At 45.8% G+C, this 72,089-nt stretch overlaps 2 protein-coding genes across 2 annotated transcripts; both read left to right on the plus strand.

Moving 5' to 3' along the window:
* The first annotated feature begins 34,835 nt into the window (after positions 1–34,835).
* LOC134057537 (uncharacterized) lies at positions 34,836–38,486 on the plus strand. Its single transcript, XM_062514494.1, has 5 exons — positions 34,836–34,839; positions 35,374–37,184; positions 37,290–37,408; positions 37,567–37,622; positions 38,239–38,486. Exons 1-5 carry the CDS (start codon positions 34,836–34,838, stop codon positions 38,484–38,486), a joined length of 2,238 nt encoding a protein of 745 aa, XP_062370478.1.
* A 338-nt stretch (positions 38,487–38,824) lies between these two features.
* LOC134057539 (uncharacterized) lies at positions 38,825–52,873 on the plus strand. Its single transcript, XM_062514495.1, has 7 exons — positions 38,825–38,948; positions 47,059–47,197; positions 48,489–48,562; positions 49,761–51,571; positions 51,677–51,795; positions 51,954–52,009; positions 52,626–52,873. Exons 1-7 carry the CDS (start codon positions 38,825–38,827, stop codon positions 52,871–52,873), a joined length of 2,571 nt encoding a protein of 856 aa, XP_062370479.1.
* Positions 52,874–72,089: the final 19,216 nt, after the last annotated feature.

Here is a 72,089-nt window from a genome sequence, read left to right on the forward strand (position 1 = left end):
CTATTGGTCCCCGTGCTGTAACAATCCATCCCTGGCCCTTTTTATACCCCCCGGTGCCACAAGGGATCATTAGATTGTTAGCCTGCATTGGGTCACAATGGTTCCTTGCTTCTCTTAACCTCTGTGCTGTCACAATGCATTCCAAGCCCTTTTAGGCCACTTGATGTCACAATGAACCATTTGATTCTTGGCCTTCATGGTGTCATAATGGTTCCTTGCTTCTATAGGTCCCCATGCTGTCAGAGTTCATCCGTGGTCCTTTTCCGCCCCCTGGTGTCAAAAGGGATTCTTAGATTGTTAGCCTGCATTGGGTTACAATGGTTCCTTGCTTCTCTTAACCCCTGTGGTGTCACAATGCATCCCATGCCCTTTTAGGCCACTTGATGTCACAATGAATCATTTGATTCTTGGCCTCCATGGTGGCGAAATTGTACCAGGTTTTAATTGGGCCCCATGCTTTCACAATACATCCCTGCCCTTTTAGGCCCATTGGTGTCAAAAGGGATCATTAGATTGTTAGCCTCCATAGGGTCACAATGGATCCTTGCTTCTCTTAACCTCTGTGGTGTCACAATGCATCCCATGCCCTTTTAGGCCACTTGATGTCACAATGAATTATTTGATTCTTGGCCTCCATGGTGGCATAATACATCCTTGCTTCTATTGGTCCCCGTGCTGTAACAATCCATCCCTGGCCCTTTTTATAACCCCTGGTGTCACAAGGGATCATTAGATTGTTAGCCTGCATTGGGTCACAATGGTTCCTTGCTTCTCTTAACCTCTGTGCTGTCACAATGCATTCCAAGCCCTTTTAGGCCACTTGGTCTTACAATGAACCATTTGATTCTTGGCCTTCATGGTGTCATAATGGTTCCTTGCTTCTATAGGTCCCCATGCTGTCAGAGTTCATCCGTGGTCCTTTTGCGCCACCTGGTTTCAAAAGGGATTCTTAGATTGTTAGCCTGCATTGGGTCACAATGGTTCCTTGCTTCTCTTAACCCCTGTGGTGTCACAATGCATCCCATGCCCTTTTAGGCCACTTGATGTCACAATGAATCATTTGATTCTTGGCCTCCATGGTGGCATAATTGTACCAGGTTTTACTGGGGCCCCATGCTTTCACAATTCATCCCTGGCCCTTTTAGGCCCATTGGTGTCACAAGGGATCATTAGATTGTTAGCCTGCATTGGGTCACAATGGTTCCTTGCTTCTCTTAACCTCTGTGGTGTCACAATGCATTCCAAGCCCATTTAGGCCACTTGGTCTTACAATGAACCATTTGATTCTTGGCCTTCATGGTGTCATAATGGTTCCTTGCTTCTATAGGTCCCCATGCTGTCAAGGTTCATCCGTGGTCATTTTGCGCCCCCTGGTGTCAAAAGGGATTATTAGATTGTTAGCCTCCATTGGGTCACAATGGATCCTTGATTCTCTTTACCCCTGTGGTGTCACAATGCATCCCATGCCCTTTTAGGCCACTTGATGTCACAATGAATCATTTGATTCTTGGCCTCCATGGTGTCATAATGGTTCCTTGTTTCTATTGGTCCCCATGCTGTCACAATTCATCCCTGGCCCTTTTACGCCCCCTGGTGTCAAATGGGATCCTGGGATTATTAGCCTCCATTGGGTCACAATGGATCCTTGCTTCTCTTAACCCCTGTGGTGTCACAATGCATCCCATGCCCTTTTAGGCCACTTGATGTCACAATGAATCATTTGATTCTTGGCCTCCACGGTGGCATAATTGATCCTTGCTTCTATTGGTCCCCGTGCTGTAACAATCCATGCCTGGCCCTTTTTATACCCCCTGGTGCCACAAGGGATCATTAGATTGTTAGCCTGCATTGGGTCACAATGGTTCCTTGCTTCTCTTAACCTCTGTGGTGTCACAATGCATCCCATGCCCTTTTAGGCCACTTGGTCTTACAATGAACCATTTGATTCTTGGCCTTCATGGTGTCATAATGGTTCCTTGCTTCTATAGGTCCCCATGCTGTCAGAGTTCATCCGTGGTCCTTTTGCTCCCCCTGGTGTCAAAGGGATTCTTAGATTGTTAGCCTGCATTGGGTCACAATGGTTCCTTGCTTCTCTTAACCCCTGTGGTGTCACAATGCATCCCATGCCCTTTTAGGCCACTTGATGTCACAATGAATCATTTGATTCTTGGCCTCCATGGTGGCGTAATTGTACCAGGTTTTACTTGGGCCCCATGCTTTCACAATACATCCCTGCCCCTTTTAGGCCCATTGGTGTCAAAAGGGATCATTAGATCGTTAGCCTGCATTGGGTCACAATGGTTCCTTGCTTCTCTTAACCCCTGTGCTGTCACAATGCATCCCATGCCCTTTTAGGCCACATGATGTCACAATGAATTATTTGATTCTTGGCCTCCATGGTGGCATAATAGATCCTTGCTTCTATTGGTCCCCGTGCTGTAACAATTCATCCCTGGACCTTTAGGCCCATTGGTGTCACAAGGGATCATTAGATTGTTAGCCTGCATTGGGTCACAATGGTTCCTTGCTTCTCTTAACCTCTGTGGTGTCACAATGCATTCCAAGCCCTTTTAGGCCACTTGGTCTTACAATGAACCATTTGATTCTTGGCCTTCATGGTGTCATAATAGATCCTTGCTTCTATTGGTCCCCGTGCTGTAACAATCCATCCCTGGCCCTTTTAGGCCCTTTGGTGTCACAAGGGATCATTAGATTGTTAGCCTGCATTGGGTCACAATGTTTCCTTGCTTCTCTTAACCCCTGTGGTGTCACTATGCATCCCATGCCCATTTAGGCCACTTGATGTCACAATGAATTATTTGATTCTTGGCCTCCATGGTGGCATAATAGATCCTTGCTTCTATTGGTCCCCGTGCTGTAACAATCCATCCCTGGCCCTTTTAGGCCCATTGGTGTCACTAGGGATCATTAGATTGTTAGCCTGCAATGGGGCACAATGGTTCCTTGCTTCTCTTAACCTCTGTGCTGTCACAATGCATTCCAAGCCCTTTTAGGCCACTTGGTCTTACAATGAACCATTTGATTCTTAGCCTTCATGGTGTCGTAATGGTTCCTTGCTTCCATAGGTCCCCATGCTGTCAGAGTCCATCCGTGGCCCTTTTGCGCCCCCTGGTGTCACAAGGGATTCTTAGATTGTTAGCCTGCATTGGGTAACAATGGTTCCTTGGTTCTCTTAACCCCTGTGGTGTCACAATGCATCCCATGCCCTTTTAGGCCACTTGATGTCACAATGAATCATTTGATTCTTGGCCTCCATGGTGGCTTGATTGTACCATGTTTTCACTGGGCCCCATGCTTTCACAATACATCCCTGCCCCTTTTAGGCCCATTGGTGTCAAAAGGGATTATTAGATTGTTAGCCTCCATTGGGTCACAATGGATCCTTGCTTCTCTTAACCCCTGTGCTGTCACAATGCATCCCATGCCCTTTTAGGCCACTTGATGTCACAATGAATCATTTGATTCTTGGCCTCCATGGTGGCATAATAGATCCTTGCTTCTATTGGTCCCCGTGCTGTAACAATCCATCCCTGGCCCTTTTTATACCCCCTGGTGTCACAAGGGATCATGAGATTGTTAGCCTGCATTGGGTCACAATGATTCCTTGCTTCTCTTAACCTCTGTGGTGTCACAATGCATTCCAAGCCCTTTTAGGCCACTTGGTCTTACAATGAACCATTTGATTCTTGGCCTTCATGGTGTCATAATGGTTCCTTGCTTCTATAGGTCCCCATGCTGTCAGAGTTCATCCGTGGTCCTTTTGCGCCACCTGGTTTCAAAAGGGATTCTTAGATTGTTAGCCTGCATTGGGTCACAATGGTTCCTTGGTTCTCTTAACCCCTGTGGTGTCACAATGCATCCCATGCCCTTTTAGGCCACTTGATGTCACAATGAATCATTTGATTCTTGGCCTCCATGGTGGCGTAATTGTACCAGGTTTTACTTGGGCCCCATGCTTTCACAATACATCCCTGCCCCTTTTAGGCCCATTGGTGTCAAAAGGGATCATTAGATCGTTAGCCTGCATTGGGTCACAATGGATCCTTGCTTCTCTTAACCCCTGTGCTGTCACAATGCATCCCATGCCCTTTTAGGCCACTTGATGTCACAATGAATCATTTGATTCTTGGCCTCCATGGTGGCATAATTGTACCAGGTTTTACTGGGGCCCCATGCTTTCACAATTCATCCCTGGCCCTTTTAGGCCCATTGGTGTCACAAGGGATCATTAGATTGTTAGCCTGCATTGGGTCACAATGGTTCCTTGCTTCTCTTAACCTCTGTGGTGTCACAATGCATTCCAAGCCCTTTTAGGCCACTTGGTCTTACAATGAACCATTTGATTCTTGGCCTTCATGGTGTCATAATGGTTCCTTGCTTCTATAGGTCCCCATGCTGTCAGAGTTCATCCGTGGTCCTTTTGCTCCCCCTGGTGTCAAAAGGGATTCTTAGATTGTTAGCCTACATTGGGTCAAAATGGTTCCTTGCTTCTCTTAACCCCTGTGGTGTCACAATGCATCCCATGCCCTTTTAGGCCACTTGATGTCACAATGAATCATTTGATTCTTGGCCTCCATGGTGGCGTAATTGTACCAGGTTTTCATTGGGCCCCATGCTTTCACAATACATCCCTGCCCCTTTTAGGCCCATTGGTGTCACAAGGGATCATTAGATTGTTAGCCTGCATTGGGTCACAATGGATCCTTGCTTCTCTTAACCCCTGTGCTGTCACAATGCATCCCATGCCCTTTTAGGCCACTTGATGTCACAATGAATCATTTGATTCTTGGCCTCCATGGTGGCATAATTGTACCAGGTTTTACTGGGGCCCCATGCTTTCACAATTCATCCCTGGCCCTTTTAGGCCCATTGGTGTCACAAGGGATCATTAGATTGTTAGCCTGCATTGGGTCACAATGGTTCCTTGCTTCTCTTAACCTCTGTGCTGTCACAATGCATTCCAAGCCCTTTTAGGCCACTTGGTCTTACAATGAACCATTTGATTCTTGGCCTTCATGGTGTCATAATGGTTCCTTGCTTCTATAGGTCCCCATGATGTCAAGGTTCATCCGTGGTCATTTTGCGCCCCCTGGTGTCAAAAGGGATTCTTAGATTGTTAGCCTACATTGGGTCACAATGGTTCCTTGCTTCTCTTAACCTCTGTGCTGTCACAATGCATCCCATGCCCTTTTAGGCCACTTGATGTCACAATGAATCATTTGATTCTTGGCCTCCATGGTGGCATAATAGATCCTTATTTCTATTGGTCCCCGTGTTGTAACAATTCATCCCTGGCCCTTTTAGGCCCATTGGTGTCACAAGGGATCATTAGATTGTTAGCCTGCATTGGGTCACAATGGTTCCTTGCTTCTCTTAACCCCTGTGGTGTCACAATGCATTCCAAGCCCTTTTAGGCCACTTGGTCTTACAATGAATCATTTGATTCTTGGCCTCCATGGTGTCATAATGGTTCCTTGCTTCTATAGGTCCCCATGATGTCAAGGTTCATCCGTGGTCATTTTGCGCCCCCTGGTGTCAAAAGGGATTCTTAGATTGTTAGCCTACATTGGGTCACAATGGTTCCTTGCTTCTCTTAACCTCTGTGCTGTCACAATGCATCCCATGCCCTTTTAGGCCACTTGATGTCACAATGAATCATTTGATTCTTGGCCTCCATGGTGGCATAATAGATCCTTATTTCTATTGGTCCCCGTGTTGTAACAATTCATCCCTGCCCCTTTTAGGCCCATTGGTGTCACAAGGGATCATTAGATTGTTAGCCTGCATTGGGTCAAAATGGTTCCTTGCTTCTCTTAACCTCTGTGGTGTCACAATGCATCCCATGCCCTTTTAGGCCACTTGATGTCACAATGAATCATTTGATTCTTGGCCTCCATGGTGGCATAATAGATCCTTGCTTCTATTGGTCCCCGTGCTGTAACAATCCATCCCTGGCCCTTTTTATACCCCCCGGTGCCACAAGGGATCATTAGATTGTTAGCCTGCATTGGGTCACAATGGTTCCTTGCTTCTCTTAACCTCTGTGCTGTCACAATGCATTCCAAGCCCTTTTAGGCCACTTGATGTCACAATGAACCATTTGATTCTTGGCCTTCATGGTGTCATAATGGTTCCTTGCTTCTATAGGTCCCCATGCTGTCAGAGTTCATCCGTGGTCCTTTTCCGCCCCCTGGTGTCAAAAGGGATTCTTAGATTGTTAGCCTGCATTGGGTTACAATGGTTCCTTGCTTCTCTTAACCCCTGTGGTGTCACAATGCATCCCATGCCCTTTTAGGCCACTTGATGTCACAATGAATCATTTGATTCTTGGCCTCCATGGTGGCGAAATTGTACCAGGTTTTAATTGGGCCCCATGCTTTCACAATACATCCCTGCCCTTTTAGGCCCATTGGTGTCAAAAGGGATCATTAGATTGTTAGCCTCCATAGGGTCACAATGGATCCTTGCTTCTCTTAACCTCTGTGGTGTCACAATGCATCCCATGCCCTTTTAGGCCACTTGATGTCACAATGAATTATTTGATTCTTGGCCTCCATGGTGGCATAATACATCCTTGCTTCTATTGGTCCCCGTGCTGTAACAATCCATCCCTGGCCCTTTTTATACCCCCTGGTGTCACAAGGGATCATTAGATTGTTAGCCTGCATTGGGTCACAATGGTTCCTTGCTTCTCTTAACCTCTGTGCTGTCACAATGCATTCCAAGCCCTTTTAGGCCACTTGGTCTTACAATGAACCATTTGATTCTTGGCCTTCATGGTGTCATAATGGTTCCTTGCTTCTATAGGTCCCCATGCTGTCAGAGTTCATCCGTGGTCCTTTTGCGCCACCTGGTTTCAAAAGGGATTCTTAGATTGTTAGCCTGCATTGGGTCACAATGGTTCCTTGCTTCTCTTAACCCCTGTGGTGTCACAATGCATCCCATGCCCTTTTAGGCCACTTGATGTCACAATGAATCATTTGATTCTTGGCCTCCATGGTGGCATAATTGTACCAGGTTTTACTGGGGCCCCATGCTTTCACAATTCATCCCTGGCCCTTTTAGGCCCATTGGTGTCACAAGGGATCATTAGATTGTTAGCCTGCATTGGGTCACAATGGTTCCTTGCTTCTCTTAACCTCTGTGGTGTCACAATGCATTCCAAGCCCATTTAGGCCACTTGGTCTTACAATGAACCATTTGATTCTTGGCCTTCATGGTGTCATAATGGTTCCTTGCTTCTATAGGTCCCCATGCTGTCAAGGTTCATCCGTGGTCATTTTGCGCCCCCTGGTGTCAAAAGGGATTCTTAGATTGTTAGCCTACATTGGGTCAAAATGGTTCCTTGCTTCTCTTAACCTCTGTGCTGTCACAATGCATTCCAAGCCCTTTTAGGCCACTTGGTCTTACAATGAACCATTTGATTCTTAGCCTTCATGGTGTCGTAATGGTTCCTTGCTTCCATAGGTCCCCATGCTGTCAGAGTCCATCCGTGGCCCTTTTGCGCCCCCTGGTGTCACAAGGGATTCTTAGATTGTTAGCCTGCATTGGGTAACAATGGTTCCTTGGTTCTCTTAACCCCTGTGGTGTCACAATGCATCCCATGCCCTTTTAGGCCACTTGATGTCACAATGAATCATTTGATTCTTGGCCTCCATGGTGGCTTGATTGTACCATGTTTTCACTGGGCCCCATGCTTTCACAATACATCCCTGCCCCTTTTAGGCCCATTGGTGTCAAAAGGGATTATTAGATTGTTAGCCTCCATTGGGTCACAATGGATCCTTGCTTCTCTTAACCCCTGTGCTGTCACAATGCATCCCATGCCCTTTTAGGCCACTTGATGTCACAATGAATCATTTGATTCTTGGCCTCCATGGTGGCATAATAGATCCTTGCTTCTATTGGTCCCCGTGCTGTAACAATCCATCCCTGGCCCTTTTTATACCCCCTGGTGTCACAAGGGATCATTAGATTGTTAGCCTGCATTGGGTCACAATGATTCCTTGCTTCTCTTAACCTCTGTGGTGTCACAATGCATTCCAAGCCCTTTTAGGCCACTTGGTCTTACAATGAACCATTTGATTCTTGGCCTTCATGGTGTCATAATGGTTCCTTGCTTCTATAGGTCCCCATGCTGTCAGAGTTCATCCGTGGTCCTTTTGCGCCACCTGGTTTCAAAAGGGATTCTTAGATTGTTAGCCTGCATTGGGTCACAATGGTTCCTTGCTTCTCTTAACCCCTGTGGTGTCACAATGCATCCCATGCCCTTTTAGGCCACTTGATGTCACAATGAATCATTTGATTCTTGGCCTCCATGGTGGCATAATTGTACCAGGTTTTACTGGGGCCCCATGCTTTCACAATTCATCCCTGGCCCTTTTAGGCCCATTGGTGTCACAAGGGATCATTAGATTGTTAGCCTGCATTGGGTCACAATGGTTCCTTGCTTCTCTTAACCTCTGTGGTGTCACAATGCATTCCAAGCCCTTTTAGGCCACTTGGTCTTACAATGAACCATTTGATTCTTGGCCTTCATGGTGTCATAATGGTTCCTTGCTTCTATAGGTCCCCATGCTGTCAAGGTTCATCCGTGGTCATTTTGCGCCCCCTGGTGTCAAAAGGGATTATTAGATTGTTAGCCTCCATTGGGTCACAATGGATCCTTGCTTCTCTTAACCCCTGTGGTGTCACAATGCATCCCATGCCCTTTTAGGCCACTTGATGTCACAATGAATCATTTGATTCTTGGCCTCCATGGTGGCGTAATTGTACCAGGTTTTACTTGGGCCCCATGCTTTCACAATACATCCCTGCCCCTTTTAGGCCCATTGGTGTCAAAAGGGATCATTAGATCGTTAGCCTGCATTGGGTCACAATGGATCCTTGCTTCTCTTAACCCCTGTGCTGTCACAATGCATCCCATGCCCTTTTAGGCCACTTGATGTCACAATGAATCATTTGATTCTTGGCCTCCATGGTGGCATAATTGTACCAGGTTTTACTGGGGCCCCATGTTTTCACAATTCATCCCTGGCCCTTTTAGGCCCATTGGTGTCACAAGGGATCATTAGATTGTTAGCCTGCATTGGGTCACAATGGTTCCTTGCTTCTCTTAACCCCTGTGGTGTCACAATGCATTCCAAGCCCTTTTAGGCCACTTGGTCTTACAATGAACCATTTGATTCTTGGCCTTCATGGTGTCATAATGGTTCCTTGCTTCTATAGGTCCCCATGCTGTCAGAGTTCATCCGTGGTCCTTTTGCTCCCCCTGGTGTCAAAAGGGATTCTTAGATTGTTAGCCTACATTGGGTCAAAATGGTTCCTTGCTTCTCTTAACCCCTGTGGTGTCACAATGCATCCCATGCCCTTTTAGGCCACTTGATGTCACAATGAATCATTTGATTCTTGGCCTCCATGGTGGCCTAATTGTACCAGGTTTTCATTGGGCCCCATGCTTTCACAATACATCCCTGCCCCTTTTAGGCCCATTGGTGTCACAAGGGATCATTAGATTGTTAGCCTGCATTGGGTCACAATGGATCCTTGCTTCTCTTAACCCCTGTGCTGTCACAATGCATCCCATGCCCTTTTAGGCCACTTGATGTCACAATGAATCATTTGATTCTTGGCCTCCATGGTGGCATAATTGTACCAGGTTTTACTGGGGCCCCATGCTTTCACAATTCATCCCTGGCCCTTTTAGGCCCATTGGTGTCACAAGGGATCATTAGATTGTTAGCCTGCATTGGGTCACAATGGTTCCTTGCTTCTCTTAACCTCTGTGCTGTCACAATGCATTCCAAGCCCTTTTAGGCCACTTGGTCTTACAATGAACCATTTGATTCTTGGCCTTCATGGTGTCATAATGGTTCCTTGCTTCTATAGGTCCCCATGATGTCAAGGTTCATCCGTGGTCATTTTGCGCCCCCTGGTGTCAAAAGGGATTCTTAGATTGTTAGCCTACATTGGGTCACAATGGTTCCTTGCTTCTCTTAACCTCTGTGCTGTCACAATGCATCCCATGCCCTTTTAGGCCACTTGATGTCACAATGAATCATTTGATTCTTGGCCTCCATGGTGGCATAATAGATCCTTATTTCTATTGGTCCCCGTGTTGTAACAATTCATCCCTGCCCCTTTTAGGCCCATTGGTGTCACAAGGGATCATTAGATTGTTAGCCTGCATTGGGTCAAAATGGTTCCTTGCTTCTCTTAACCTCTGTGGTGTCACAATGCATCCCATGCCCTTTTAGGCCACTTGATGTCACAATGAATCATTTGATTCTTGGCCTCCATGGTGGCATAATAGATCCTTGCTTCTATTGGTCCCCGTGCTGTAACAATCCATCCCTGGCCCTTTTTATACCCCCCGGTGCCACAAGGGATCATTAGATTGTTAGCCTGCATTGGGTCACAATGGTTCCTTGCTTCTCTTAACCTCTGTGCTGTCACAATGCATTCCAAGCCCTTTTAGGCCACTTGATGTCACAATGAACCATTTGATTCTTGGCCTTCATGGTGTCATAATGGTTCCTTGCTTCTATAGGTCCCCATGCTGTCAGAGTTCATCCGTGGTCCTTTTCCGCCCCCTGGTGTCAAAAGGGATTCTTAGATTGTTAGCCTGCATTGGGTTACAATGGTTCCTTGCTTCTCTTAACCCCTGTGGTGTCACAATGCATCCCATGCCCTTTTAGGCCACTTGATGTCACAATGAATCATTTGATTCTTGGCCTCCATGGTGGCGAAATTGTACCAGGTTTTAATTGGGCCCCATGCTTTCACAATACATCCCTGCCCTTTTAGGCCCATTGGTGTCAAAAGGGATCATTAGATTGTTAGCCTCCATAGGGTCACAATGGATCCTTGCTTCTCTTAACCTCTGTGGTGTCACAATGCATCCCATGCCCTTTTAGGCCACTTGATGTCACAATGAATTATTTGATTCTTGGCCTCCATGGTGGCATAATACATCCTTGCTTCTATTGGTCCCCGTGCTGTAACAATCCATCCCTGGCCCTTTTTATACCCCCTGGTGTCACAAGGGATCATTAGATTGTTAGCCTGCATTGGGTCACAATGGTTCCTTGCTTCTCTTAACCTCTGTGCTGTCACAATGCATTCCAAGCCCTTTTAGGCCACTTGGTCTTACAATGAACCATTTGATTCTTGGCCTTCATGGTGTCATAATGGTTCCTTGCTTCTATAGGTCCCCATGCTGTCAGAGTTCATCCGTGGTCCTTTTGCGCCACCTGGTTTCAAAAGGGATTCTTAGATTGTTAGCCTGCATTGGGTCACAATGGTTCCTTGCTTCTCTTAACCCCTGTGGTGTCACAATGCATCCCATGCCCTTTTAGGCCACTTGATGTCACAATGAATCATTTGATTCTTGGCCTCCATGGTGGCATAATTGTACCAGGTTTTACTGGGGCCCCATGCTTTCACAATTCATCCCTGGCCCTTTTAGGCCCATTGGTGTCACAAGGGATCATTAGATTGTTAGCCTGCATTGGGTCACAATGGTTCCTTGCTTCTCTTAACCTCTGTGGTGTCACAATGCATTCCAAGCCCATTTAGGCCACTTGGTCTTACAATGAACCATTTGATTCTTGGCCTTCATGGTGTCATAATGGTTCCTTGCTTCTATAGGTCCCCATGCTGTCAAGGTTCATCCGTGGTCATTTTGCGCCCCCTGGTGTCAAAAGGGATTCTTAGATTGTTAGCCTACATTGGGTCAAAATGGTTCCTTGCTTCTCTTAACCTCTGTGCTGTCACAATGCATTCCAAGCCCTTTTAGGCCACTTGGTCTTACAATGAACCATTTGATTCTTAGCCTTCATGGTGTCGTAATGGTTCCTTGCTTCCATAGGTCCCCATGCTGTCAGAGTCCATCCGTGGCCCTTTTGCGCCCCCTGGTGTCACAAGGGATTCTTAGATTGTTAGCCTGCATTGGGTAACAATGGTTCCTTGGTTCTCTTAACCCCTGTGGTGTCACAATGCATCCCATGCCCTTTTAGGCCACTTGATGTCACAATGAATCATTTGATTCTTGGCCTCCATGGTGGCTTGATTGTACCATGTTTTCACTGGGCCCCATGCTTTCACAATACATCCCTGCCCCTTTTAGGCCCATTGGTGTCAAAAGGGATTATTAGATTGTTAGCCTCCATTGGGTCACAATGGATCCTTGCTTCTCTTAACCCCTGTGCTGTCACAATGCATCCCATGCCCTTTTAGGCCACTTGATGTCACAATGAATCATTTGATTCTTGGCCTCCATGGTGGCATAATAGATCCTTGCTTCTATTGGTCCCCGTGCTGTAACAATCCATCCCTGGCCCTTTTTATACCCCCTGGTGTCACAAGGGATCATTAGATTGTTAGCCTGCATTGGGTCACAATGATTCCTTGCTTCTCTTAACCTCTGTGGTGTCACAATGCATTCCAAGCCCTTTTAGGCCACTTGGTCTTACAATGAACCATTTGATTCTTGGCCTTCATGGTGTCATAATGGTTCCTTGCTTCTATAGGTCCCCATGCTGTCAGAGTTCATCCGTGGTCCTTTTGCGCCACCTGGTTTCAAAAGGGATTCTTAGATTGTTAGCCTGCATTGGGTCACAATGGTTCCTTGCTTCTCTTAACCCCTGTGGTGTCACAATGCATCCCATGCCCTTTTAGGCCACTTGATGTCACAATGAATCATTTGATTCTTGGCCTCCATGGTGGCATAATTGTACCAGGTTTTACTGGGGCCCCATGCTTTCACAATTCATCCCTGGCCCTTTTAGGCCCATTGGTGTCACAAGGGATCATTAGATTGTTAGCCTGCATTGGGTCACAATGGTTCCTTGCTTCTCTTAACCTCTGTGGTGTCACAATGCATTCCAAGCCCTTTTAGGCCACTTGGTCTTACAATGAACCATTTGATTCTTGGCCTTCATGGTGTCATAATGGTTCCTTGCTTCTATAGGTCCCCATGCTGTCAAGGTTCATCCGTGGTCATTTTGCGCCCCCTGGTGTCAAAAGGGATTATTAGATTGTTAGCCTCCATTGGGTCACAATGGATCCTTGCTTCTCTTAACCCCTGTGGTGTCACAATGCATCCCATGCCCTTTTAGGCCACTTGATGTCACAATGAATCATTTGATTCTTGGCCTCCATGGTGGCGTAATTGTACCAGGTTTTACTTGGGCCCCATGCTTTCACAATACATCCCTGCCCCTTTTAGGCCCATTGGTGTCAAAAGGGATCATTAGATCGTTAGCCTGCATTGGGTCACAATGGATCCTTGCTTCTCTTAACCCCTGTGCTGTCACAATGCATCCCATGCCCTTTTAGGCCACTTGATGTCACAATGAATCATTTGATTCTTGGCCTCCATGGTGGCATAATTGTACCAGGTTTTACTGGGGCCCCATGTTTTCACAATTCATCCCTGGCCCTTTTAGGCCCATTGGTGTCACAAGGGATCATTAGATTGTTAGCCTGCATTGGGTCACAATGGTTCCTTGCTTCTCTTAACCCCTGTGGTGTCACAATGCATTCCAAGCCCTTTTAGGCCACTTGGTCTTACAATGAACCATTTGATTCTTGGCCTTCATGGTGTCATAATGGTTCCTTGCTTCTATAGGTCCCCATGCTGTCAGAGTTCATCCGTGGTCCTTTTGCTCCCCCTGGTGTCAAAAGGGATTCTTAGATTGTTAGCCTACATTGGGTCAAAATGGTTCCTTGCTTCTCTTAACCCCTGTGGTGTCACAATGCATCCCATGCCCTTTTAGGCCACTTGATGTCACAATGAATCATTTGATTCTTGGCCTCCATGGTGGCCTAATTGTACCAGGTTTTCATTGGGCCCCATGCTTTCACAATACATCCCTGCCCCTTTTAGGCCCATTGGTGTCACAAGGGATCATTAGATTGTTAGCCTCCATTGGGTCACAATGGATCCTTGCTTCTCTTAACCCCTGTGCTGTCACAATGCATCCCATGCCCTTTTAGGCCACTTGATGTCACAATGAATCATTTGATTCTTGGCCTCCATGGTGGCATAATTGTACCAGGTTTTACTGGGGCCCCATGCTTTCACAATTCATCCCTGGCCCTTTTAGGCCCATTGGTGTCACAAGGGATCATTAGATTGTTAGCCTGCATTGGGTCACAATGGTTCCTTGCTTCTCTTAACCTCTGTGCTGTCACAATGCATTCCAAGCCCTTTTAGGCCACTTGGTCTTACAATGAACCATTTGATTCTTGGCCTTCATGGTGTCATAATGGTTCCTTGCTTCTATAGGTCCCCATGATGTCAAGGTTCATCCGTGGTCATTTTCCGCCCCCTGGTGTCAAAAGGGATTCTTAGATTGTTAGCCTACATTGGGTCACAATGGTTCCTTGCTTCTCTTAACCTCTGTGATGTCACAATGCATCCCATGCCCTTTTAGGCCACTTGATGTCACAATGAATCATTTGATTCTTGGCCTCCATGGTGGCATAATAGATCCTTATTTCTATTGGTCCCCGTGTTGTAACAATTCATCCCTGCCCCTTTTAGGCCCATTGGTATCACAAGGGATCATTAGATTGTTAGCCTGCATTGGGTCAAAATGGTTCCTTGCTTCTCTTAACCTCTGTGGTGTCACAATGCATCCCATGCCCTTTTAGGCCACTTGATGTCACAATGAATCATTTGATTCTTGGCCTCCATGGTGGCATAATAGATCCTTGCTTCTATTGGTCCCCGTGCTGTAACAATCCATCCCTGGCCCTTTTTATACCCCCCGGTGCCACAAGGGATCATTAGATTGTTAGCCTGCATTGGGTCACAATGGTTCCTTGCTTCTCTTAACCTCTGTGCTGTCACAATGCATTCCAAGCCCTTTTAGGCCACTTGATGTCACAATGAATCATTAGATTCTTGGCCTTCATGGTGTCATAATGGTTCCTTGCTTCTATAGGTCCCCATGCTGTCAGAGTTCATCCGTGGTCCTTTTCCGCCCCCTGGTGTCAAAAGGGATTCTTAGATTGTTAGCCTGCATTGGGTCACAATGGTTCCTTGCTTCTCTTAACCCCTGTGGTGTCACAATGCATCCCATGCCCTTTTAGGCCACTTGATGTCACAATGAATCATTTGATTCTTGGCCTCCATGGTGGCGAAATTGTACCAGGTTTTAATTGGGCCCCATGCTTTCACAATACATCCCTGCCCTTTTAGGCCCATTGGTGTCAAAAGGGATCATTAGATTGTTAGCCTCCATAGGGTCACAATGGATCCTTGCTTCTCTTAACCTCTGTGGTGTCACAATGCATCCCATGCCCTTTTAGGCCACTTGATGTCACAATGAATTATTTGATTCTTGGCCTCCATGGTGGCATAATAGATCCTTGCTTCTATTGGTCCCCGTGCTGTAACAATCCATCCCTGGCCCTTTTTATACCCCCTGGTGTCACAAGGGATCATTAGATTGTTAGCCTGCATTGGGTCACAATGGTTCCTTGCTTCTCTTAACCTCTGTGCTGTCACAATGCATTCCAAGCCCTTTTAGGCCACTTGGTCTTACAATGAACCATTTGATTCTTGGCCTTCATGGTGTCATAATGGTTCCTTGCTTCTATAGGTCCCCATGCTGTCAAGGTTCATCTGTGGTCATTTTGCGCCCCCTGGTGTAAAAAGGGATTCTTAGATTGTTAGCCTACATTGGGTCACAATGGTTCCTTGCTTCTCTTAACCTCTGTGCTGTCACAATGCATCCCATGCCCTTTTAGGCCACTTGATGTCACAATGAATCATTTGATTCTTGGCCTCCATGGTGGCATAATAGATCCTTGCTTCTATTGGTCCCCGTGTTGTAACAATTCATCCCTGCCCCTTTTAGGCCCATTGGTGTCACAAGGGATCATTAGATTGTTAGCCTGCATTGGGTCAAAATGGTTCCTTGCTTCTCTTAACCTCTGTGGTGTCACAATGCATCCCATGCCCTTTTAGGCCACTTGATGTCACAATGAATCATTTGATTCTTGGCCTCCATGGTGGCATAATAGATCCTTGCTTCTATTGGTCTCCGTGCTGTAACAATCCATCCCTGGCCCTTTTTATACCCCCCGGTGCCACAAGGGATCATTAGATTGTTAGCCTGCATTGGGTCACAATGGTTCCTTGCTTCTCTTAACCTCTGTGCTGTCACAATGCATTCCAAGCCCTTTTAGGCCACTTGATGTCACAATGAACCATTTGATTCTTGGCCTTCATGGTGTCATAATGGTTCCTTGCTTCTATAGGTCCCCATGCTGTCAGAGTTCATCCGTGGTCCTTTTGCGCCACCTGGTTTCAAAAGGGATTCTTAGATTGTTAGCCTGCATTGGGTCACAATGGTTCCTTGCTTCTCTTAACCCCTGTGGTGTCACAATGCATCCTATGCCCTTTTAAGCCACTTGATGTCACAATGAATCATTTGATTCTTGGCCTCCATGGTGGCTTGATTGTACCATGTTTTCACTGGGCCCCATGCTTTCACAATACATCCCTGCCCCTTTTAGGCCCATTGGTGTCAAAAGGGATTATTAGATTGTTAGCCTCCATTGGGTCACAATGGATCCTTGCTTCTCTTAACCCCTGTGCTGTCACAATGCATCCCATGCCCTTTTAGGCCACTTGATGTCACAATGAATCATTTGATTCTTGGCCTCCATTGTGGCATAATAGATCCTTGCTTCTATTGGTCCCCGTGCTGTAACAATCCATCCCTGGCCCTTTTTAAACCCCCTGGTGCCACAAGGGATCATTAGATTGTTAGCCTGCATTGGGTCACAATGGTTCCTTGCTTCTCTTAACCTCTGTGGTGTCACAATGCATTCCAAGCCCTTTTAGGCCACTTGGTCTTACAATGAACCATTTGATTCTTGGCCTTCATGGTGTCATAATAGATCCTTGCTTCTATTGGTCCCCGTGCTGTAACAATCCATCCCTGGCCCTTTTAGGCCCTTTGGTGTCACAAGGGATCATTAGATTGTTAGCCTGCATTGGGTCACAATGGTTCCTTGCTTCTCTTAACCCCTGTGGTGTCACAATGCATCCCATGCCCTTTTAGGCCACTTGATGTCACAATGAATCATTTGATTCTTGGCTTCCATGGTGGCGTAATTGTACCAGGTTTTAATTGGCCCCATGCTTTCACAATACATCTCTGCCCCATTTAGTCCCATTGGTGTCAAAAGGGATCATTAGATTGTTAGCCTCCATTGGGTCACAATGGATCCTTGCTTCTCTTAACGCCTGTGCTGTCACAATGCATCCCATGCCCTTTTAGGCCACTTGATGTCACAATGAATCATTTGATTCTTGGCCTGCACGGTGGCATAATAGATCCTTGCTTCTATTGGTCCCCGTGCTGTAACAATCCATCCCTGGCCCTTTTTATACCCCCTGGTGCCACAAGGGATCATTAGATTGTTAGCCTGCATTGGGTCACAATGGTTCCTTGCTTCTCTTAACCTCTGTGCTGTCACAATGCATCCCATGCCCTTTTAGGCCACTTGATGTCACAATGAATCATTTGATTCTTGGGCTCCATGGTGGCATAATAGATCCTTGCTTCTATTGGTCCCCGTGTTGTAACAATTCATCCCTGCCCCTTTTAGGCCCATTGGTGTCACAAAGGATAATTAGATTGTTAGCCTGCATTGGGTCACAATGGTTCCTTGCTTCTCTTAACCTCTGTGGTGTCACAATGCATCCCATGCCCTTTTAGGCCACTTGATGTCACAATGAATCATTTGACTCTTGGCCTCCATGGTGGCATAATAGATCCTTGCTTCTATTTGTCCCCGTGCTGTAACAATCCATCCCTGGCCTTTTTATACCCCCCGGCGCCACAAGGGATCATTAGAGTGTTAGCCTGCATTGGGTCACAATGGTTCCTTGCTTCTCTTAACCTCTGTGCTGTCACAATGCATTCCAAGCCCTTTTAGGCCACTTGATGTCACAATGAACCATTTGATTCTTGGCCTTCATGGTGTCATAATGGTTCCTTGCTTCCATAGGTCCCCATGCTGTCAGAGTCCATCCGTGGTCCTTTTTCGCCCCCTGGTGTCAAAAGGGATTCTTAGATTGTTAGCCTGCATTGGGTTACAATGGTGCCTTGGTTCTCTTAACCCCTGTGGTGTCACAATGCATCCCATGCCCTTTTAGGCCACTTGATGTCACAATGAATCATTTGATTCTTGGCCTCCATGGTGGCTTGATTGTACCATGTTTTCACTGGGCCCCATGCTTTCACAATACATCCCTGCCCCTTTTAGGCCCATTGGTGTCAAAAGGGATTATTAGATTGTTAGCCTCCATTGGGTCACAATGGATCCTTGCTTCTCTTAACCCCTGTGCTGTCACAATGCATCCCATGCCCTTTTAGGCCACTTGATGTCACAATGAATCATTTGATTCTTGGCCTCCATGGTGGCATAATAGATCCTTGCTTCTATTGGTCCCCGTGCTGTAACAATCCATCCCTGGCCCTTTTTATACCCCCTGGTGCCACAAGGGATCATTAGATTGTTAGCCTGCATTGGGTCACAATGGTTCCTTGCTTCTCTTAACCTCTGTGGTGTCACAATGCATCCCATGCCCTTTTAGGCCACTTGATGTCACAATGAATCATTTGATTCTTGGCCTCCATGGTGGCATAATAGATCCTTGCTTCTATTGGTCCCTGTGCTGTAACAATTCATCCCTGGCCCTTTTAGGCCCATTGGTGTCACAAGGGATCATTAGATTGTTAGCCTGCATTGGGTCACAATGGTTCCTTGCTTCTCTTAACCTCTGTGGTGTCACAATGCATCCCATGCCCTTTTAGGCCACTTGATGTCACAATGAATCATTTGATTCTTGGCCTCCATGGTGGCATAATAGATCCTTGCTTCTATTGGTCCCCGTGCAGTAACAATCCATCCCTGGCCCTTTTTATACCCCCTGGTGCCACAAGGGATCATTAGAGCGTTAGCCTGCATAGGGTCACAATGATTCCTTGCTTCTCTTAACGTCTGTGGTGTCACAATGCATTCCAAGCCCTTTTAGGCCACTTGGTCTTACAATGAACCATTTGATTCTTGGCCTTCATGGTGTCATAATGGTTCCTTGCTTCTATAGGTCCCCATGATGTCAGAGTTCATCCATGGTCCTTTTTCGCCCCCTGGTGTCAAAAGGGATTCTTAGATTGTTAGCCTGCATTGGGTTACAATGGTTCCTTGCTTCTCTTAACCCCTGTGGTGTCACAATGCATCCCATGCCCTTTTAGGCCACTTGATGTCACAATGAATCATTTGATTCTTGGCCTCCATGGTGGCTTAATTGTACCAGGTTTTACTGGGGCCCCATGCTTTCACAATTCATCCCTGGCCCTTTTAGGCCCATTGGTGTCACAAGGGATCATTAGATTGTTAGCCTGCATTGGGTCACAATGGTTCCTTGCTTCTCTTAACCTCTGTGGTGTCACAATGCATTCCAAGCCCTTTTAGGCCACTTGGTCTTACAATGAACCATTTGATTCTTGGCCTTCATGGTGTCATAATGGTTCCTTGTTTCTATTGGGCTCCATGCTGTCACAATTCATCCCTGGCCCGTTTACTCCCCCTGGTGTCAAATGGGATCCTGGGATTATTAGCCTCCATTGGGTCACAATGGATCCTTGCTTCATCCTAACCCCTGTGCTGTCACAATGCATCCCATGCCCTTTTAGGCCACTTGATGTCACAATGAATCATTTGATTCTTGGCCTCCATGGTGGCATAATAGATCCTTGCTTCTATTGGTCCCCGTGCTGTAACAATCCATCCCTGGCCCTTTTAGGCCCATTGGTGTCAAAAGGGATCATTAGATTGTTAGTCTGCATTGGGTCACAATGGTTCCTTGCTTCTCTTAACCTCTGTGCTGTCACAATGCATTCCAAGCCCTTTTAGGCCACTTGGTCTTACAATGAACCATTTGATTCTTGGCCTTCATGGTGTCATAATGGTTCCTTGCTTCTATAGGTCCCCATGCTGTCAGAGTTCATCCGTGGTCCTTTTGCGCCACCTGGTTTCAAAAGGGATTCTTAGATTGTTAGCCTGCATTGGGTCACAATGGTTCCTTGCTTCTCTTAACCCCTGTGGTGTCACAATGCATCCCATGCCCTTTTAGGCCACTTGATGTCACAATGAATCATTTGATTCTTGGCCTCCATGGTGGCATAATAGATCCTTGCTTCTATTGGTCCCCGTGCAGTAACAATCCATCCCTGGCCCTTTTTATACCCCCTGGTGCCACAAGGGATCATTAGAGCGTTAGCCTGCATAGGGTCACAATGATTCCTTGCTTCTCTTAACGTCTGTGGTGTCACAATGCATTCCAAGCCCTTTTAGGCCACTTGGTCTTACAATGAACCATTTGATTCTTGGCCTTCATGGTGTCATAATGGTTCCTTGCTTCTATAGGTCCCCATGATGTCAGAGTTCATCCATGGTCCTTTTTCGCCCCCTGGTGTCAAAAGGGATTCTTAGATTGTTAGCCTGCATTGGGTTACAATGGTTCCTTGCTTCTCTTAACCCCTGTGGTGTCACAATGCATCCCATGCCCTTTTAGGCCACTTGATGTCACAATGAATCATTTGATTCTTGGCCTCCATGGTGGCTTAATTGTACCAGGTTTTACTGGGGCCCCATGCTTTCACAATTCATCCCTGGCCCTTTTAGGCCCATTGGTGTCACAAGGGATCATTAGATTGTTAGCCTGCATTGGGTCACAATGGTTCCTTGCTTCTCTTAACCTCTGTGGTGTCACAATGCATTCCAAGCCCTTTTAGGCCACTTGGTCTTACAATGAACCATTTGATTCTTGGCCTTCATGGTGTCATAATGGTTCCTTGTTTCTATTGGGCTCCATGCTGTCACAATTCATCCCTGGCCCGTTTACTCCCCCTGGTGTCAAATGGGATCCTGGGATTATTAGCCTCCATTGGGTCACAATGGATCCTTGCTTCATCCTAACCCCTGTGCTGTCACAATGCATCCCATGCCCTTTTAGGCCACTTGATGTCACAATGAATCATTTGATTCTTGGCCTCCATGGTGGCATAATAGATCCTTGCTTCTATTGGTCCCCGTGCTGTAACAATCCATCCCTGGCCCTTTTAGGCCCATTGGTGTCAAAAGGGATCATTAGATTGTTAGTCTGCATTGGGTCACAATGGTTCCTTGCTTCTCTTAACCTCTGTGCTGTCACAATGCATTCCAAGCCCTTTTAGGCCACTTGGTCTTACAATGAACCATTTGATTCTTGGCCTTCATGGTGTCATAATGGTTCCTTGCTTCTATAGGTCCCCATGCTGTCAGAGTTCATCCGTGGTCCTTTTGCGCCACCTGGTTTCAAAAGGGATTCTTAGATTGTTAGCCTGCATTGGGTCACAATGGTTCCTTGCTTCTCTTAACCCCTGTGGTGTCACAATGCATCCCATGCCCTTTTAGGCCACTTGATGTCACAATGAATCATTTGATTCTTGGCCTCCATGGTGGCATAATAGATCCTTGCTTCTATTGGTCCCTGTGCTGTAACAATTCATCCCTGGCCCTTTTAGGCCCATTGGTGTCACAAGGGATCATTAGATTGTTAGCCTGCATTGGGTCACAATGGTTCCTTGCTTCTCTTAACCTCTGTGGTGTCACAATGCATCCCATGCCCTTTTAGGCCACTTGATGTCACAATGAATCATTTGATTCTTGGCCTCCATGGTGGCATAATAGATCCTTGCTTCTATTGGTCCCCGTGCTGTAACAATCCATCCCTGGCCCTTTTTATACCCAGTGGTGCCACAACGGATCATTAGATGGTTAGCCTGCATTGGGTCACAATGGTTCCTTGCTTCTCTTAACCCCTGTGGTGTCACAATGCATCCCATGCCCTTTTAGGCCACTTGATGTCACAATGAATCATTTGATTCTTGGCCTCCATGGTGGCGTAATTGTACCAGGTTTTAATTGGGCCCCATGCTTTCACAATACATCCCTGCCCCTTTTAGGCCCATTGGTGTCAAAAGGGATCATTAGATTGTTAGCCTCCATTGGGTCACAATGGATCCTTTCTTCTCTTAACGCCTGTGCTGTCACAATGCATCCCATGCCCTTTTAGGCCACTTGATGTCACAATGAATCATTTGATTCTTGGCCTGCACGGTGGCATAATAGATCCTTGCTTCTATTGGTCCCCGTGCTGTAACAATCCATCCCTGGCCCTTTTTATACCCCCTGGTGTCATAAGGGATCATTAGATTGTTAGCCTGCATTGGGTCACAATGGTTCCTTGCTTCTCTTAACCTCTGTGGTGTCACAATGCATTCCAAGCCCTTTTAGGATACTTGATGTCACAATGAACCATTTGATTCTTGGCCTTCATGGTGTCATAATGGTTCCTTGCTTCTATAGGTCCCCATGCTGTCAGAGTTCATCCGTGGTCCTTTTGCGCCACCTGGTTTCAAAAGGGATTCTTAGATTGTTAGCCTGCATTGGGTCACAATGGTTCCTTGCTTCTCTTAACCTCTGTGGTGTCACAATGCATCCCATGCCCTTTTAGGCCACTTGATGTCACAATGAATCATTTGATTCTTGGCCTCCATGGTGGCATAATAGATCCTTGCTTCTATTGGTCCCCGTGCTGTAACAATCCATTCCTGGCCCTTTTTATACCCCCTGGTGCCACAAGGGATCATTAGATTGTTAGCCTGCATTGGGTCACAATGGTTCCTTGCTTCTCTTAACCTCTGTGCTGTCACAATGCATCCCATGCCCTTTTAGGCCACTTGATGTCACAATGAACCATTTGATTCTTGGCCTTCATGGTGTCATAATGGTTCCTTGCCTCTATAGGTCCCCATGCTGTCAGAGTTCATCCGTGGTCCTTTTGCGCCCCCTGGTGTCAAAAAGGATTCTTAGATTGTTAGCCTGCATTGGGTTACAATGGTGCCTTGCTTCTCTTAACCCCTGTGGTGTCACAATGCATCCCATGCCCTTTTAGGCCACTTGATGTCACAATGAATCATTTGATTATTGGCCTCCATGATGTCATAATTGTTCCTAGTTTCTATTGGGCCCCATGCAGTCACAATTCATCCTTGGCCCTTTTTATATCCCCTGGTGCCACAAGGGATCATTAGATTGTTAGCCTGCATTGGGTCACAATGGTTCCTTGCTTCTCTTAACCTCTGTGGTGTCACAATGCATTCCAAGCCCTTTTAGGCCACTTGGTCTTACAATGAACCATTTGATTCTTGGCCTTCATGGTGTCATAATGGTTCCTTGCGTCCATAGGTCCCCATGCTGTCAGATTCCATCCGTGGTCCTTTTGCGCCCCCTGGTGTCAAAAGGGATTCTTAGATTGTTAGCCTACATTGGGTCACAATGGTTCCTTGGTTCTCTTAACCCCTGTGGTGTCACAATGCATCCCATGCCCTTTTAGGCCACTTGATGTCACAATGAATCATTTGATTCTTGGCCTCCATGGTGGAGTAATTGTACCAGGTTTTCATTGGGCCCCATGCTTTCACAATACATCCCTGCTCCTTTAAGGACCATTGGTGTCAAAAGGGATTTTTAGATTGTTAGCCTCCATTGGGTCACAATGGATCCTTGCTTCTCTTAACCCCTGTGGTGTCACAATGCATCCCATGCCCTTTTAGGCCACTTGATGTCACAATGAATCATTTGATTCTTGGCCTCCATGGTGGCATAATAGATCCTTGCTTCTATTGGTCCCCGTGCTGTAACAATCCATCCCTGGCCCTTTTTATACCCCCTGGTGCCACAACGGATCATTAGATTGTTAGCCTGCATTGGGTCACAATGGTTCCTTGCTTCTCTTAACCTCTGTGGTGTCACAATGCATTCCATGCCCTTTTAGGCCACTTGGTCTTACAATGAACCATTTGATTCTTGGCCTTCATGGTGTCATAATGGTTCCTTGCTTCCATAGGTCCCCATGCTGTCAGAGTCCATCCGTGGCCCTTTTGCGCCCCCTGGTGTCACAAGGGATTCTTAGATTGTTAGCCTGCATTGGGTCACAATGGTCCCTTGGTTCTCTTAACCTCTGTGGTGTCACAATGCATCCCATGCCCTTTTAGGCCACTTGATGTCACAATGAATCATTTGATTCTTGGCCTCCATGTTGGCGTATTTGTACCAGGTTTTCATTGGGCCCCATGCTTTCACAATACATCCCTGCCCCTTTTAGGCCCATTGGTGTCAAAAGGGATTATTAGATTGTTAGCCTCCATTGGGTCACAATGGATCCTAGACTCTCTTAACCCCTATGCTGTCACAATGCATCCCATGCCCTTTTCGGCCACTTGATGTCACAATGAATCATTTGATTCTTGGCCTCCATGGTGTCATAGTGCTTCCTTGTTTCTATTGGGCCCCATGCTGTCACAATTCATCCCTGGCCCTTTTACGCCCCCTGGTGTCAAATGGGATCCTGGGATTATTAGCCTCCATTGGGTCACAATGGATCCTTGCTTCTCTTAACCTCTGTGGTGTCACAATGCATTCCAAGCCCTTTTAGGCCACTTGATGTCACAATGAATTATTTGATTCTTGGCCTCCATGGTGTGATAATGGTTCCTTGATTCTAATCGGCCCCATGCTGTCACAATTCATCCCTGCCCCTTTTACGGCCCCTGGTGTCAAAAGGGATTCTTAGATTGTTAGCCTGCATTGGATCACAATGGTTCCTTGCTTCTCTTAACCCCTGTGCTGTCACAATGCATCCCATGCCCTTTTAGGCCACTTGATGTCACAATGAATCATTTGATTCTTGGCCTCCACGGTGGCATAATAGATCCTTGCTTCTATTGGTCCCCGTGCTGTAACAATCCATCCCTGGCCCTTTTTATACCCCCTGGTGCCGCAACGGATCATTAGATTGTTAGCCTGCATTGGGTCTCAATGGTTCCTTTCTTCTCTTAACCTCTGTGGTGTCACAATGCATCCCATGCCCTTTTCGGCCACTTGATGTCACAATGAACCATTTGATTCTTGGCATTCATGGTGTCATAATGGTTCCTTGCTTCCATAGGTCCCCATGCTGTCAGAGTTCATCCGTGGTCCTTTTGCGCCCCCTGGTGTCAAAAGGGATTCTTAGATTGTTAGCCTTCATTGGGTCACAATGGTTCCTTGCTTCTCTTAACCCCTGTGGTGTCACAATGCATCCCATGCCCTTTTAGGCCACTTGATGTCACAATGAACCATTTGATTCTTGGCCTCCATGGTGGCGTAATTGTACGAGGTTTCTATTGGGCCCCATGCTGTCACAATACATCCCTGCCCCTTTTAGTCCCATTCATGTCACAAGTGATCATTAGATTGTTAGCCTCCATTGGGTCACAATGGATCCTTGCTTCTCTTAACCCCTGTGCTGTCACAATGCATCCCATGCCCTTTTAGGCCACTTGATGTCACAATGAATTATTTGATTCTTGGCCTCCATGGTGGCGTAATTGTACGAGGTTTCTATTGGGCCCCATGCTTTCACAATGCATCCCTGCCCCTTTTAGGCCCATTGGTGTCACAAGGGATCATTAGATTGTTAGCCTCCATTGCGTCACAATGGATCCTTGCTTCTCTTAACCCCTGTGCTGTCACAATGCATCCCATGCCCTTTTAGGCCACATGATGTCACAATGAATTATTTGATTCTTGGCCTCCATGGTGGCATAATAGATCCTTGCTTCTATTGGTCCCCGTGCTGTAACAATTCATCCCTGTCCCTTTTAGGCCCATTGGTGTCACAAGGGATCATTATATTGTTAGCCTGCATTGGGTCACAATGGTTCCTTGCTTCTCTTAACCTCTGTGGTGTCACAATGCATCCCATGCCCTTTTAGGCCACTTGATGTCACAATGAATCATTTGATTCTTGGGTTCCATGGTGTCATAATGGTTCCTTGTTTCTATTGGTCCCCGTGCTGTCACAATTCATCCCTGGCCCTTTTCCGCCCCCTGCTGTCATATGGGATCCTGGGATTATTAGCCTCCATTGGGTCACAATGGATCCTTGCTTCTCTTAACCCCTGTGCTGTCACAATGCATCCCATGCCCTTTTAGGCCACTTGATGTCACAATGAATCATTTGATTCTTGGCCTCCATGGTGGCATAATAGATCCTTGCTTCTATTGGTCCCCGTGCAGTAACAATCCATCCCTGGCCCTTTTTATACCCCCTGGTGCCACAAGGGATCATTAGAGCGTTAGCCTGCATTGGGTCACAATGGTTCCTTGCTTCTCTTAACCCCTGTGGTGTCACAATGCATTCCAAGCCCTTTTAGGCCACTTGGTCTTACAATGAACCATTTGATTCTTGGCCTTCATGGTGTCATAATGGTTCCTTGCTTCTATAGGTCCCCATGATGTCAGAGTTCATCCATGGTCCTTTTTCGCCCCCTGGTGTCAAAAGGGATTCTTAGATTGTTAGCCTGCATTGGGTTACAATGGTTCCTTGCTTCTCTTAACCCCTGTGGTGTCACAATGCATCCCATGCCCTTTTAGGCCACTTGATGTCACAATGAATCATTTGATTCTTGGCCTCCATGGTGGCATAATTGTACCAGGTTTTACTGGGGCCCCATGCTTTCACAAATCATCCCTGCCCCTTTTAGGCCCCCTGGTGTCACAAGGGATCATTAGATTGTTAGCCTGCATTGGGTCACAATTGGTTCCTTGCTTCTCTTAACCTCTGTGGTGTCACAATGCATTCCAAGCCCTTTTAGGCCACTTGGTCTTACAATGAACCATTTGATTCTTGGCCTTCAGGGTGTCATAATGGTTCCTTGTTTCTATTGGGCTCCATGCTGTCACAATTCATCCCTGGCCCTTTTACGCCCCCTGGTGTCAAATGGGATCCTGGGATTATTAGCCTGCATTGGGTCACAATGGTTCCTTGCTTCTCTTAACGCCTGTGCTGTCACAATGCATCCCATGCCCTTTTAGGCCACTTGATGTCACAATGAATCATTTGATTCTTGGCCTCCATGGTGGCATAATAGATCCTTGCTTCTATTGGTCCCTGTGCTGTAACAATTCATCCCTGGCCCTTTTAGGCCCATTGGTGTCACAAGGGATCATTAGATTGTTAGCCTGCATTGGGTCACAATGGTTCCTTGCTTCTCTTAACCTCTGTGGTGTCACAATGCATCCCATGCCCTTTTAGGCCACTTGATGTCACAATGAATCATTTGATTCTTGGCCTCCATGGTGGCATAATAGATCCTTGCTTCTATTGGTCCCCGTGCTGTAACAATCCATCCCTGGCCCTTTTTATACCCAGTGGTGCCACAACGGATCATTAGATGGTTAGCCTGCATTGGGTCACAATGGTTCCTTGCTTCTCTTAACCCCTGTGGTGTCACAATGCATCCCATGCCCTTTTAGGCCACTTGATGTCACAATGAATCATTTGATTCTTGGCCTCCATGGTGGCGTAATTGTACCTGGTTTTAATTGGGCCCCATGCTTTCACCATACATCCCTGCCCCTTTTAGGCCCATTGGTGTCAAAAGGGATCATTAGATTGTTAGCCTCCATTGGGTCACAATGGATCCTTTCTTCTCTTAACGCCTGTGCTGTCACAATGCATCCCATGCCCTTTTAGGCCACTTGATGTCACAATGAATCATTTGATTCTTGGCCTCCACGGTGGCATAATAGATCCTTGCTTCTATTGGTCCCCGTGCTGTAACAATCCATCCCTGGCCCTTTTTATACCCCCTGGTGTCACAAGGGATCATTAGACTGTTAGCCTGCATTGGGTCACAATGGTTCCTTGCTTCTCTTAACCTCTGTGGTGTCACAATGCATTCCAAGCCCTTTTAGGCCACTTGATGTCACAATGAACCATTTGATTCTTGGCCTTCATGGTGTCATAATGGTTCCTTGCTTCTATAGGTCCCCATGCTGTCAGAGTTCATCCGTGGTCCTTTTGCGCCACCTGGTTTCAAAAGGGATTCTTAGATTGTTAGCCTGCATTGGGTCACAATGGTTCCTTGCTTCTCTTAACCTCTGTGGTGTCACAATGCATCCCATGCCCTTTTAGGCCACTTGATGTCACAATGAATCATTTGATTCTTGGCCTCCATGTTGGCATAATAGATCCTTGCTTCTATTGGTCCCCGTGCTGTAACAATCCATTCCTGGCCCTTTTTATACCCCCTGGTGCCACAACGGATCATTAGATTGTTAGCCTGCATTGGGTCACAATGGTTCCTTGCTTCTCTTAACCTCTGTGCTGTCACAATGCATCCCACGCCCTTTTAGGCCACTTGATGTCACAATGAACCATTTGATTCTTGGCCTTCATGGTGTCATAATGGTTCCTTGCTTCTATAGGTCCCCATGCTGTCAGAGTTCATCCGTGGTCCTTTTGCGCCCCCTGGTGTCAAAAAGGATTCTTAGATTGTTAGCCTGCATTGGGTTACAATGGTGCCTTGCTTCTCTTAACCCCTGTGGTGTCACAATGCATCCCATGCCCTTTTAGGCCACTTGATGTCACAATGAATCATTTGATTATTGGCCTCCATGGTGTCATAATTGTTCCTAGTTTCTATTGGGCCCCATGCTGTCACAATTCATCCCTGGCCCTTTTTATACCCCCTGGTGCCACAAGGGATCATTAGATTGTTAGGCTGCATTGGGTCACAATGGTTCCTTGCTTCTCTTAACCTCTGTGCTGTCACAATGCATTCCAAGCCCTTTTAGGCCACTTGTTCTTACAATGAACCATTTGATTCTTGGCCTTCATGGTGTCATAATTGTTCCTTGCTTCCATAGGTCCCCATGCTGTCAGCTTCCATCCGTGGTCCTTTTGCGCCCCCTGGTGTCAAAAGGGATTCTTAGATTGTTAGCCTACATTGGGTCACAATGGTTCCTTGTTTCTCTTAACCCCTGTGGTGTCACAATGCATCCCATGCCCTTTTAGGCCACTTGATGTCACAATGAATCATTTGATTCTTGGCCTCCATGGTGGCATAATAGATCCTTGTTTCCATTGGTCCCCGTGCTGTAACAATCCATCCCTGGCCCTTTTTATACCCCCTGGTGCCACAACGGATCATTAGATTGTTAGCCTGCATTGTGTGACAATGGTTCCTTGCTTCTCTTAACCTCTGTGGTGTCACAATGCATCCCATGCCCTTTTAGGCCACTTGATGTCACAATGAACCATTTGATTCTTGGCCTTCATGGTGTCATAATGGTTCCTTGCTTCCATAGGTCCCCATGCTGTCAGAGTCCATACGTGGCCCTTTTGCGCCCCCTGGTGTCACAAGGGATTCTTAGATTGTTAGCCTACATTGGGTCACAATGGTTCCTTGCTTCTCTTAACCCCTGTGGTGTCACAATGCATCCCATGCCCTTTTAGGCCACTTGATGTCACAATGAATCATTTGATTCTTGGCCTCCATGGTGGCATAATTGTACCAGGTTTTACTGGGGCCCCATGCTTTCACAAATCATCCCTGCCCCTTTTAGGCCCATTGGTGTCACAAGGGATCATTAGATTGTTAGCCTGCATTGGGTCACAATGGTTCCTTGCTTCTCTTAACCTCTGTGGTGTCACAATGCATCCCATGCCCTTTTAGGCCACTTGATGTCACAATGAATCATTTGATTCTTGGCCTTCATGGTGTCATAATGGTTCCTTGTTTCTATTGGGCCCCATGCTGTCACAATTCATCCCTGGCCCTTTTACGCCCCCTGGTGTCAAATGGGATCCTGGGATTATTAGCCTCCATTGGGTCACAATGGATCCTTGCTTCTCTTAACCTCTGTGGTGTCACAATGCATTCCAAGCCCTTTTAGGCCACTTGATGTCACAATGAATTATTTGATTCTTGGCCTCCATGGTGTGATAATGGTTCCTTGATTCTAATCGGCCCCATGCTGTCACAATTCATCCCTGCCCCTTTTACGGCCCCTGGTGTCAAAAGGGATTCTTAGATTGTTAGCCTGCATTGGATCACAATGGTTCCTTGCTTCTCTTAACCCCTGTGCTGTCACAATGCATCCCATGCCCTTTTAGGCCACTTGATGTCACAATGAATCATTTGATTCTTGGCCTCCATGGTGGCATAATAGATCCTTGCTTCTATTGGTCCCCGTGCTGTAACAATCCATCCCTGGCCCTTTTTATACCCCCTGGTGCCGCAACGGATGATTAGATTGTTAGCCTGCATTGGGTCTCAATGGTTCCTTTCTTCTCTTAACCTCTGTGGTGTCACAATGCATCCCATGCCCTTTTCGGCCACTTGATGTCACAATGAACCATTTGATTCTTGGCCTTCATGGTGTCATAATGGTTCCTTGCTTCTATAGCTCCCCATGCTGTCAGAGTTCATCCGTGGTCCTTTTGCGCCCCCTGGTGTCAAAAGGGATTCTTAGATTGTTAGCCTTCATTGGGTCACAATGGTTCCTTGCTTCTCTTAACCCCTGTGGTGTCACAATGCATCCCATGCCCTTTTAGGCCACTTGATGTCACAATGAATCATTTGATTCTTGGCCTCCATGGTGGCGTAATTGTACGAGGATTCTATTGGGCCCCATGCTTTCACAATACATCCCTGCCCCTTTTAGGCCCATTCATGTCACAAGGGATCATTAGATTGTTAGCCTCCATTGGGTCACAATGGATCCTTGCTTCTCTTAACCCCTGTGCTGTCACACTGCATCCCATGCCCTTTTAGGCCACATGATGTCACAATGAATTATTTGATTCTTGGCCTCCATGGTTGCGTAATTGTACGAGGTTTCTATTGGGCCCCATGCTTTCACAATGCATCCCTGCCTCTTTTAGGCCCATTGGTGTCACAAGGGATCATTAGATTGTTAGCCTCCATTGCGTCACAATGGATCCTTGCTTCTCTTAACCCCTGTGCTGTCACAATGCATCCCATGTCCTTTTAGGCCACATGATGTCACAATGAATTATTTGATTCTTGGCCTCCATGGTGGCATAATAGATCCTTGCTTCTATTGGTCCCCGTGCTGTAACAATTCATCCCTGTCCCTTTTAGGCCCATTGGTGTCACAAGGGATCATTATATTGTTAGCCTGCATTGGGTCACAATGGTTCCTTGCTTCTCTTAACCTCTGTGCTGTCACAATGCATCCCATGCCCTTTTAGGCCACTTGATGTCACAATGAATCATTTGATTCTTGTCCTCCGTGGTGTCATAATGGTTCCTTGTTTCTATTGGTCCCCGTGCTGTCACAATTCATCCCTGGCCCTTTTACGCCCCCTGGTGTCAAATGGGATCCTGGGATTATTAGCCTCCATTGGGTCACAATAGATCCTTGCTTCTCTTAACGCCTGTGCTGTCACAATGCATCCCATGCCCTTTTAGGCCACTTGATGTCACAATGAATCATTTGATTCTTGGCCTCCACGGTGGCATTATAGATCCTTGCTTCTATTGGTCCCCGTGCTGTAACAATCCATCCCTGGCCCTTTTTATACCCCCTGGTGCCACAAGGGATCATTAGATTGTTAGCCTGCATTGGGTCACAATGGTTCCTTGCTTCTCTTAACCTCTGTGGTGTCACAATGCATTCCAAGCCCTTTTAGGCCACTTGGTCTTACAATGAACCACTTGATTCTTGGCCTTCATGGTGTCATAATGGTTCCTTGCTTCTATAGCTCCCCATGCTGTCAGAGTTCATCCGTGGTCCTTTTCCGCCCCCTGGTGTCAAAAGGGATTCTTAGATTGTTAGCCTGCATTGGGTCACAATGGTTCCTTGCTTCTCTTAACCCCTGTGGTGTCACAATGCATCCCATGCCCTTTTAGGCCACTTGATGTCACAATGAATCATTTGATTCTTGGCCTCCATGGTTGCATAATTGTACCAGGTTTTACTGGGGCCCCATGCTTTCACAAATCATCCCTGCCCCTTTTAGGCCCATTGGTGTCACAAGGGATCATTAGATTGTTAGCCTGCATTGGGTCACAATGATTCCTTGCTTCTCTTAACCTCTGTGGTGTCACAATGCATTCCATGCCCTTTTAGGCCACTTGATGTCACAATGAATCATTTGATTCTTGGCCTCCATGGTGTTGTTAGCATATACATATACATTTAATAGTTAGTGGTAGTAATGCTAAGGCTGCAGTTTGTAGCTAGTGCAAGGTAGGCCCTGGGAACTAAGCCAGGGAATGTGCTGAGCTACAGAATAATGAGTTAAGGGCCAGTGGGGCGAAGAAGGACCAACTGGTTATTTATAGGAACAGTAGGGAATTTACTGATGAAGTACAATAAACAGGTGTGGGATTAATCTATAGTTCTAGTTTAGACAAGCATGTAGGATTTATAACCGTTAGAAAGGTATCTTATTGTCTTAACTTAGGCAGGCGTGCAAGAGTTATAACCTTTAGAAATGTTATGTCGAAAATGACTGCTGCCTTTGATGTGAAGTATGTGGACCATAGCATGTAGCCATGGTGAAGCAAGATTTGTAAAAGGGTATAAAACTGTGTAAGATTCACTAAGGGGTTGGGACTTTGACTTTGGACGCTAGTCCTCAGGTCCCCGGGCCCTGAATAAAGCACCGCACAAAACAACTTTGTTGATTTGTGTTTTACTCTTTGGGATCGGGCAGCAGTTTTTGGCGACCGCGGCAGGACTCCGGAGGTGGCTGGGGCGGTTCGCGAGCTGATCCACTCCACGCCGGCACCAGGTGATTCCTGGGGAGTCATCGACCCGCGCCCGACCCCGCGCCTGACGGACAACTGTAACAGGTAAGCCCGAAGGTGCTTTATTATTTGGTTTAGGTGCCTGCCTGATAAGTCGAGGCGGCGATCCTCGCAGGGTTGGGCAGAAGACGTCTCTGGTTGGTAAAGCCTAGGCGCCGACCGTTAGACGCGGCGAAAGCTGCGCAGGATCGGCACTTGCCCCTCGCGGTGTCGAGAAGTGGCAAGTTTGGTTGGTTATTGGTTTATTGGTTAGTAATTTGATAATCACTGTCTGTTGGTTTGTTGGTTGATAATTTGATAATCAGTGTCTGTTAGTTTGTTGGTTGATGATTTGATAATCAGTGTCTGTTGGTTTGTTGGTTAATAATTCGATAATCAGTATCCGTTGGTTTATTGGTTAATAATTTGATAATCAATATCTGTTGTAGCCGTGACTGTTGGAAGTGTGTTTGTGAGATAGTATTGTGTGATTGTGTTATTATGATGCCATTTAAAACGTTTAAAGCTTTGGTTCAATCTAATGAAAAGGTTCCGGAAAATACTCCGTTAGGATGTTTGTTGGGGCGTTGGAAAAGAGAAGGGTTCCATCAAGAGTTAAAAAGGGAAAGGATGATTGATTATTGTAATCATTGGTGGCCACAATATGAAACTGGAAGTTTGGGGTGGCCCCTTAATGGGTCTATTGACCCTGGTGTGATATCCCCGTTAATGCAGTTTTTACGGGAAAATGAAAAATGGGATGAGATTCCTTATTTGGATTTGTTTTATACCCTAAAAGGCAAACCCGAATGGCAGAAAGAATGTGGTATTATGGTATTACAGGTAGAGGAACAAAATTGTCAAGGTTGTAGGCAAAGGAATAGGTGTAATGGTTGTTTGACAAAGCTGACAAGCCAGGAAGAGGACCTATCTTTGCTTGTAGCTCCTAGTGCCCCTCCTGCAGAATTAGCTTCGGAAGAGGAAGATAGTGATAAAGAAGAAAGAGAAATAATACAAACCCCAGAAATGGGGAAGGGCTCCCAGGAATCGATAATACCTTGTCCTGGGGAGCCATCTCCCGGTCATACCCGTAATATACCGAGAACCCCTATTGCAGAAAGAACTAGACAAGGGAGGAAAAATAGGGAAAAACCCCAACTGATAGCCCCTTTAAGGGAAGCTATGGGACCTCAGGGTGAGAAGGTGTTTATTAAAGTCCCGTTCTCACCTGGGGATCTGATAATTTGGAAACAAGCAGCAGGGTCATACCGGGAGGATCCGGACAAGGTTGCTCGAGTGGTAAAAATGATAATAAAAACACAAAATCCTGATTGGAATGATTTACAGGTGTTACTAGATACCTTGATGGATTCAACCGAGAAAGAGATGGTGTTACGGGCAATGACAGAACGAGCCAGGGAAATGTTGAGGGTACAAATGATGGATGGAACTCTAAATGACTTGGTCCCGAGAGAGGACCCCGGGTGGGATCCTAACACCAGTCGGGGTTGGAAAAGACTTCAAGTTTATCAAGAATTAATAATAGAAGGGATTAGAACGGGGATGCCAAAAACAATGAATTGGTCAAAACTGTATTCCATAAGACAGGATAAAAGTGAGTCCCCGTCAGCATTCCTGGAGCGGCTGAAGGAAACTGCACGCAGATTTACTAATTTAGAGGTTGATGGGGAGGCAGGGAAATTACAGTTGGCTTTGATTTTTATGGGGCAATCTCAGGATGATATTAGGAAAAAGCTGCAAAAGTTAGAAGGGGAGGACACTCGGAACCTAGAGAAAATGCTAGAAGTGGCATGGAAGGTATATAATAATAGAGAAAAAGAGACAGCAAAGAGACATCAGGCAAATATTTTAGCAGTATTGCAACACGCTACGGGAGGAAGCCCAAGGGGACGAGGACGGGGCCGGGGTGGTATGGGTCGAGGAAGGGGCATAATTCAGCAGAATTTGGGAAGGGGAGCAATGGGAGGATTGGGAAATCCCTTCGGGGGGCAAGGAAAATTGGGTCCTAATCAATGCGCCTTCTGCAGACAGTTAGGTCACTGGAAAAATGAATGTCCAGTCAAATGGGGAATGGGTAATGTGGGGAATGTAAATCCTATGGGAAACGCAGGAGCTACCACGGGGCCGGTAGATGTCGTTCAAGCATTTGTGTTAGGCAACTATCAAAATCAGAGCTGACTAGATCAGGATCTGAAGGTAGTATTGGAGGTAGGGGGACAAGAACGAGAATTTAGAGTTGATACGGGAGCAACACATTCGGTTTTGAATACAAAATTAGGGTTATTAAGTGATGCAAAAATTCAAGTAATAGGGGCAACTGGGCAAGTAGAAGAGAGGACATTTTTGCAGCCGTTAGACATAAAATTCGGAGGAAAAGAATTTGATCATCAATTCCTGTATATGCCTAATTGCCCAGAGTCACTGTTTGGAAGAGATCTGTTATCTCTTCTAAATGTGAGAATATTATTTGAAGGAGGACGAGTGAAATTAGAAATTCCTGATAAAGAAATATCTAGACTATTTGTGATTAAGGAGGTAGAGCCCACCCCAATTCCTGAAGAGGTTGAACAGGCAGTGGTACCTTGGGTTTGGGAAACCGGCACTCCAGGTAAGTCTAAGGCAGCTCAACCAGTAGTGGTTGAGCTAAAGGAGGGAGTCCAACCGGTAAGGATTAGACAATATCCGATTAAGTTAGAAGCTAGGAAAGGAGTAGCCCCCATGATTGCTCAATTCTTAATCCAAGGTATTTTGCAAGAATGTGAGTCAGAATTTAATACCCCAATTTTTCCAGTACGAAAACCCAATGGTAAATATAGGTTAGTTCAGGATCTGAGAGCTATAAATAATATAACCAAGGATATCCACCCAGTGGTGGCAAACCCCTATACTTTGTTAACATCTGTGTCTGAAAGATTTCAATGGTTTACAGTAATTGATTTAAAAGACGCTTTCTTCTGCATCCCTCTGGCATTTGAAAGTAGGAAATATTTTGCATTCGAGTGGGAAGACCCTGACTCTGGCCGGAAGAAACAGCTTACTTGGACACGACTTACGCAAGGATTCAAGAATTCCCCCACAATATTTGGGAACCAGTTAGCCAAGGAATTGGAGGAATGGAAAACAACACAGGTAAAAGAATCTCCCTTTTCTCATGTAATACTTCAATATGTAGATGACATTTTCCTGGCCACAGAAGAAAGGGACATTTGCCTAAATTTAACTATAAGCTTATTGAACATGCTAGGCCAGGCTGGATATCGGGTCTCGAAAGAAAAGGCCCAACTCATCCGGACAAGTGTGTTATATTTGGGCTGTGAAATAACACAAGGAGTAAGGCGATTAGGAGCAAATAGAATTGAAGCCATCTGCACCATACCTATTCCCCGAAATCATCAGGAACTAAGATCCTTTCTAGGAATGGTAGGATGGTGCCGGCTGTGGATACCGAATTTCGGACTCCTGGCCAAACCCTTATATGAGGCACTAAAAGAGACACAGTTACGGTGGGACAAGCCACAGCAGAATGCGTTCCAAGGGCTAAAGCAAGCACTAAAAGAAGCCCCGGCATTGGGACTACCTGATTTAACTAAGGACTTTCAATTATATGTAAATGAGAGACAGAGACTGGCTTTAGGAGTACTCACGCAAAAGTTGGGATCATGGAAGCGTCCGGTCGGCTATTTTTCGAAACAACTAGATGCAGTCAGCTCTGGATGGCCGTCCTGTTTGCGAGCCGTGGCAGCTACTGTACTATTGATTCAGGAATCAAGAAAATTGACTTTGGGTAAGAAAATAGAAGTGTTTGTGCCTCACATGGTGATAACAGTTCTGGAACAAAAAGGGGGGCATTGGTTGTCCTCCAGCAGAATGTTGCAATATCAAGCAATATTAAGGGAACAAGATGATGTTGAGCTAAAAGTAACTAACCATATCAATCCAGCAGAATTTCTCCGCAGTGAGCAGGAAGAAGGCGAATTGACCCACGACTGTGTGGAAGTCATTGAACAAGTCTTCGCTAGCCGCACTGACCTGAAAGACGTGCCATTGGAGTCTCCGGACTGGGAACTGTTTACAGATGGATCCAGTTTCGTCGAGAATGGGACCAGGTATGCGGGTTATGCGGTGGTAACGCTTCTCCAGGTCGTGGAAGCTAAAGCCCTCACCCCGGGAACATCAGCGCAGAAAGCAGAGATTGTGGCTTTGATTCGCGCCTTGGTTTTGAGTCAAGGAAAGAAGGTAAATATATGGACTGACTCTAAATATGCATTTGGAGTTCTGCATGTCCATGGAGCATTATGGAAAGAAAGAGGACTGTTAAGTTCTCAAGGGACATCTATAAAACATCGAAACGAAATCCTATCTCTTTTGGATGCTGTGCATAAACCAGCTGCAGTAGCAGTAATGCATGTGAGAGGACATCAGAAGGAAGAAGGAAAAATCTTCCAAGGAAATAATCTAGCAGATGCTACTGCTCGGAAAGTGGCACGTGAGGTTTGGACACAATTGGCATTGATTCCGACAAAGGTAAGCCCAGTCACTCCTCACCTAGAGCAGAAGCCCAATTACTCCTTAGAAGATGAAAGACTGGCCAGACTTGTGAATGCCCAGAAGAACGCGTTAGGGTGGTATGTGACCGACATAGGGCAAGTATTAGTACCTGTCAAGATCATGAAAATAATTTTAGAAGCAGAACACAACAAATGCCACTGGGGGGCGGAGGTATTGGTTAAATTTTTAAAGAAAGAAATCATTTCTAACCAGATGTTGACTTTAGCTAAACGAGTTAATGCAATGTGCCCAGTCTGTATAAAGAACAATCCTGTAGTGAGGAAGCAGATTCAATTAGGAAAATTACAGGTAGGACCAGAGCCAGGTGATTATTGGCAAGTTGACTTTTCAGAGTTGCCCAGGGCTCAAGGGTACAGATACCTTCTGGTATATGTATGTACTTTTTCGGGATGGCCCGAGGCTTTTCCGTGCAGAACTAACCAGGCTAAGGAGGTGGTCAAAACCTTATTAAGGGAAATTATTCCTAGGTTTGGAGTACCCCTGGGAATTTCATCAGATAGGGGACCACATTTTGTGGCCGGAATAGTACAAAACATAGCACGAGTGCTCGATGTTAAATGGAATTTACATACCCCATGGAGACCTCAATCAAGTGGGCAGGTAGAAAGAATGAATCAGACATTGAAAGGTCAGATTAAGAAAATCTGTCAAGAAGCTAAGATTCAATGGCCGCAAGCATTACCATTGGCTTTGTTAAGAATCAGGATTAAACCCAGGGAAAAGGTAGGAGTAAGTCCATATGAAATACTATATGGCAGACCATATCATGCAACAACATTAAAAGGTGATCCTCACGTGGTTGGGGACCAAATGCTCTTTAACTATGTTCTATCTCTTAACAAGACTCTTACAGCTTTGAGAGGTGCTTTGCAGTGGAACCGCCCTCTGCCGCTGGAAAATCCAGTCCATGACATCCAACCAGGAGACCGGGTGTATGTAAAGAACTGGAGCACGGACCCCTTGAAGGAATCATGGGAGGGTCCACGTCAGGTGATTATGACAACCTTCACGGCGGCAAAAGTCGAGGGCATCAACAACTGGATCCACTACACCCGGATCAAGAAAGTCCCTACTCATTGGGAAGTGCAGCCACTGTCTTCCACCAAGATGGTTATTCGAGCCAAACCCACCGACCCAAGGCCTACATCTTAATCATTGGACTGATCATGTCATGTCAAGTAACTTTAACTCATGAATCTGTTGTGATTACTGTTCTAGAGCCGGTGACTATGGCGGTTGAAGGAATGAATGTAAATCTGACTTGTTCATTCACCAATGACCAGGGAGCTGGATCCGAAGAAGTCAATGTAAGATGGAAAAAGGATATGGATTGGGTAGACACAGGTATTGTCACAACTTGGGATATGAAAACACAAATGGGAAACACTACCCTACAATTGATAAATGTAACTTCGGGATCTGAAGACAAGTATTTATGTGGAGTCTGGATCAGAGATAGTTTCGACTACGGTAACTTGAAATTACGGGTAATGTCATTATTAGGGGATGGTACCAAGAAGGGGGATGTTGAGGTCATTCCAACCTCAACCTATGTAGACATGTGGGACAGTCCTCCTTTGCGAATGAATTGTACTTTCCGATTGAAAAACGAGTGTGAATATGGGATACAAGTTAAGTGGTGGAGGGAAAATTCTCAGGGAATGTGGAATCAAATCAGCGAAGGAGTTAGCTGGTGGTCCGAAGGAACCGTGGGAGGAGGATGGTTAAATATTACTGATCTGAAGATTGGGAAATTCGGAAGTAGATACTTGTGTATAGTCTCATGTGGAGAAATGGGTGACTTTGGAATACGAAACGTCAGGGCTTGGTCGCATTTGAGAGGTGGAATCACTGGCCAACGTGGGGTCTATAGTGGGCGGGGACATGCAATAACTGCAGTTTATCTTAATAGCATCAGAGGAACTCACAGAAGAACTCGAGCCATAGATGTAACATTTCCCCGCAGTCAGGAACAGGAAAATTTGATAGTAGGATTAATTCGGGACTTTGGTAAAGTGCAGAATGTTTCCTCGATTACAGCTTGTTTACCTTTACCACAGGCAGCCGGGGAGCCGATACCGTGGGGAATCATCCCAGTAAAAACTTTACCCAGGGCATTCGTGGATTTTACTTGGAGTTGTAAATTGATACCAAAGGAGTATGTAGAAAAGAAGGAAGGATGCCAATTAATTAGGAATATGTTGGAAAAAGATTGCCAGCAAATGCCAGGCTACTATGCGTGGGTTAGTAAAATGAACAAATGCATTGTGGAAGGACCAATAAGGGAACCCTGTAATAAGGTTTGGATGCAGGTAAAACGCACAAGAAATGAAGAAGTATGTCAAAACATTACGCAATCACAGTCTTTAGAAGACGATTGGGGAGCAATTTGGGGACCAAGTTTATTAGAGACATATAGTTACCTAGGAACTGTGAATTGGTGCATTGAATGGATAGGAAATAAGAACCAGACTTATACTAGAGTATTAACAACAGAGACAGCTCAGAGGACATCAACTGGGACAACAGAGACGGAATTGTTCACGAGTTATTACTTGTGATACTCCAGAAGCAGAAATAGGTTTGGTACCAGTAAGAGTGTTACTCAAGTGGGGATGTGAATGTAGAGGGTACAATCATACAATTAGGGGAGAGATGGCCGGTAACAAACAAGTAGATTGCAAAACTACCACTATCAGAAGCCCTGGTAACTTGGTCTGGGTAATGGGACATGGGAAATGGACCACTCATATACCGATCGATGGGATGGTAACTCAAATAACTTTAGGAGTTCCTACCTTATGTCCATTCTGGAAACAATCTAAACTTAATAAACAAGAAATACAGGCCAGGCAAAGGAGAGACATAGGAGATGAAATTATTGAAGAAAATGAGTGGCATGAACCGTCAGGGGGAGTAAAATTCGGATGGGCACTAGAATCTTTATTTGCACCTATCTCCACATATCGAAATAGGGAAATGTTGTATAGACTCCTGGGACAGACCGAAAGATTAGCAGCAGCCACCAAGAAGGGATTTAAAGATTTAAATTCACAATTACAGGCAACCACTCGGATGACATTGCAAAACCGGATGGCATTAGATATGCTGTTACTAAGAGAGCATGGAGTTTGTGGATATCTGCATGGGAAGACAGATCATTGCTGTATTCATATCCCAAATGTGACAAAGGAAGTAGAAAAAGATATAGATCAATTGGAGAATATTGAATCTAAAACTAGGGAAATAGCAAAAGATGCGGAATATAACTGGATTGGAGCAATATTTAGCTCTCTAGGGATCCAGGTCTCTGGTTGGATATCCTCAATTGTTCAATATGCAATAATATTGTTGATATTAATTGGAGTTGTGTATGGAGTTTACAGATGTCTTCTAGGAGTAATCACCAGAGAAGGAATTCATACCCGGAGAATAATGAAGGCTATGACCAGGAACGGACAACCGGCTGGGAACACACCGCCTCCTTCGTGCTTAGAGACGGTTACATGAAGAATGGAGGGAAGAAGTTGAGCATCCTTGCAGAAGATTGAAGGATGCTCAAAAGGGGGGAGTTGTTAGCATATACATATACATTTAATAGTTAGTGGTAGTAATGCTAAGGCTGCAGTTTGTAGCTAGTGCAAGGTAGGCCCTGGGAACTAAGCCAGGGAATGTGCTGAGCTACAGAATAATGAGTTAAGGGCCAGTGGGGCGAAGAAGGACCAACTGGTTATTTATAGGAACAGTAGGGAATTTACTGATGAAGTACAATAAACAGGTGTGGGATTAATCTATAGTTCTAGTTTAGACAAGCATGTAGGATTTATAACCGTTAGAAAGGTATCTTATTGTCTTAACTTAGGCAGGCGTGCAAGAGTTATAACCTTTAGAAATGTTATGTCGAAAATGACTGCTGCCTTTGATGTGAAGTATGTGGACCATAGCATGTAGCCATGGTGAAGCAAGATTTGTAAAAGGGTATAAAACTGTGTAAGATTCACTAAGGGGTTGGGACTTTGACTTTGGACGCTAGTCCTCAGGTCCCCGGGCCCTGAATAAAGCACCGCACAAAACAACTTTGTTGATTTGTGTTTTACTCTTTGGGATCGGGCAGCAGTGTCATAATGGTTCCTTGTTTCTCTTGGGCCCCATGCTGTCACAATTCATCCCTGGCCCTTTTACGCCCCCTGGTGTCAAATGGGATCCTGGGATTATTAGCCTCCATTGGTTCACAATGGATCCTTGCATCTCTTAACCCCTGTGGTGTCAGAATGCATCCCATGCCCTTTTAGGCCACTTGATGTCACAATGAATAATTTCATTCTTGGCCTCCATGGTGGCATAATTGTACCAGGTTTTACTTGGGCCCCATGCTTTCGCAATTCATCCCTGGCCCTTTTAGGCCCATTGGTGTCAAAAGGGATCATTAGATTGTTAGCCTGCATTGGGTCACAATGGTTCCTTGCTTCTCTTAACCTCTGTGGTGTCACAATGCATCCCATGCCCTTTTAGGCCACTTGATGTCACAATGAACCATTTGATTCTTGGCCTTCATGGTGTCATAATGGTTCCTTGCTTCCATAGGTCCCCATGCTGTCAGAGTCCATCCGTGGCCCTTTTGCGCCCCCTGGTGTCACAAGGGATTCTTAGATTGTTAGCCTGCATTGGGTCACAATGGTTCCTTGGTTCTCTTAACCCCTGTGGTGTCACAATGCATCCCATGCCCTTTTAGGCCACTTGATGTCACAATGAATTATTTGATTCTTGGCCTCCATGTTGGCGTATTTGTACCAGGTTTTCATTGGGCCCCATGCTTTCACAATACATCCCTGCCACTTTTAGGCCCATTGGTGTCAAAAGGGATTATTAGATTGTTAGCCTCCATTGGGTCACAATGGATCCTAGCCTCTCTTAACCCCTGTGCTGTCACAATGCATCCCATGACCTTTTCGGCCACTTGATGTAACAATGAATTATTTGATTCTTGGCCTCCACGGTGGCATAATAGATCCTTGCTTCTATTGGTCCCCGTGCTGTAACAATCCATCCCTGGCCCTTTTTATACCCCCTGGTGCCACAAGGGATCATTAGATTGTTAGCCTGCATTGGGTCACAATGATTCCTTGCTTCTCTTAACCTCTGTGGTGTCACATAGCATCCCATGCCCTTTTAGGCCACTTGATGTCACAATGAATCATTTGATTCCTGGCTTCCATGGTGTCATAATGCTTCCTTGTTTCTATTGGGCTCCATGCTGTCACAATACATCCCTGCCCCTTTTAGGCCCATTGGTGTCAAAAGGGATTCTTAGATTGTTAGCCTGCATTGGGTCACAATGGTTCCTTGCTTCTCTTAACCCCTGTGGTGTCACAATGCATCCCATGCCCTTTTAGGCCACTTGATGTCACAATGAATCATTTGATTCTTGGCCTCCATGGTGGCATAATTGTACCAGGTTTTACTTGGGCCCCATGCTGTCGCAATTCATCCCTGGCCCATTTAGGCCCATTGGTGTCACAAGGGATCATTAGATTGTTAGCCTGCATTGGGTCACAATGGTTCCTTGCTTCTCTTAACGCCTGTGCTGTCACAATGAATCCCATGCCCTTTTCGGCCACTTGATGTCACAATGAATCATTTGATTCTTGGCCTTCAGGGTGTCATAATGGTTCCTTGTTTCTATTGGGCCCCATGCTGTCACAATCCTTCCCTGGCCCTATTCCCCCCCCTGGTGTCAAATGGGATCCTGGGATTATTAGCCTCCATTGGGTCACAATGGATCCTTGCTTCTCTTAACCCCTGTGCTGTCACAATGCATCCCATGCCCTTTTAGGCCACTTGATGTCACAATGAACCATTTGATTCTTGGCCTCCATGGTGGCATAATAGATCCTTGCTTCTATTGGTCCCCGTGCTGTAACAATCGATCCCTGCCACTTTTAGGCCCATTGGTGTCACTAGGGATCATTAGATTGTTAGCCTGCAATGGGTCACAATGGTTCCTTGCTTCTCTTAACCTCTGTGCTGTCACAATGCATTCCAAGCCCTTTTAGGCCACTTGATGTCACAATGAACCATTTGATTCTTGGCCTCCATGGTGGCATAATAGATCCTTGCTTCTATTGGTCCCCGTGCTGTAACAATCGATCCCTGCCACTTTTAGGCCCATTGGTGTCACTAGGGATCATTAGATTGTTAGCCTGCATTGTGTGACAATGGTTCCTTGCTTCTCTTAACCTCTGTGGTGTCACAATGCATCCCATGCCCTTTTAGGCCACTTGATGTCACAATGAACCATTTGATTCTTGGCCTTCATGGTGTCATAATGGTTCCTTGCTTCCATAGGTCCCCATGCTGTCAGAGTCCATACGTGGCCCTTTTGCGCCCCCTGGTGTCACAAGGGATTCTTAGATTGTTAGCCTACATTGGGTCACAATGGTTCCTTGCTTCTCTTAACCCCTGTGGTGTCACAATGCATCCCATGCCCTTTTAGGCCACTTGATGTCACAATGAATCATTTGATTCTTGGCCTCCATGGTGGCATAATTGTACCAGGTTTTCATTGGGCCCCATGCTTTCACAAATCATCCCTGCCCCTTTTAGGCCCATTGGTGTCACAAGGGATCATTAGATTGTTAGCCTGCATTGGGTCACAATGGTTCCTTGCTTCTCTTAACCCCTGTGGTGTCACAATGCATCCCATGCCCTTTTAGGCCACTTGATGTCTCAATGAATCATTTGATTCTTGGCCTTCATGGTGTCATAATGGTTCCTTGTTTCTATTGGTCCCCATGCTGTCACAATTCATCCCTGGCCCTTTTACGCCCCCTGGTGTCAAATGGGATCCTGGGATTATTAGCCTCCATTGGGTCACAATGGATCCTTGCTTCTCTTAACCTCTGTGGTGTCACAATGCATTCCAAGCCCTTTTAGGCCACTTGATGTCACAATGAATTATTTGATTCTTGGCCTCCATGGTGTGATAATGGTTCCTTGATTCTAATCGGCCCCATGCTGTCACAATTCATCCCTGCCCCTTTTACGGCCCCTGGTGTCAAAAGGGATTCTTAGATTGTTAGCCTGCATTGGATCACAATGGTTCCTTGCTTCTCTTAACCCCTGTGCTGTCACAATGCATCCCATGCCCTTTTAGGCCACTTGATGTCACAATGAATCATTTGATTCTTGGCCTCCATGGTGGCATAATAGATCCTTGCTTCTATTGGTCCCCGTGCTGTAACAATCCATCCCTGGCCCTTTTTATACCCCCTGGTGCCGCAACGGATGATTAGATTGTTAGCCTGCATTGGGTCTCAATGGTTCCTTTCTTCTCTTAACCTCTGTGGTGTCACAATGCATCCCATGCCCTTTTCGGCCACTTGATGTCACAATGAACCATTTGATTCTTGGCCTTCATGGTGTCATAATGGTTCCTTGCTTCTATAGCTCCCCATGCTGTCAGAGTTCATCCGTGGTCCTTTTGCGCCCCCTGGTGTCAAAAGGGATTCTTAGATTGTTAGCCTTCATTGGGTCACAATGGTTCCTTGCTTCTCTTAACCTCTGTGGTGTCACAATGCATCCCATGCCCTTTTAGGCCACTTGATGTCACAATGAATCATTTGATTCTTGGCCTCCATGGTGGCGTAATTGTACGAGGATTCTATTGGGCCCCATGCTTTCACAATACATCCCTGCCCCTTTTAGGCCCATTCATGTCACAAGGGATCATTAGATTGTTAGCCTCCATTGGGTCACAATGGATCCTTGCTTCTCTTAACCCCTGTGCTGTCACACTGCATCCCATGCCCTTTTAGGCCACATGATGTCACAATGAATTATTTGATTCTTGGCCTCCATGGTTGCGTAATTGTACGAGGTTTCTATTGGGCCCCATGCTTTCACAATGCATCCCTGCCTCTTTTAGGCCCATTGGTGTCACAAGGGATCATTAGATTGTTAGCCTCCATTGCGTCACAATGGATCCTTGCTTCTCTTAACCCCTGTGCTGTCACAATGCATCCCATGTCCTTTTAGGCCACATGATGTCACAATGAATTATTTGATTCTTGGCCTCCATGGTGGCATAATAGATCCTTGCTTCTATTGGTCCCCGTGCTGTAACAATTCATCCCTGTCCCTTTTAGGCCCATTGGTGTCACAAGGGATCATTATATTGTTAGCCTGCATTGGGTCACAATGGTTCCTTGCTTCTCTTAACCTCTGTGCTGTCACAATGCATCCCATGCCCTTTTAGGCCACTTGATGTCACAATGAATCATTTGATTCTTGTCCTCCGTGGTGTCATAATGGTTCCTTGTTTCTATTGGTCCCCGTGCTGTCACAATTCATCCCTGGCCCTTTTACGCCCCCTGGTGTCAAATGGGATCCTGGGATTATTAGCCTCCATTGGGTCACAATAGATCCTTGCTTCTCTTAACGCCTGTGCTGTCACAATGCATCCCATGCCCTTTTAGGCCACTTGATGTCACAATGAATCATTTGATTCTTGGCCTCCACGGTGGCATTATAGATCCTTGCTTCTATTGGTCCCCGTGCTGTAACAATCCATCCCTGGCCCTTTTTATACCCCCTGGTGCCACAAGGGATCATTAGATTGTTAGCCTGCATTGGGTCACAATGGTTCCTTGCTTCTCTTAACCTCTGTGGTGTCACAATGCATTCCAAGCCCTTTTAGGCCACTTGGTCTTACAATGAACCACTTGATTCTTGGCCTTCATGGTGTCATAATGGTTCCTTGCTTCTATAGCTCCCCATGCTGTCAGAGTTCATCCGTGGTCCTTTTCCGCCCCCTGGTGTCAAAAGGGATTCTTAGATTGTTAGCCTGCATTGGGTCACAATGGTTCCTTGCTTCTCTTAACCCCTGTGGTGTCACAATGCATCCCATGCCCTTTTAGGCCACTTGATGTCACAATGAATCATTTGATTCTTGGCCTCCATGGTTGCATAATTGTACCAGGTTTTACTGGGGCCCCATGCTTTCACAAATCATCCCTGCCCCTTTTAGGCCCATTGGTGTCACAAGGGATCATTAGATTGTTAGCCTGCATTGGGTCACAATGATTCCTTGCTTCTCTTAACCTCTGTGGTGTCACAATGCATTCCATGCCCTTTTAGGCCACTTGATGTCACAATGAATCATTTGATTCTTGGCCTCCATGGTGTTGTTAGCATATACATATACATTTAATAGTTAGTGGTAGTAATGCTAAGGCTGCAGTTTGTAGCTAGTGCAAGGTAGGCCCTGGGAACTAAGCCAGGGAATGTGCTGAGCTACAGAATAATGAGTTAAGGGCCAGTGGGGCGAAGAAGGACCAACTGGTTATTTATAGGAACAGTAGGGAATTTACTGATGAAGTACAATAAACAGGTGTGGGATTAATCTATAGTTCTAGTTTAGACAAGCATGTAGGATTTATAACCGTTAGAAAGGTATCTTATTGTCTTAACTTAGGCAGGCGTGCAAGAGTTATAACCTTTAGAAATGTTATCTCGAAAATGACTGCTGCCTTTGATGTGAAGTATGTGGACCATAGCATGTAGCCATGGTGAAGCAAGATTTGTAAAAGGGTATAAAACTGTGTAAGATTCACTAAGGGGTTGGGACTTTGACTTTGGACGCTAGTCCTCAGGTCCCCGGGCCCTGAATAAAGCACCGCACAAAACAACTTTGTTGATTTGTGTTTTACTCTTTGGGATCGGGCAGCAGTTTTTGGCGACCGCGGCAGGACTCCGGAGGTGGCTGGGGCGGTTCGCGAGCTGATCCACTCCACGCCGGCACCAGGTGATTCCTGGGGAGTCATCGACCCGCGCCCGACCCCGCGCCTGACGGACAACTGTAACAGGTAAGCCCGAAGGTGCTTTATTATTTGGTTTAGGTGCCTGCCTGATAAGTCGAGGCGGCGATCCTCGCAGGGTTGGGCAGAAGACGTCTCTGGTTGGTAAAGCCTAGGCGCCGACCGTTAGACGCGGCGAAAGCTGCGCAGGATCGGCACTTGCCCCTCGCGGTGTCGAGAAGTGGCAAGTTTGGTTGGTTATTGGTTTATTGGTTAGTAATTTGATAATCACTGTCTGTTGGTTTGTTGGTTGATAATTTGATAATCAGTGTCTGTTAGTTTGTTGGTTGATGATTTGATAATCAGTGTCTGTTGGTTTGTTGGTTAATAATTCGATAATCAGTATCCGTTGGTTTATTGGTTAATAATTTGATAATCAATATCTGTTGTAGCCGTGACTGTTGGAAGTGTGTTTGTGAGATAGTATTGTGTGATTGTGTTATTATGATGCCATTTAAAACGTTTAAAGCTTTGGTTCAATCTAATGAAAAGGTTCCGGAAAATACTCCGTTAGGATGTTTGTTGGGGCGTTGGAAAAGAGAAGGGTTCCATCAAGAGTTAAAAAGGGAAAGGATGATTGATTATTGTAATCATTGGTGGCCACAATATGAAACTGGAAGTTTGGGGTGGCCCCTTAATGGGTCTATTGACCCTGGTGTGATATCCCCGTTAATGCAGTTTTTACGGGAAAATGAAAAATGGGATGAGATTCCTTATTTGGATTTGTTTTATACCCTAAAAGGCAAACCCGAATGGCAGAAAGAATGTGGTATTATGGTATTACAGGTAGAGGAACAAAATTGTCAAGGTTGTAGGCAAAGGAATAGGTGTAATGGTTGTTTGACAAAGCTGACAAGCCAGGAAGAGGACCTATCTTTGCTTGTAGCTCCTAGTGCCCCTCCTGCAGAATTAGCTTCGGAAGAGGAAGATAGTGATAAAGAAGAAAGAGAAATAATACAAACCCCAGAAATGGGGAAGGGCTCCCAGGAATCGATAATACCTTGTCCTGGGGAGCCATCTCCCGGTCATACCCGTAATATACCGAGAACCCCTATTGCAGAAAGAACTAGACAAGGGAGGAAAAATAGGGAAAAACCCCAACTGATAGCCCCTTTAAGGGAAGCTATGGGACCTCAGGGTGAGAAGGTGTTTATTAAAGTCCCGTTCTCACCTGGGGATCTGATAATTTGGAAACAAGCAGCAGGGTCATACCGGGAGGATCCGGACAAGGTTGCTCGAGTGGTAAAAATGATAATAAAAACACAAAATCCTGATTGGAATGATTTACAGGTGTTACTAGATACCTTGATGGATTCAACCGAGAAAGAGATGGTGTTACGGGCAATGACAGAACGAGCCAGGGAAATGTTGAGGGTACAAATGATGGATGGAACTCTAAATGACTTGGTCCCGAGAGAGGACCCCGGGTGGGATCCTAACACCAGTCGGGGTTGGAAAAGACTTCAAGTTTATCAAGAATTAATAATAGAAGGGATTAGAACGGGGATGCCAAAAACAATGAATTGGTCAAAACTGTATTCCATAAGACAGGATAAAAGTGAGTCCCCGTCAGCATTCCTGGAGCGGCTGAAGGAAACTGCACGCAGATTTACTAATTTAGAGGTTGATGGGGAGGCAGGGAAATTACAGTTGGCTTTGATTTTTATGGGGCAATCTCAGGATGATATTAGGAAAAAGCTGCAAAAGTTAGAAGGGGAGGACACTCGGAACCTAGAGAAAATGCTAGAAGTGGCATGGAAGGTATATAATAATAGAGAAAAAGAGACAGCAAAGAGACATCAGGCAAATATTTTAGCAGTATTGCAACACGCTACGGGAGGAAGCCCAAGGGGACGAGGACGGGGCCGGGGTGGTATGGGTCGAGGAAGGGGCATAATTCAGCAGAATTTGGGAAGGGGAGCAATGGGAGGATTGGGAAATCCCTTCGGGGGGCAAGGAAAATTGGGTCCTAATCAATGCGCCTTCTGCAGACAGTTAGGTCACTGGAAAAATGAATGTCCAGTCAAATGGGGAATGGGTAATGTGGGGAATGTAAATCCTATGGGAAACGCAGGAGCTACCACGGGGCCGGTAGATGTCGTTCAAGCATTTGTGTTAGGCAACTATCAAAATCAGAGCTGACTAGATCAGGATCTGAAGGTAGTATTGGAGGTAGGGGGACAAGAACGAGAATTTAGAGTTGATACGGGAGCAACACATTCGGTTTTGAATACAAAATTAGGGTTATTAAGTGATGCAAAAATTCAAGTAATAGGGGCAACTGGGCAAGTAGAAGAGAGGACATTTTTGCAGCCGTTAGACATAAAATTCGGAGGAAAAGAATTTGATCATCAATTCCTGTATATGCCTAATTGCCCAGAGTCACTGTTTGGAAGAGATCTGTTATCTCTTCTAAATGTGAGAATATTATTTGAAGGAGGACGAGTGAAATTAGAAATTCCTGATAAAGAAATATCTAGACTATTTGTGATTAAGGAGGTAGAGCCCACCCCAATTCCTGAAGAGGTTGAACAGGCAGTGGTACCTTGGGTTTGGGAAACCGGCACTCCAGGTAAGTCTAAGGCAGCTCAACCAGTAGTGGTTGAGCTAAAGGAGGGAGTCCAACCGGTAAGGATTAGACAATATCCGATTAAGTTAGAAGCTAGGAAAGGAGTAGCCCCCATGATTGCTCAATTCTTAATCCAAGGTATTTTGCAAGAATGTGAGTCAGAATTTAATACCCCAATTTTTCCAGTACGAAAACCCAATGGTAAATATAGGTTAGTTCAGGATCTGAGAGCTATAAATAATATAACCAAGGATATCCACCCAGTGGTGGCAAACCCCTATACTTTGTTAACATCTGTGTCTGAAAGATTTCAATGGTTTACAGTAATTGATTTAAAAGACGCTTTCTTCTGCATCCCTCTGGCATTTGAAAGTAGGAAATATTTTGCATTCGAGTGGGAAGACCCTGACTCTGGCCGGAAGAAACAGCTTACTTGGACACGACTTACGCAAGGATTCAAGAATTCCCCCACAATATTTGGGAACCAGTTAGCCAAGGAATTGGAGGAATGGAAAACAACACAGGTAAAAGAATCTCCCTTTTCTCATGTAATACTTCAATATGTAGATGACATTTTCCTGGCCACAGAAGAAAGGGACATTTGCCTAAATTTAACTATAAGCTTATTGAACATGCTAGGCCAGGCTGGATATCGGGTCTCGAAAGAAAAGGCCCAACTCATCCGGACAAGTGTGTTATATTTGGGCTGTGAAATAACACAAGGAGTAAGGCGATTAGGAGCAAATAGAATTGAAGCCATCTGCACCATACCTATTCCCCGAAATCATCAGGAACTAAGATCCTTTCTAGGAATGGTAGGATGGTGCCGGCTGTGGATACCGAATTTCGGACTCCTGGCCAAACCCTTATATGAGGCACTAAAAGAGACACAGTTACGGTGGGACAAGCCACAGCAGAATGCGTTCCAAGGGCTAAAGCAAGCACTAAAAGAAGCCCCGGCATTGGGACTACCTGATTTAACTAAGGACTTTCAATTATATGTAAATGAGAGACAGAGACTGGCTTTAGGAGTACTCACGCAAAAGTTGGGATCATGGAAGCGTCCGGTCGGCTATTTTTCGAAACAACTAGATGCAGTCAGCTCTGGATGGCCGTCCTGTTTGCGAGCCGTGGCAGCTACTGTACTATTGATTCAGGAATCAAGAAAATTGACTTTGGGTAAGAAAATAGAAGTGTTTGTGCCTCACATGGTGATAACAGTTCTGGAACAAAAAGGGGGGCATTGGTTGTCCTCCAGCAGAATGTTGCAATATCAAGCAATATTAAGGGAACAAGATGATGTTGAGCTAAAAGTAACTAACCATATCAATCCAGCAGAATTTCTCCGCAGTGAGCAGGAAGAAGGCGAATTGACCCACGACTGTGTGGAAGTCATTGAACAAGTCTTCGCTAGCCGCACTGACCTGAAAGACGTGCCATTGGAGTCTCCGGACTGGGAACTGTTTACAGATGGATCCAGTTTCGTCGAGAATGGGACCAGGTATGCGGGTTATGCGGTGGTAACGCTTCTCCAGGTCGTGGAAGCTAAAGCCCTCACCCCGGGAACATCAGCGCAGAAAGCAGAGATTGTGGCTTTGATTCGCGCCTTGGTTTTGAGTCAAGGAAAGAAGGTAAATATATGGACTGACTCTAAATATGCATTTGGAGTTCTGCATGTCCATGGAGCATTATGGAAAGAAAGAGGACTGTTAAGTTCTCAAGGGACATCTATAAAACATCGAAACGAAATCCTATCTCTTTTGGATGCTGTGCATAAACCAGCTGCAGTAGCAGTAATGCATGTGAGAGGACATCAGAAGGAAGAAGGAAAAATCTTCCAAGGAAATAATCTAGCAGATGCTACTGCTCGGAAAGTGGCACGTGAGGTTTGGACACAATTGGCATTGATTCCGACAAAGGTAAGCCCAGTCACTCCTCACCTAGAGCAGAAGCCCAATTACTCCTTAGAAGATGAAAGACTGGCCAGACTTGTGAATGCCCAGAAGAACGCGTTAGGGTGGTATGTGACCGACATAGGGCAAGTATTAGTACCTGTCAAGATCATGAAAATAATTTTAGAAGCAGAACACAACAAATGCCACTGGGGGGCGGAGGTATTGGTTAAATTTTTAAAGAAAGAAATCATTTCTAACCAGATGTTGACTTTAGCTAAACGAGTTAATGCAATGTGCCCAGTCTGTATAAAGAACAATCCTGTAGTGAGGAAGCAGATTCAATTAGGAAAATTACAGGTAGGACCAGAGCCAGGTGATTATTGGCAAGTTGACTTTTCAGAGTTGCCCAGGGCTCAAGGGTACAGATACCTTCTGGTATATGTATGTACTTTTTCGGGATGGCCCGAGGCTTTTCCGTGCAGAACTAACCAGGCTAAGGAGGTGGTCAAAACCTTATTAAGGGAAATTATTCCTAGGTTTGGAGTACCCCTGGGAATTTCATCAGATAGGGGACCACATTTTGTGGCCGGAATAGTACAAAACATAGCACGAGTGCTCGATGTTAAATGGAATTTACATACCCCATGGAGACCTCAATCAAGTGGGCAGGTAGAAAGAATGAATCAGACATTGAAAGGTCAGATTAAGAAAATCTGTCAAGAAGCTAAGATTCAATGGCCGCAAGCATTACCATTGGCTTTGTTAAGAATCAGGATTAAACCCAGGGAAAAGGTAGGAGTAAGTCCATATGAAATACTATATGGCAGACCATATCATGCAACAACATTAAAAGGTGATCCTCACGTGGTTGGGGACCAAATGCTCTTTAACTATGTTCTATCTCTTAACAAGACTCTTACAGCTTTGAGAGGTGCTTTGCAGTGGAACCGCCCTCTGCCGCTGGAAAATCCAGTCCATGACATCCAACCAGGAGACCGGGTGTATGTAAAGAACTGGAGCACGGACCCCTTGAAGGAATCATGGGAGGGTCCACGTCAGGTGATTATGACAACCTTCACGGCGGCAAAAGTCGAGGGCATCAACAACTGGATCCACTACACCCGGATCAAGAAAGTCCCTACTCATTGGGAAGTGCAGCCACTGTCTTCCACCAAGATGGTTATTCGAGCCAAACCCACCGACCCAAGGCCTACATCTTAATCATTGGACTGATCATGTCATGTCAAGTAACTTTAACTCATGAATCTGTTGTGATTACTGTTCTAGAGCCGGTGACTATGGCGGTTGAAGGAATGAATGTAAATCTGACTTGTTCATTCACCAATGACCAGGGAGCTGGATCCGAAGAAGTCAATGTAAGATGGAAAAAGGATATGGATTGGGTAGACACAGGTATTGTCACAACTTGGGATATGAAAACACAAATGGGAAACACTACCCTACAATTGATAAATGTAACTTCGGGATCTGAAGACAAGTATTTATGTGGAGTCTGGATCAGAGATAGTTTCGACTACGGTAACTTGAAATTACGGGTAATGTCATTATTAGGGGATGGTACCAAGAAGGGGGATGTTGAGGTCATTCCAACCTCAACCTATGTAGACATGTGGGACAGTCCTCCTTTGCGAATGAATTGTACTTTCCGATTGAAAAACGAGTGTGAATATGGGATACAAGTTAAGTGGTGGAGGGAAAATTCTCAGGGAATGTGGAATCAAATCAGCGAAGGAGTTAGCTGGTGGTCCGAAGGAACCGTGGGAGGAGGATGGTTAAATATTACTGATCTGAAGATTGGGAAATTCGGAAGTAGATACTTGTGTATAGTCTCATGTGGAGAAATGGGTGACTTTGGAATACGAAACGTCAGGGCTTGGTCGCATTTGAGAGGTGGAATCACTGGCCAACGTGGGGTCTATAGTGGGCGGGGACATGCAATAACTGCAGTTTATCTTAATAGCATCAGAGGAACTCACAGAAGAACTCGAGCCATAGATGTAACATTTCCCCGCAGTCAGGAACAGGAAAATTTGATAGTAGGATTAATTCGGGACTTTGGTAAAGTGCAGAATGTTTCCTCGATTACAGCTTGTTTACCTTTACCACAGGCAGCCGGGGAGCCGATACCGTGGGGAATCATCCCAGTAAAAACTTTACCCAGGGCATTCGTGGATTTTACTTGGAGTTGTAAATTGATACCAAAGGAGTATGTAGAAAAGAAGGAAGGATGCCAATTAATTAGGAATATGTTGGAAAAAGATTGCCAGCAAATGCCAGGCTACTATGCGTGGGTTAGTAAAATGAACAAATGCATTGTGGAAGGACCAATAAGGGAACCCTGTAATAAGGTTTGGATGCAGGTAAAACGCACAAGAAATGAAGAAGTATGTCAAAACATTACGCAATCACAGTCTTTAGAAGACGATTGGGGAGCAATTTGGGGACCAAGTTTATTAGAGACATATAGTTACCTAGGAACTGTGAATTGGTGCATTGAATGGATAGGAAATAAGAACCAGACTTATACTAGAGTATTAACAACAGAGACAGCTCAGAGGACATCAACTGGGACAACAGAGACGGAATTGTTCACGAGTTATTACTTGTGATACTCCAGAAGCAGAAATAGGTTTGGTACCAGTAAGAGTGTTACTCAAGTGGGGATGTGAATGTAGAGGGTACAATCATACAATTAGGGGAGAGATGGCCGGTAACAAACAAGTAGATTGCAAAACTACCACTATCAGAAGCCCTGGTAACTTGGTCTGGGTAATGGGACATGGGAAATGGACCACTCATATACCGATCGATGGGATGGTAACTCAAATAACTTTAGGAGTTCCTACCTTATGTCCATTCTGGAAACAATCTAAACTTAATAAACAAGAAATACAGGCCAGGCAAAGGAGAGACATAGGAGATGAAATTATTGAAGAAAATGAGTGGCATGAACCGTCAGGGGGAGTAAAATTCGGATGGGCACTAGAATCTTTATTTGCACCTATCTCCACATATCGAAATAGGGAAATGTTGTATAGACTCCTGGGACAGACCGAAAGATTAGCAGCAGCCACCAAGAAGGGATTTAAAGATTTAAATTCACAATTACAGGCAACCACTCGGATGACATTGCAAAACCGGATGGCATTAGATATGCTGTTACTAAGAGAGCATGGAGTTTGTGGATATCTGCATGGGAAGACAGATCATTGCTGTATTCATATCCCAAATGTGACAAAGGAAGTAGAAAAAGATATAGATCAATTGGAGAATATTGAATCTAAAACTAGGGAAATAGCAAAAGATGCGGAATATAACTGGATTGGAGCAATATTTAGCTCTCTAGGGATCCAGGTCTCTGGTTGGATATCCTCAATTGTTCAATATGCAATAATATTGTTGATATTAATTGGAGTTGTGTATGGAGTTTACAGATGTCTTCTAGGAGTAATCACCAGAGAAGGAATTCATACCCGGAGAATAATGAAGGCTATGACCAGGAACGGACAACCGGCTGGGAACACACCGCCTCCTTCGTGCTTAGAGACGGTTACATGAAGAATGGAGGGAAGAAGTTGAGCATCCTTGCAGAAGATTGAAGGATGCTCAAAAGGGGGGAGTTGTTAGCATATACATATACATTTAATAGTTAGTGGTAGTAATGCTAAGGCTGCAGTTTGTAGCTAGTGCAAGGTAGGCCCTGGGAACTAAGCCAGGGAATGTGCTGAGCTACAGAATAATGAGTTAAGGGCCAGTGGGGCGAAGAAGGACCAACTGGTTATTTATAGGAACAGTAGGGAATTTACTGATGAAGTACAATAAACAGGTGTGGGATTAATCTATAGTTCTAGTTTAGACAAGCATGTAGGATTTATAACCGTTAGAAAGGTATCTTATTGTCTTAACTTAGGCAGGCGTGCAAGAGTTATAACCTTTAGAAATGTTATGTCGAAAATGACTGCTGCCTTTGATGTGAAGTATGTGGACCATAGCATGTAGCCATGGTGAAGCAAGATTTGTAAAAGGGTATAAAACTGTGTAAGATTCACTAAGGGGTTGGGACTTTGACTTTGGACGCTAGTCCTCAGGTCCCCGGGCCCTGAATAAAGCACCGCACAAAACAACTTTGTTGATTTGTGTTTTACTCTTTGGGATCGGGCAGCAGTGTCATAATGGTTCCTTGTTTCTCTTGGGCCCCATGCTGTCACAATTCATCCCTGGCCCTTTTACGCCCCCTGGTGTCAAATGGGATCCTGGGATTATTAGCCTCCATTGGTTCACAATGGATCCTTGCATCTCTTAACCCCTGTGGTGTCAGAATGCATCCCATGCCCTTTTAGGCCACTTGATGTCACAATGAATAATTTCATTCTTGGCCTCCATGGTGGCATAATTGTACCAGGTTTTACTTGGGCCCCATGCTTTCGCAATTCATCCCTGGCCCTTTTAGGCCCATTGGTGTCAAAAGGGATCATTAGATTGTTAGCCTGCATTGGGTCACAATGGTTCCTTGCTTCTCTTAACCTCTGTGGTGTCACAATGCATCCCATGCCCTTTTAGGCCACTTGATGTCACAATGAACCATTTGATTCTTGGCCTTCATGGTGTCATAATGGTTCCTTGCTTCCATAGGTCCCCATGCTGTCAGAGTCCATCCGTGGCCCTTTTGCGCCCCCTGGTGTCACAAGGGATTCTTAGATTGTTAGCCTGCATTGGGTCACAATGGTTCCTTGGTTCTCTTAACCCCTGTGGTGTCACAATGCATCCCATGCCCTTTTAGGCCACTTGATGTCACAATGAATTATTTGATTCTTGGCCTCCATGTTGGCGTATTTGTACCAGGTTTTCATTGGGCCCCATGCTTTCACAATACATCCCTGCCACTTTTAGGCCCATTGGTGTCAAAAGGGATTATTAGATTGTTAGCCTCCATTGGGTCACAATGGATCCTAGCCTCTCTTAACCCCTGTGCTGTCACAATGCATCCCATGACCTTTTCGGCCACTTGATGTAACAATGAATTATTTGATTCTTGGCCTCCACGGTGGCATAATAGATCCTTGCTTCTATTGGTCCCCGTGCTGTAACAATCCATCCCTGGCCCTTTTTATACCCCCTGGTGCCACAAGGGATCATTAGATTGTTAGCCTGCATTGGGTCACAATGATTCCTTGCTTCTCTTAACCTCTGTGGTGTCACATAGCATCCCATGCCCTTTTAGGCCACTTGATGTCACAATGAATCATTTGATTCCTGGCTTCCATGGTGTCATAATGCTTCCTTGTTTCTATTGGGCTCCATGCTGTCACAATACATCCCTGCCCCTTTTAGGCCCATTGGTGTCAAAAGGGATTCTTAGATTGTTAGCCTGCATTGGGTCACAATGGTTCCTTGCTTCTCTTAACCCCTGTGGTGTCACAATGCATCCCATGCCCTTTTAGGCCACTTGATGTCACAATGAATCATTTGATTCTTGGCCTCCATGGTGGCATAATTGTACCAGGTTTTACTTGGGCCCCATGCTGTCGCAATTCATCCCTGGCCCATTTAGGACCATTGGTGTCACAAGGGATCATTAGATTGTTAGCCTGCATTGGGTCACAATGGTTCCTTGCTTCTCTTAACGCCTGTGCTGTCACAATGAATCCCATGCCCTTTTCGGCCACTTGATGTCACAATGAATCATTTGATTCTTGGCCTTCAGGGTGTCATAATGGTTCCTTGTTTCTATTGGGCCCCATGCTGTCACAATCCTTCCCTGGCCCTATTCCCACCCCTGGTGTCAAATGGGATCCTGGGATTATTAGCCTCCATTGGGTCACAATGGATCCTTGCTTCTCTTAACCCCTGTGCTGTCACAATGCATCCCATGCCCTTTTAGGCCACTTGATGTCACAATGAACCATTTGATTCTTGGCCTCCATGGTGGCATAATAGATCCTTGCTTCTATTGGTCCCCGTGCTGTAACAATCGATCCCTGCCACTTTTAGGCCCATTGGTGTCACTAGGGATCATTAGATTGTTAGCCTGCAATGGGTCACAATGGTTCCTTGCTTCTCTTAACCTCTGTGCTGTCACAATGCATTCCAAGCCCTTTTAGGCCACTTGATGTCACAATGAACCATTTGATTCTTGGCCTCCATGGTGGCATAATAGATCCTTGCTTCTATTGGTCCCCGTGCTGTAACAATCGATCCCTGCCACTTTTAGGCCCATTGGTGTCACTAGGGATCATTAGATTGTTAGCCTGCATTGTGTGACAATGGTTCCTTGCTTCTCTTAACCTCTGTGGTGTCACAATGCATCCCATGCCCTTTTAGGCCACTTGATGTCACAATGAACCATTTGATTCTTGGCCTTCATGGTGTCATAATGGTTCCTTGCTTCCATAGGTCCCCATGCTGTCAGAGTCCATACGTGGCCCTTTTGCGCCCCCTGGTGTCACAAGGGATTCTTAGATTGTTAGCCTACATTGGGTCACAATGGTTCCTTGCTTCTCTTAACCCCTGTGGTGTCACAATGCATCCCATGCCCTTTTAGGCCACTTGATGTCACAATGAATCATTTGATTCTTGGCCTCCATGGTGGCATAATTGTACCAGGTTTTCATTGGGCCCCATGCTTTCACAAATCATCCCTGCCCCTTTTAGGCCCATTGGTGTCACAAGGGATCATTAGATTGTTAGCCTGCATTGGGTCACAATGGTTCCTTGCTTCTCTTAACCCCTGTGGTGTCACAATGCATCCCATGCCCTTTTAGGCCACTTGATGTCACAATGAATCATTTGATTCTTGGCCTTCATGGTGTCATAATGGTTCCTTGTTTCTATTGGTCCCCATGCTGTCACAATTCATCCCTGGCCCTTTTACGCCCCCTGGTGTCAAATGGGATCCTGGGATTATTAGCCTCCATTGGGTCACAATGGATCCTTGCTTCTCTTAACCTCTGTGGTGTCACAATGCATTCCAAGCCCTTTTAGGCCACTTGATGTCACAATGAATTATTTGATTCTTGGCCTCCATGGTGTGATAATGGTTCCTTGATTCTAATCGGCCCCATGCTGTCACAATTCATCCCTGCCCCTTTTACGGCCCCTGGTGTCAAAAGGGATTCTTAGATTGTTAGCCTGCATTGGATCACAATGGTTCCTTGCTTCTCTTAACCCCTGTGCTGTCACAATGCATCCCATGCCCTTTTAGGCCACTTGATGTCACAATGAATCATTTGATTCTTGGCCTCCATGGTGGCATAATAGATCCTTGCTTCTATTGGTCCCCGTGCTGTAACAATCCATCCCTGGCCCTTTTTATACCCCCTGGTGCCGCAACGGATGATTAGATTGTTAGCCTGCATTGGGTCTCAATGGTTCCTTTCTTCTCTTAACCTCTGTGGTGTCACAATGCATCCCATGCCCTTTTCGGCCACTTGATGTCACAATGAACCATTTGATTCTTGGCCTTCATGGTGTCATAATGGTTCCTTGCTTCTATAGCTCCCCATGCTGTCAGAGTTCATCCGTGGTCCTTTTGCGCCCCCTGGTGTCAAAAGGGATTCTTAGATTGTTAGCCTTCATTGGGTCACAATGGTTCCTTGCTTCTCTTAACCCCTGTGGTGTCACAATGCATCCCATGCCCTTTTAGGCCACTTGATGTCACAATGAATCATTTGATTCTTGGCCTCCATGGTGGCGTAATTGTACGAGGATTCTATTGGGCCCCATGCTTTCACAATACATCCCTGCCCCTTTTAGGCCCATTCATGTCACAAGGGATCATTAGATTGTTAGCCTACATTGGGTCACAATGGATCCATGCTTCTCTTAACCTCTGTGGTGTCACAATGCATCCCATGCCCTTTTAGGCCACTTGATGTCACAATGAATCATTTGATTCTTGGCCTCCATGGTGTCATAATGCTTCCTTGTTTCTATTGGGCTCCATGCTGTCACAATTCATCCCTGGACCTTTTACGCCCCCTGGTGTCAAATGGGATTCTTAGATTGTTAGCCTGCATTGGGTCACAATGGTTCCTTGCTTCTCTTAACCTCTGTGCTGTCACAATGCATCCCATGCCCTTTTAGGCCACTTGATGTCACAATGAATCATTTGATTCTTGGCCTCCATGGTGGCATAATAGATCCTTGCTTCTATTGGTCCCCGTGTTGTAACAATTCATCCCTGCCTCTTTTAGGCCCATTGGTGTCACAAGGGATCATTAGATTGTTAGCCTGCATTGGGTCACAATGGTTCCTTGCTTCTCTTAACCTCTGTGGTGTCACAATGCATCCCATGCCCTTTTAGGCCACTTGATGTCACAATGAATCATTTGATTCTTGGCCTCCATGGTGGCATAATAGATCCTTGCTTCTATTGGTCCCCGTGCTGTAACAATCCATCCCTGGCCCTTTTTATACCCCCCGGTGCCACAAGGGATCATTAGATTGTTAGCCTGCATTGGGTCACAATGGTTCCTTGCTTCTCTTAACCTCTGTGCTGTCACAATGCATTCCAAGCCCTTTTAGGCAACTTGATGTCACAATGAATCATTTGATTCTTGGCCTCCACGGTGGCATAATAGATCCTTGCTTCTATTGGTCCCCGTGCTGTAACAATCCATCCCTGGCCCTTTTTATACACCCTGGTGCCACAAGGGATCATTAGATTGTTAGCCTGCATTGGGTCACAATGGTTCCTTGCTTCTCTTAACCTCTGTGGTGTCACAATGCATTCCAAGCCCTTTTAGGCCACTTGGTCTTACAATGAACCATTTGATTCTTGGCCTTCATGGTGTCATAATTGTTCCTGGCTTCTATAGGTCCCCATGCTGTCAGAGTTCATCCATGGTCCTTTTGCGCTCCCTGGTGTCAAAAGGGATTCTTAGATTGTTAGCCTACATTGGGTCACAATGGTTCCTTGTTTCTCTTAACCCCTGTGGTGTCACAATGCATCCCATGCCCTTTTAGGCCACTTGATGTCACAATGAATCATTTGATTCTTGGCCTCCATGGTGGCGTAATTGTACCAGGTTTTCATTGGGCCCCATGCTTTCACAATACATCCCTGCCCCTTTTAGGCCCATTGGTGTCAAAAGGGATCATTAGATTGTTAGCCTACTTTGGGTCACAATGGTTCCTTGCTTCTCTTAACCTCTGTGCTGTCACAATGCATCCCATGCCCTTTTAGGCCACTTGATGTCACAATGAATCATTTGATTCTTGGCCTCCACGGTGGCATAATAGATCCTTGCTTCTATTGGTCCCCGTGCTATAACAATCCATCCCTGGCCCTTTTTATACCCCCTGGTGCCACAACGGATCATTAGATTGTTAGCCTGCATTGTGTGACAATGGTTCCTTGCTTCTCTTAACCTCTGTGGTGTCACAATGCATCCCATGCCCTTTTAGGCCACTTGATGTCACAATGAATTATTTGATTCTTGGCCTCCATGGTGGCATAATAGATCCTTGCTTCTGTTGGTCCCCGTGCTGTAACAATCCATCCCAGCCCCTTTTAGGCCCATTGGTGTCACAAGGGATCATTAGATTGTTAGCCTGCATTGGGTCACAATGGTTCCTTGTTTCTCTTAACCTCTGTGCTGTCACAATGCATTCCAAGCCCTTTTAGGCCACTTGATGTCACAATGAACCATTTGATTCTTGGCCTTCATGGTGTCATAATGGTTCCTTGCTTCTATAGGTCCCCATGCTGTCAGAGTTCATCCGTGGTCCTTTTGCGCCCCCTGGTGTCAAAAGGGATTCTTAGATTGTTAGCCTACATTGGGTCACAATGGTTCCTTGCTTCTCTTAACCCCTGTGGTGTCACAATGCATCCCATGCCCTTTTAGGCCACTTGATGTCACAATGAATCATTTGATTCTTGGCCTCCATGGTGGCGTAATTGTACCAGGATTTCATTGGGTCCCATGCTTTCACAATACATCCCTGCCCCTTTTAGGCCCATTGGTGTCAAAAGGGATTATTAGATTGTTAGCCTCCATTGGGTCACAATGGATCCTTGCCTCTCTTAACCCCTGTGCTGTCACAATGCATCCCATGCCCTTTTAGGCCACTTGATGTCACAATGAATCATTTGATTCTTGGCCTCCACGGTGGCATAATAGATCCTTGCTTCTATTGGTCCCCGTGCTGTAACAATCCATCCCTGGCCCTTTTTATACCCCCTGGTGCCACAAGGGATCATTAGATTGTTAGCCTGCATTGGGTCACAATGATTCCTTGCTTCTCTTAACCTCTGTGGTGTCACAATGCATCCCATGCCCTTTTAGGCCACTTGATGTCACAATGAATCATTTGATTCTTGGCCTCCATGGTGTCATAATGCTTCCTTGTTTCTATTGGGCTCCATGCTGTCACAATTCATCCCTGGACCTTTTACGCCCCCTGGTGTCAAATGGGATTCTTAGATTGTTAGCCTGCATTGGGTCACAATGGTTCCTTGCTTCTCTTAACCCCTGTGGTGTCACAATGCATCCCATGCCCTTTTAGGCCACTTGATGTCACAATGAATCATTTGATTCTTGGCCTCCATGGTGTCATAATGCTTCCTTGTTTCTATTGGGCCCCATGCTGTCACAATTCATCCCTGGCCCTATTCCCCCCCCTGGTGTCAAATGGGATCCTGGGATTATTAGCCTCCATTGGGTCACAATGGATCCTTGCTTCTCTTAACCCCTGTGCTGTCACAATGCATCCCATGCCCTTTTAGGCCACTTGATGTCACAATGAACCATTTGATTCTTGGCCTTCATGGTGTCATAATGGTTCCTTGCTTCTATAGGTCCCCATGCTGTCAGAGTTCATCCGTGGTCCTTTTGCGACCCCTGGTGTCAAAAGGGATTCTTAGATTGTTAGGCAGCATTGGATCACAATGGTTCCTTGCTTCTCTTAACCCCTGTGGTGTCACAATGCATCCCATGCCCTTTTAGGCCACTTGATGTCACAATGAATCATTTGATTCTTGGCCTCCATGGTGGCGTAATTGTACCAGGTTTTCATTGGGCCCCATGCTTTCACAATACATCCCTGCCCCTTTTAGGCCCATTGGTGTCAAAAGGGATCATTAGATTGTTAGCCTCCATTGGGTCACAATGGATCCTTGCTTCTCTTAACGCCTGTGCTGTCACAATGCATCCCATGCCCTTTTAGGCCACTTGATGTCACAATGAATTATTTGATTCTTGGCCTCCATGGTGGCATAATAGATCCTTGCTTCTATTGGTCCCCGTGCTGTAACAATCCATCCCTGGCCCTTTTAGGCCCATTGGTGTCAAAAGGGATCATTAGATTGTTAGCCTGCAATGGGTCACAATGGTTCCTTGCTTCTCTTAACCTCTGTGGTGTCACAATGCATCCCATGCCCTTTTAGGCCACTTGATGTCACAATGAATCATTTGATTCTTGGCCTCCATGGTGTCATAATGGTTCCTTGTTTCTATTGGGCCCCATGCTGTCACAATTCATCCCTGGCCCTTTTAATACCCCCTGGTGCCACAAGGGATCATTAGATTGTTAGCCTGCATTGGGTCACAATGGTTCCTTGCTTCTCTTAACCCCTGTGCTGTCACAATGCATCCCATGCCCTTTTAGGCCACTTGATGTCACAATGAATCATTTGATTCTTGGCCTCCACGGTGGCATAATAGATCCTTGCTTCTATTGGTCCCCGTGCTGTAACAATCCATCCCTGGCCCTTTTTATACCCCCTGGTGCCACAAGGGATCATTAGATTGTTAGCCTGCATTGGGTCACAAGGGTTCCTTGCTTCTCTTAACCTCTGTGCTGTCACAATGCATTCCAAGCCCTTTTAGGCCACTTGATGTCACAATGAACCATTTGATTCTTGGCCTTCATGGTGTCATAATGGTTCCTTGCTTCTATAGGTCCCCATGCTGTCAGAGTTCATCCGTGGTCCTTTTCCGCCCCCTGGTGTCAAAAGGGATTCTTAGATTGTTAGCCTGCATTGGGTTACAATGGTTCCTTGCTTCTCTTAACCCCTGTGGTGTCACAATGCATCCCATGCCCTTTTAGGCCACTTGATGTCACAATGAATCATTTGATTCTTGGCCTCCATGGTGGCATAATAGATCCTTGCTTCTATTGGTCCCCGTGCTGTAACAATCCATCCCTGGCCCTTTTAGGCCCATTGGTGTCAAAAGGGATCATTAGATTGTTAGCCTGCAATGGGTCACAATGGTTCCTTGCTTCTCTTAACCTCTGTGGTGTCACAATGCATCCCATGCCCTTTTAGGCCACTTGATGTCACAATGAATCATTTGATTCTTGGCCTCCATGGTGTCATAATGGTTCCTTGTTTCTATTGGGCCCCATGCTGTCACAATTCATCCCTGGCCCTTTTAATACCCCCTGGTGCCACAAGGGATCATTAGATTGTTAGCCTGCATTGGGTCACAATGGTTCCTTGCTTCTCTTAACCCCTGTGCTGTCACAATGCATCCCATGCCCTTTTAGGCCACTTGATGTCACAATGAATCATTTGATTCTTGGCCTCCACGGTGGCATAATAGATCCTTGCTTCTATTGGTCCCCGTGCTGTAACAATCCATCCCTGGCCCTTTTTATACCCCCTGGTGCCACAAGGGATCATTAGATTGTTAGCCTGCATTGGGTCACAAGGGTTCCTTGCTTCTCTTAACCTCTGTGGTGTCACAATGCATCCCATGCCCTTTTAGGCCACTTGGTCTTACAATGAACCATTTGATTCTTGGCCTTCATGGTGTCATAATGGTTCCTTGCTTCTATAGGTCCCCATGCTGTCAGAGTTCATCCGTGGTCCTTTTGCGCCCCCTGGTGTCAAAAGGGATTCTTAGATTGTTAGCCTACATTGGGTCACAATGGATCCTTGCTTCTCTTAACCCCTGTGGTGTCACAATGCATCCCATGCCCTTTTAGGCCACTTGATGTCACAATGAATCATTTGATTCTTGGCCTCCATGGTGGCGTAATTGTACCAGGTTTTCATTGGGCCCCATACTTTCACAATACATCCCTGCCCCTTTTAGGCCCATTGGTGTAAAAAGGGATCATTAGATTGTTAGCCTCCATTGGGTCACAATGGATCCTTGCTTCTCTTAACCTCTGTGGTGTCACAATGCATCCCATGCCCTTTTAGGCCACTTGATGTCACAATGAATCATTTGATTCTTGGCCTCCACGGTGGCATAGTAGATCCTTGCTTCTATTGGTCCCCGTGCTGTAACAATCCATCCCTGGCCCTTTTTATACCCCCTGGTGCCACAAGGGATCATTAGATTGTTAGCCTGCATTGGGTCACAATGATTCCTTGCTTCTCTTAACCTCTGTGGTGTCACAATGCATCCCATGCCCTTTTAGGCCACTTGATGTCACAATGAATCATTTGATTCTTGGCCTCCATGGTGGCATAATAGATCCTTGCTTCTATTGGTCCCCGTGTTGTAACAATTCATCCCTGCCACTTTTAGGCCCATTGGTGTCACAAGGGATCATTAGATTGTTAGCCTGCATTGGGTCACAATGGTTCCTTGCTTCTCTTAACCTCTGTGGTGTCACAATGCATCCCATGCCCTTTTAGGCCACTTGATGTCACAATGAATCATTTGATTCTTGGCCTCCATGGTGGCATAATGCTTCCTTGTTTCTATTGGGCTCCATGCTGTCACAATTCATCCCTGGACCTTTTACGCCCCCTGGTGTCAAATGGGATTCTTAGATTGTTAGCCTGCATTGGGTCACAATGGTTCCTTGCTTCTCTTAACCCCTGTGGTGTCACAATGCATCCCATGCCCTTTTAGGCCACTTGATGTCACAATGAATCATTTGATTCTTGGCCTCCATGGTGTCATAATGCTTCCTTGTTTCTATTGGGCCCCATGCTGTCACAATTCATCCCTGGCCCTATTCCCCCCCCCGGTGTCAAATGGGATCCTGGGATTATTAGCCTCCATTGGGTCACAATGGATCCTTGCTTCTCTTAACCCCTGTGCTGTCACAATGCATCCCATGCCCTTTTAGGCCACTTGATGTCACAATGAACCATTTGATTCTTGGCCTTCATGGTGTCATAATGGTTCCTTGCTTCTATAGGTCCCCATGCTGTCAGAGTTCATCCGTGGTCCTTTTGCGCCCCCTGGTGTCAAAAGCGATTCTTAGATTGTTAGCCTGCATTGGGTCGCAATGGTTCCTTGCTTCTCTTAACCCCTGTGGTGTCACAATGCATCCCATGCCCTTTTAGGCCACTTGATGTCACAATGAATCATTTGATTCTTGGCCTCCATGGTGTCATAATGGTTCCTTGTTTCTATTGGGCCCCATGCTGTCACAATTCATCCCTGGCCCTATTCCCCCCCCTGGTGTCAAATGGGATCCTGGGATTATTAGCCTCCATTGGGTCACAATGGATCCTTGCTTCTCTTAACCCCTGTGCTGTCACAATGCATCCCATGCCCTTTTAGGCCACTTGATGTCACAATGAACCATTTGATTCTTGGCCTTCATGGTGTCATAATGGTTCCTTGCTTCTAGAGGTCCCCATGCTGTCAGAGTTCATCCGTGGTCCTTTTGCGCCCCCTGGTGTCAAAAGGGATTCTTAGATTGTTAGGCAGCATTGGATCACAATGGTTCCTTGCTTCTCTTAACCCCTGTGGTGTCACAATGCATCCCATGCCCTTTTAGGCCACTTGATGTCACAATGAATCATTTGATTCTTGCCCTCCACGGTGGCATAATAGATCCTTGCTTCTATTGGTCCCCGTGCTGTAACAATCCATCCCTGGCCCTTTTTATACCCCCTGGTGCCACAAGGGATCATTAGATTGTTAGCCTGCATTGGGTCACAAGGGTTCATTGCTTCTCTTAACCTCTGTGGTGTCACAATGCATCCCATGCCCTTTTAGGCCACTTGGTCTTACAATGAACCATTTGATTCTTGGCCTTCATGGTGTCATAATGGTTCCTTGCTTCTATAGCTCCCCATGCTGTCAGAGTTCATCCGTGGTCCTTTTGCGCCCCCTGGTGTCAAAAGGGATTCTTAGATTGTTAGCCTACATTGGGTCACAATGGTTCCTTGCTTCTCTTAACCCCTGTGGTGTCACAATGCATCCCATGCCCTTTTAGGCCACTTGATGTCACAATGAATCATTTGATTCTTGGCCTCCATGGTGGCGTAATTGTACCAGGTTTTCATTGGGCCCCATACTTTCACAATACATCCCTGCCCCTTTTAGGCCCATTGGTGTAAAAAGGGATCATTAGATTGTTAGCCTCCATTGGGTCACAATGGATCCTTGCTTCTCTTAACCTCTGTGGTGTCACAATGCATCCCATGCCCTTTTAGGCCACTTGATGTCACAATGAATCATTTGATTCTTGGCCTCCACGGTGGCATAGTAGATCCTTGCTTCTATTGGTCCCCGTGCTGTAACAATCCATCCCTGGCCCTTTTTATACCCCCTGGTGCCACAAGGGATCATTAGATTGTTAGCCTGCATTGGGTCACAATGATTCCTTGCTTCTCTTAACCTCTGTGGTGTCACAATGCATCCCATGCCCTTTTAGGCCACTTGATGTCACAATGAATCATTTGATTCTTGGCCTCCATGGTGGCATAATAGATCCTTGCTTCTATTGGTCCCCGTGTTGTAACAATTCATCCCTGCCACTTTTAGGCCCATTGGTGTCACAAGGGATCATTAGATTGTTAGCCTGCATTGGGTCACAATGGTTCCTTGCTTCTCTTAACCTCTGTGCTGTCACAATGCATCCCATGCCCTTTTAGGCCACTTGATGTCACAATGAATCATTTGATTCTTGGCCTCCATGGTGTCATAATGCTTCCTTGTTTCTATTGGGCTCCATGCTGTCACAATTCATCCCTGGACCTTTTACGCCCCCTGGTGTCAAATGGGATTCTTAGATTGTTAGCCTGCATTGGGTCACAATGGTTCCTTGCTTCTCTTAACCCCTGTGGTGTCACAATGCATCCCATGCCCTTTTAGGCCACTTGATGTCACAATGAATCATTTGATTCTTGGCCTCCATGGTGTCATAATGGTTCCTTGTTTCTATTGGGCCCCATGCTGTCACAATTCATCCCTGGCCCTATTCCCCCCCCCGGTGTCAAATGGGATCCTGGGATTATTAGCCTCCATTGGGTCACAATGGATCCTTGCTTCTCTTAACCCCTGTGCTGTCACAATGCATCCCATGCCCTTTTAGGCCACTTGATGTCACAATGAACCATTTGATTCTTGGCCTTCATGGTGTCATAATGGTTCCTTGCTTCTATAGGTCCCCATGCTGTCAGAGTTCATCCGTGGTCCTTTTGCGCCCCCTGGTGTCAAAAGGGATTCTTAGATTGTTAGCCTGCATTGGGTCGCAATGGTTCCTTGCTTCTCTTAACCCCTGTGGTGTCACAATGCATCCCATGCCCTTTTAGGCCACTTGATGTCACAATGAATCATTTGATTCTTGGCCTCCATGGTGTCATAATGGTTCCTTGTTTCTATTGGGCCCCATGCTGTCACAATTCATCCCTGGCCCTATTCCCCCCCCTGGTGTCAAATGGGATCCTGGGATTATTAGCCTCCATTGGGTCACAATGGATCCTTGCTTCTCTTAACCCCTGTGCTGTCACAATGCATCCCATGCCCTTTTAGGCCACTTGATGTCACAATGAACCATTTGATTCTTGGCCTTCATGGTGTCATAATGGTTCCTTGCTTCTATAGCTCCCCATGCTGTCAGAGTTCATCCGTGGTCCTTTTGCGCCCCCTGGTGTCAAAAGGGATTCTTAGATTGTTAGGCAGCATTGGATCACAATGGTTCCTTGCTTCTCTTAACCCCTGTGGTGTCACAATGCATCCCATGCCCTTTTAGGCCACTTGATGTCACAATGAATCATTTGATTCTTGGCCTCCATGGTGGCGTAATTGTACCAGGTTTTCATTGGGCCCCATGCTTTCACAATACATCCCTGCCCCTTTTAGGCCCATTGGTGTCAAAAGGGATCATTAGATTGTTAGCCTGCATTGGGTCACAATGGATCCTTGCTTCTCTTAATGCCTGTGCTGTCACAATGCATCCCATGCCCTTTTAGGCCACTTGATGTCACAATGAATTATTTGATTCTTGGCCTCCATGGTGGCATAATAGATCCTTGCTTCTATTGGTCCCCGTGCTGTAACAATCGATCCCTGGCCCTTTTAGGCCCATTGGTGTCAAAAGGGATCATTAGATTGTTAGCCTGCATTGGGTCACAATGGTTCCTTGCTTCTCTTAACCTCTGTGGTGTCACAATGCATCCCATGCCCTTTTAGGCCACTTGATGTCACAATGAATCATTTGATTCTTGGCCTCCATGGTGTCATAATGGTTCCTTGTTTCTATTGGGCCCCATGCTGTCACAATTCATCCCTGGCCCTTTTAATACCCCCTGGTGCCACAAGGGATCATTAGATTGTTAGCCTGCATTGGGTCACAATGGTTCCTTGCTTCTCTTAACCCCTGTGCTGTCACAATGCATCCCATGCCCTTTTAGGCCACTTGATGTCACAATGAATCATTTGATTCTTGGCCTCCACGGTGGCATAATAGATCCTTGCTTCTATTGGTCCCCGTGCTGTAACAATCCATCCCTGGCCCTTTTTATACCCCCTGGTGCCACAAGGGATCATTAGATTGTTAGCCTGCATTGGGTCACAAGGGTTCCTTGCTTCTCTTAACCTCTGTGGTGTCACAATGCATCCCATGCCCTTTTAGGCCACTTGGTCTTACAATGAACCATTTGATTCTTGGCCTTCATGGTGTCATAATGGTTCCTTGCTTCTATAGCTCCCCATGCTGTCAGAGTTCATCCGTGGTCCTTTTGCGCCCCCTGGTGTCAAAAGGGATTCTTAGATTGTTAGCCTACATTGGGTCACAATGGATCCTTGCTTCTCTTAACCCCTGTGGTGTCACAATGCATCCCATGCCCTTTTAGGCCACTTGATGTCACAATGAATCATTTGATTCTTGGCCTCCATGGTGGCGTAATTGTACCAGGTTTTCATTGGGCCCCATACTTTCACAATACATCCCTGCCCCTTTTAGGCCCATTGGTGTAAAAAGGGATCATTAGATTGTTAGCCTCCATTGGGTCACAATGGATCCTTGCTTCTCTTAACCTCTGTGGTGTCACAATGCATCCCATGCCCTTTTAGGCCACTTGATGTCACAATGAATCATTTGATTCTTGGCCTCCACGGTGGCATAGTAGATCCTTGCTTCTATTGGTCCCCGTGCTGTAACAATCCATCCCTGGCCCTTTTTATACCCCCTGGTGCCACAAGGGATCATTAGATTGTCAGCCTGCATTAGGTCACAATGATTCCTTGCTTCTCTTAACCTCTGTGGTGTCACAATGCATCCCATGCCCTTTTAGGCCACTTGATGTCACAATGAATCATTTGATTCTTGGCCTCCATGGTGGCATAATAGATCCTTGCTTCTATTGGTCCCCGTGTTGTAACAATTCATCCCTGCCCCTTTTAGGCCCATTGGTGTCACAAGGGATCATTAGATTGTTAGCCTGCATTGGGTCACAATGGTTCCTTGCTTCTCTTAACCTCTGTGGTGTCACAATGCATCCCATGCCCTTTTAGGCCACTTGATGTCACAATGAATCATTTGATTCTTGGCCTCCATGGTGGCGAAGTTGTACCAGGTTTTCATTGGGCCCCATGCTTTCACAAATCATCCCTGCCCCTTTTAGGCCCATTGGTGTCAAAAGGGATCATTAGATTGTTAGCCTCCATTGGGTCACAATGGATCCTTGCTTCTCTTAACGCCTGTGCAGTCACAATGCATCCCATGCCCTTTTCGGCCACTTGATGTCACAATGAATTATTTGATTCTTGGCCTCCATGGTGGCATAATAGATCCTTGCTTCTGTTGGTCCCCGTGCTGTAACAATCCATCCCTGGCCCTTTTAGGCCCATTGGTGTCACAAGGGATCATTAGATTGTTAGCCTGCATTGGGTCACAATGGTTCCTTGCTTCTCTTAACCTCTGTGGTGTCACAATGCATTCCAAGCCCTTTTAGGCCACTTGATGTCACAATGAACCATTTGATTCTTGGCCTTCATGGTGTCATAATGGTTCCTTGCTTCTATAGGTCCCCATGCTGTCAGAGTCCATCCGTGGCCCTTTTGCGCCCCCTGGTGTCACAAGGGATTCTTAGATTGTTAGCCTGCATTGGGTCACAATGGTTCCTTGGTTCTCTTAACTCCTGTGGTGTCACAATGCATCCCATGCCCTTTTAGGCCACTTGATGTCACAATGAATCATTTGATTCTTGGCCTCCATGGTGGCGTAATTGTACCAGGTTTTCATTGGGCCCCATGGTTTCACAATACATCCCTGCCCATTTTAGGCCCATTGGTGTCAAAAGGGATTATTAGATTGTTAGCCTCCATTGGGTCACAATGGATCCTTGCCTCTCGTAACCTCTGTGCTGTCACAATGCATCCCATGCCCTTTTAGGCCACTTGATGTCACAATGAATCATTTGATTCTTGGCCTCCACGGTGGCATAATAGATCCTTGCTTCTATTGGTCCCCGTGCTGTAACAATCCATCCCTGGCCCTTTTTATACCCCCTGGTGCCACAAGGGATCATTAGATTGGTAGCCTGCATTGGGTCACAATGATTCCTTGCTTCTCTTAACCCCTGTGGTGTCACAATGCATCCCATGCCCTTTTAGGCCACTTGATGTCACAATGAATCATTTGATTCTTGGCCTCCATGGTGTCATAATGCTTCCTTGTTTCTATTGGGCTCCATGCTGTCACAATTCATCCCTGGACCTTTTACGCCCCCTGGTGTCAAATGGGATTCTTAGATTGTTAGCCTGCATTGGGTCACAATGGTTCCTTGCTTCTCTTAACCCCTGTGGTGTCACAATGCATCCCATGCCCTTTTAGGCCACTTGATGTCACAATGAATCATTTGATTCTTGGCCTCCATGGTGGCGTAATTGTACCAGGTTTTCATTGGGCCCCATGCTTTCACAATACATCCCTGCCCCTTTTAGGCCCATTGGTGTCAAAAGGGATCATTAGATTGTTAGCCTCCATTGGGTCACAATGCATCCTTGCTTCTCTTAACGCCTGTGCTGTCACAATGCATCCCATGCCCTTTTAGGCCACTTGATGTCACAATGAATTATTTGATTCTTGGCTTCCATGGTGGCATAATAGATCCTTGCTTCTATTGGTCCCCGTGTTGTAACAATTCATCCCTGCCCCTTTTAGGCCCATTGGTGTCACAAGGGATCATTAGATTGTTAGCCTGCATTGGGTCACAATGGTTCCTTGCTTCTCTTAACCTCTGTGGTGTCACAATGCATCCCATGCCCTTTTA

Source organism: Cinclus cinclus, unplaced genomic scaffold (assembly GCF_963662255.1).
Source record: "Cinclus cinclus unplaced genomic scaffold, bCinCin1.1 SCAFFOLD_102, whole genome shotgun sequence".
Taxonomy (NCBI): domain Eukaryota; kingdom Metazoa; phylum Chordata; class Aves; order Passeriformes; family Cinclidae; genus Cinclus; species Cinclus cinclus.

Excerpts from the sequence above, each read along its gene's own strand:
- LOC134057537 (XM_062514494.1), top strand. Across the intron at positions 37,409-37,566 it reads TGGTATGTGACCGACATAGG|TCTGTATAAAGAACAATCCT; the intron begins GCAAGTATTAGT and ends CAATGTGCCCAG. Across the intron at positions 37,623-38,238 it reads TTCAATTAGGAAAATTACAG|TCCATGACATCCAACCAGGA; the intron begins GTAGGACCAGAG and ends TGGAAAATCCAG.
- LOC134057539 (XM_062514495.1), top strand. The coding sequence starts at position 38,825 with ATGTCATTATTAGGGGATGGTACCAAGAAGGGGGATGTTGAGGTCATT. Across the intron at positions 51,572-51,676 it reads TAATGCATGTGAGAGGACAT|GTAAGCCCAGTCACTCCTCA; the intron begins CAGAAGGAAGAA and ends ATTCCGACAAAG. Across the intron at positions 51,796-51,953 it reads TGGTATGTGACCGACATAGG|TCTGTATAAAGAACAATCCT; the intron begins GCAAGTATTAGT and ends CAATGTGCCCAG.